The sequence below is a fragment of the Typha angustifolia genome, chromosome 1 (assembly GCF_048772165.1).
Source record: "Typha angustifolia cultivar Huaian chromosome 1, ASM4877216v1, whole genome shotgun sequence".
In the NCBI taxonomy this organism is placed as follows: Eukaryota; Viridiplantae; Streptophyta; class Magnoliopsida; order Poales; family Typhaceae; genus Typha; species Typha angustifolia.
Window position 1 is genome coordinate 5,786,328 of NC_133239.1, and position 72,089 is coordinate 5,858,416.

The following is a 72,089-nucleotide window of genomic DNA, read 5'->3' on the forward strand; positions in this document are numbered from 1 at the left end:
AGTGGGTCTAGTCTAGTTGAGTTAGTTAGTCATGAGTCCATTACTATTTCTACACTTAGTCTAGTCGAATCATGTATTTCACTACTTTGTGGGTTGAGTTAAGTCTAATCTAGTTCTTTTCAGTTTTACTTGGAGGGCGAGTCACCTAAACGGAATAGCCACTATAAAAAAGGTGTAGTGAGTACCCAAAGGTATCTAGGAGAACTACCCAATTTGCTTTTTCTCTCTCTTTCTCTCTCTCTAAACCCCTACCCTCAGCTAGTGGTGCCCATACCGAGGGCACTAGTAGAGTTTCACTCACATTAGCCTAACACCTATACTCCCTTCTCCCTCACATCACCTCATCACAGCCCATCTTTTTCTTCCTCAACTCGACTCCACCCCACCTCCAATCTCCCTCACTGCAACCCTAATACACCTAGTTAGAGTCTTTTTTTATTGCATTAGTTATTTATTTTTATTAAATTAAATTTTCTATAGGTCGTGTTCAAATGCGGAAGGGGGTGCGTTCGAACTCGTTTGCGAACGCCTGCATCAGGTTCGTAAAAATAGAGAACGCAAAATATACGTTTGAACGTGGTCGAGCGCATTCGAACTCTTGCATCAGGTTCGCATTGATAGAAAACGTCTTTTGAGCATTCGAATGCGATTGGACGCGTTTGAACACGATCGATGGGAGTCTATTAAAATTAGGGTTAATAATTATTATTTTGGCTTATCGGCTAGTCTCTATAAAGGTGTGGATGGCAGCCAAAATTATTATGCTTAATGAATATTGGTTTCTTGCTTCCTCTATCCTCTCTCTAGTCTCTCTACTCTAATCTCCCTCTTCCCTCTTCACCAACTAGCCACCTCTATCGATGGCAAGGTCTCTCCTAACTTCTAATCTCCCTTGTCTATCGAGTCCTCCATCTTCCTTAGGATCTCAACCACTTTTTCCCCTTCATCTTTATCCCTTAAGCAACATCAACCGTCCCCTCTCATCTTTATTATCATCTATAACCCTATCATTCACTCTATTTGTCACAGCCACATTTATCCCCACTATATCATAATTTCTTTCTAGTTGTAGTTCGAATATGCAAAGGGCGTAAATACAAAAAACATAAATCAGGAAGTTATAGATCGATCCAACTTAGTTTCATAATTTTTGACTATAAAAGAATATTTAATGAATATTTTTTTTTAGTTGCGCGGACTGCTTTCTACAATAAATCTAGATCTTGAAGGGATCATTTTGTAAGCACCTTATCAAACCCCCATCTCTACCTCCAATCCTAGTAGCAACCGCCGTCTTCCTTCATTCCTAACCTTGACATAATCCCCACCACTAACCAGCTCGACAACCTATCTCCCTTCCCCGTTGACCACTACATTGGTATCAGAGTCGTCTATCCTTGACCATGACCACCGCACGAGTGACGGCGAAACCCCGCCCCCCCCCCCCCCCCCCCCGATGTAGAGATCAAAGCCTATTCGAGTGCGCTGCAGATGGGAGGGATGATGCTTCTCGACCTCCAAGAGCTATCACAAGAGTAGATGAGGGGCTTGAGGGCTAATCTGTGATTCCTAGTGCTCGGCGGCCAACTGTAGAAGTGCCTCAGTCATTGAAACTACAACAACTACCTACATTGGCATGGGGCTTCCTTCAACCGCCAGTCCTATTCTTTCGCACCCATCTAGCACGAGAAGCCCACTCTACTCAACCAGTCACAAGTGGGAGGAAGGAGAGTGCGGTAGGGGAGCCAGTAGGCCTTCGGGCCTGCACCCACCATCATCAACTACCCCTAGCCTGCAACAGGCTAGCCAGGGCTTGTAGCCACCTCAGCAGGCTTCCCTCAGTCTGTAGTTGTTGTCACAGGCTAGATATGGCTTACAGCCACCTCAATAGGCTTCCCCTAATCTACAGCCTTCGTCATAGGTTGGCTATGACCTACAGCCACCTCAGTGAACTCCACCCGACCTATAACCACCATCACCGCAAGTTGGCTATGGTCTACAACTGCCTCAGTGGGCTCCACCTGGCCTACAGCCGTCGCTTAGCCTAGAGAGCTTCTAGCAAAGCTAGCGCCATCATGGGCAGTAGTCAGCTACGACAAACCCCTACTGCCATAGCCCACCTGCCCGAGGTTCTCTTTCACGACCTCCCTAGCCAGGGGAGGTGTTGGACTGAACCGCGCTCCCTTGAGTGATGACACACTGTTCTACCACTTTAGGCCAATTTTCCTTGGGTGACTACCGTGAGCTAAGGGGGTTCCACAACCTCCACCAGATCATAGGACTCATCCTCAAGCTAACTATGGATCGAATGGAAAAAGATTGGGTTATAGATGTGGATGGAATCTAGAAGGAGAAGACATCGCACTAGCGGCTCCTTGGTTGAACCAAGAGGACTTTGGGCAGTGTCGCGATAAGGACAATTAGAGGCAATGTGACTCAGAAGTGCTTATCCTTCACTCGCCCATGATCAGACCCAAAATGGTGTATGACCCCAACCATGATAACGACATCCTTGAGTGCGCTACATAGTTCAACTTTCCAAAGTTTCAAAGAGGTAATCCATTGTTTTGGATTTTCTATGCTGAACAATTTTTTGATTCCAGGGCATAGCGAAGGATGTCAAGGTGTTGTTGGCGAGCTTCAATTTGGAGGGGGCTACCCTATATTGGTACTAGTTAGTGAGCACCGACCGACTATTCGAGTCATGGACCGAGCTCATAGAGAGGTTCTCAAGATAGTTTTAGACCTTTCTCTTTGAGGACTACCATGCTATACTCTCCAAATTGGTTCATCGAACATCTGTAGCCGCATACAAAGAGGAGTTTGAGTGTGTGAGTAGCAACTGCCGACCTCTGTGGCAGCAGCAATTGTTGATCAACACATTCATCTTCAAACTGTGCAAGGAGGTCAAGGTCGACATCCTCTCCTTACAACCATGAACCTTAAGCGAGGCTTTCGAGGATGCCACGTAGATGGAGCAGAAGCACATGACTTTGAAGAGTGTCATGAGGACCACATGGACCTATCCGAACAGTGAGCATGCACCAAGGAAAGTTTGTGCTGTCAGTGAATCCGAGTTGGGCCCTAGGGCCACTCCTATACCCTATGGCATGAAGACTATCTCGAGACTAGCTGCAAGCCTTGGAGAAGGGGGGACATGCCCTTTGCTTCACACTCTCACACCGATACAAATAGAGGAGCAACGAGCTAAAGGATTATGCTTCCCGTGCGATGAGCAGTTCACTCCGGGCCATCGTTGTACTAAGGGCAGTAGGAGCGTGATACTCTTTGAAGGTCAAGATGATAGTGGTGACCGTGTGGCTAAGGATGATATTACTATAGAGGACACTGAGGAGACACTAAGCAGTTCTCTCTACATGCTTGTTTCGGCATGAGTGGCCCGAATATCTTGAGATTGGACGAGCTAGTCAAGAAGTAGTGCGTGAACATCCTTATTGACACCGAGAGCAGGCATTACTTCTTGGATGAGCGTCTCATCAAAAGAATAGGGTTGGAGATCGGATTGAAGTCCAAAACTAAGGTAGAGATTTGTGATGGCATAAAGCTACGAGCGAACAGTTTGTGTCGCCAAATCGAAATCCATATATAGGGACACAAGCTCCTCGTGGACTTGTACTCACTCACACTTCGAAGAGCTGACATTGTTCTAGGTACATAGTGGTTGCAAAGCTTGGGAACCATGACATTTGACTTCGGTAAGCATATGAATGGCGTTCCGATAGAATGGTAAAGTAGTTGGTTCGAGGGAGAGAAAATGAAGCCAAGCCCAACTTTGCATTAGATGAAGGGGTTGCCTCAGCCCACATGGATAGGGGAAGACATGGCGGAGATACTTCAGCCATTAGTAGCACAGCCTGAAGCTACGAGTCTGGCTAGCAACAAACCAACTTAGAACATTTTTCGACTTATTACCTTGAGAACAAGGTGAAGAAAGCGTGGTGAACTATTATAACCTAATTTGGAGGGTCTAGTGGGTTAGTCTAGTTGATTTGGTAATGAGTCCATTACTATTCCTACGCTTGGTCTAGTTGAGTCATGTATTTCACTACTTGGTGGATTGGGTTGAGTCTAGTCTAGTTGTTTTCATTTTTACTTGGAAGGCAAGTCACCTAAATGGGATAGCCATTATAAAAGAGTTGTGTGAGCACCCCAAAGGCATCAAGGAAAAAAATACCCTAATTTGTTATTCTCTCTCTCTCTCTCTCTCTCTCTCTCTCTCTCTCTCTCTCTCTCTCTCTCTCTCTCTCTCTCTCTCTAAACCCTTACCTTTAGCTGGCAATGCCCATATCGAGGCCACCAACTGAGTTCCACTCATATTAGCCCAACACCTACACTCCCTTCTCTTCTACTTCACCTTAGCGCAACCCATCTTCTTCTTCCTCAACTTGACACCACACCACCTCCAATCTCCCTCATCGCAGCCCCTATCTCCACCTTCGATCCCTCTCCGAGCCAATCCAACCATAGTCGCAATGGCCATCTTCCTCCATCCCAACCTCAACGCCATCCCCACCACTAACCAACTCAGCAACCCATCTCCCTTCCCTGCCAACCACTATATTTCCTTAAAGAAATCATGTTATGCAAAACTAGATTTTTAGGTTAATGACTAGATTAGCACTAATAATTTATTGGTAAGCTAACTGATTTTATAATCCACAGTTAATTATAATAGCAAATGTGAGTATTTCATTAATTTTGGACTATATTCTTTTAGGTTTAGTATAAGGTAGTCAAATTAATATGCTTATAAAACTAGGTGTGACAATGGTGTGAGCAAGGCAAACAACTATGCAAATAGGAGTTTCTCAAGTCTTTGAATGCGCTGTTGATTTTATATGCAATATTCATTTGACCTTTTCAATTTTTTGGTAACTTTGGTCTTTAATTATTTCCTAGCAATCTATTGATTTGTGTGTGATTATAAGAGAATCTCACTTGAAGTAATAAGAACGTTAAATGACAAACCATAGTAGGCTATCATTTGATCCGTGTCCTCTTATTTGTTAAATTTAATGTGTTATTTAAATCTAGTATTAGAAAGTGAATAAGATTTGACAGATTCACGATTGTCACATTGCTAAAGCCATCGGCCTAGTGAATAAAAAAAGCTTGTCTGGTACTTCTATTCATCATTTCACATCAGCATATAAAATTATTTGTGTATGTAAGTTCATTTATACTTATGTTTTAAAAAGAAGAATTTCTTATCTATTGAGCATTGTATAATTTTATTTAGTGATCCAACCCATATTTGTAACCAATTAATATTTGATCTATATCTGTTTAAGATCTGATTCGTATTCGACTAATATTCGTATTTGTTTAAGATTCGATTTTTACCTGACAAATATCTATATTTGTTTAAGACCCGATTCATATTCGACTAATATATATATCTGATTATTTATGATATGATTTTAATTTTTGCTATTCATTATATATCCGTATCCAAATTTGTATCCAGATAAAAAATATGGATCCGGTTGCAGGTTGAGCATTATCCGATTCCTGCTTGATTTGTTTTCACCCATATGTATGAGTCTTTTAAAATTTTGTGTTATCATTTAAGAATAGAGAAAGATAAATAAATTTCTCTTATGACTTATATAATTCTCTAGGAAAGTTTTAGAATTACATGGCAGTAGGAAGCTAATGCATACATATGGGTAGTTATTCTCGTGTTCTCGATCCGACATCAACTTGCTCTTCCTGACCGGTTTACCAATAAATAGAGTTTGTTAAGGATTGCTGCTAAACTCTCATACTCCTCAAAATCCGTATTTTTTCTCCTTCGTCCTTTATCCTTCGGTCATTGATTGTTTAGAACTATCCTGTCTTTGATATCCAAGCAAAGTTGAATAGAAAAGAGGGGAACTGAAAAGTGCCATTTTAGTCATAAATAGGGAGAGTTGAATACAGAGCTAATATGGCTAGCTACAAGGCTAGCTGCAGGTACAACCAAAGAAACATTATGTACATAATAAATTATATAAATAAAGTTTGAGTTATTAAAGAAATATTTTGAGAGGAATGATTTCTTCTTGTTTTTTACCTTTGCTCCTTGGTGGATTTTGAGTGAAAAAGAGTGTGATCAACTTTGATGTGGTGAATTCTGTTAAAAAGCAAGTGTTTATCTAGTCGTATTTTTGTTGCCTTTTCATGTCTCTAATTTCTATAATATTAGTTGGTACTAGAGCTTTGTTTTTTATGGTCAACCTTCTAAGTTGATAGTCCTAACACTAAGAAGGCTCTAGCCTTTGAGCATGACTCGTGGGATATCAAAGTGGACGACTTAAGGAGACAAGTGCTACTTCTTTAAGAGCAACTTGCTCTTACTAGATGAGAGGTTTTGAAATATAATCCTATTATACTTAAGTGAGAGCATCTAGTGAAAAGGCTTCTCTATATTGCCATCCTAAAAGAGAATCCAAAATCCAACAAGATCTAAATATCAAGTTTGACATTCCTAAATTTGGGATTAGGATACAACTAAATAACATCATAGTATAGTTTCATGTTTTAGAGTGAGTCTTTGAGTATAAAATGAAGATCGTGCTATTAAACTAAAGAAACATGCCTTCATTTAATGGGAACAACTCAAACTTGGGTGAGATCATAAATTCAACCAATATTATTATATGAGAGAAAATTAAGAAAGAACTTAAAAGAAAATTTTATTAGACACTTACATCCAATACTCATTTTATAAATTTTATCAGTTTACATAAGGGAGTCACTCTATCTTAGTGAGCAACAATAAGATCGTTGATATTATAAATCTCCAACCAAATTGGACATACAATAATGTAAGCTTGTAGTTAAAGCAAAGCGGCAAATAAAGTTCAAGAAAGAATGAAAGTTGATTGGTACAAGCGCTTCTCAATTTATAAGTTATGAGACCACTTATAGCTGAGAGAATCTCTTAATCTCCTAAAAAAATCCTCTTCTAAGTAAGATATTGAGATATCATTAATATATTCAAGCTTATCCGATATCAACCCTCGACGATGTTTCAAATGCTAAAGACTCACATATCACTTCCGAAGGTCTAAAATCTCTTAGAGAAAATCCTTGAAGATGAAGAATATGAAGAAAATCCATCGTATGATAAAAAAAGTCAGAGAAGAAGACATCATTTAAGATGACAAAGGCGAGGCTCTCATCATACGACAAGCCTTAGACATTTTTCTTGTTAAAGATAATAATTAGTTCCATAACAATATCTTCTATACTCGGTATACATTTTTTGGCAAAATATGCAATATATTATTGTTGGTGAAAGTTGTGAGAATATGGTCCCTTCTACCATAGTGAATAAATTATCACTCAAGGTTGAGAATCACCTAAAATTATACAAATTTATTTGGCTAAACAAGAATGAGGTAAAATTCACAATAAATGCTTGATTTAATTTTCTATCAGTAAAAAGTATTATGATAAAGTATGGTGTTATGTCATTCTTATGATTGCATGTCACATATTTCTTAGATGTCTTTGACAATATGATAGAAAATGTGATATATGATGGGTTTAAAAATACATATTCTTTAATGAAAAATGGGTCAAAGTCACCTTAAGTCATTTTAGACCAGTACGCACATCCAAACCTTGTAAAATTTTATTTTTGAGAGAACTTCAAGGTTCAAAGAATAGATGTATATTAGTTTTGTTATAAGGTAATTACGTCCAATCTAAAATTCTCTTAATTATATTATCTATTATCTAAAATTTTACGATGTAATAGTAAGGAGATTCTTTCTAGTCTTCCATCAATAAGAGTATTTAATAATACAAGTCTCTTACTCGATGCTACCCTTCCCAATAAGGCAGCATATTTTATGAGATAAAAGAGAATGAAGAGTTCTAATGAAAAAATCAATGAGCTTATTTGAAAGGAATTGGCATGGAAAATATTGAAGCTATCTCTACATGGCCCTCTCTTATCTTAAACAAATATGAATTCTTAACAAGTAGTTATATCTTCTTGGGTTATATTATCTTTGCACAAGACATCAAAATGAACCCAACAAAGTTTAAAGCTATCTCTACATAGCCCATGTCTACTGTAATTCATGACATCTAGAGTTTTCATAATGATTATTTTCTTTACCGATGTTTTATTAAGAGATTTAGCACTATCACTATCCCTATTATAAATTGCGTAAAATAAATCTCTTTCAAATAGATGGGTGAAGCATAAATTAGTTTTGAACTTCTCAAGCAAAAGATGATGGAGGATTCATTTTTTATATTTCCTAATTTGACAAAAAAAATTTGAAGTGGAGTATGATGCTTCAAAAATTAGCATATGTACAATTCTTAGCGAAAAAGATAAACCTATAATTTTTTAAGTGAAAAATTGATTATAAAAGCTATTCTATTCATGAGAAAGAACTTTATGTTATTATTTAAGCTTTGAAATATTGGTAAAATTATCTAATATCTAAGGAGCTTGTTCTCTTTTCAAATTCATGAAATATTAAGATATAAATAGTAGCCAATACAAGTTTCATAGTAGGCATGCAAAGTGGGTTGAGTTTCTTCAAACATATATTTTTCACATCAAACACAAAACAGAGTTACAAAATAAAGTGATAAGTAGATATCATGGCAAACTCAAATTCCCAGCGGATGGTTCATTGAAAGTTTTTGCAAGGATATGAGAACATGTGTATAAGATCAAACAAAATAAAGCCATGGAGCTTAAAGATATGAGAATGATATCGTAGTGACCAAGGGCAAGGAGTTTTCCAAATCTTTGTATATATGATCATCTTTATTTATTTTATAGTTTTGACTCTTTAACTAGCCATGCAATTAGGGTGATTAGTGGGAAACATAACATAAATTCTCTATATTTACTACTTAGTGGCAAAATTTTATTTCATACAAAGCTTCTCATATTTGATTTATGAAAAAATTGATTTTATCAACAATGTGCTTTAATATGCATGAATGTACTATAAAAATTTATTTATTTTATTAAAAAAACTAAATTTACTTTTTTTAAATACTCAAAATGAGTTTGATATTTAAAACTTTTGTAAAGCCATATGTTCAATTATATGCTTGAAAGCTTTCATTTGAGTTATTTGACAGAAATCATACGCTGTAACCATTGATTAGTAGATACATACTAGCATGTAATCATATGAATAAAAATACGAAATTTTAAAATGGGACAATGATTAATACTCGAAAGTCAGGGGCGAGCCCTATCAATAAAAGTAATACACTAATACTCTAGTATTCCAGAATTAAAATGAAATAGAATTATCTTCTTGAGATAATATTTATATACTTGAGATATATATACAATATTAGTTTGATTATGCTACATACACTAAATTTATGTATTCATTTTGAGTTGATTCTATAAATAGGGGTCTAAAGTTATCTATGATAAGGTAGGTTACAAATAATACAACTCTAAAAATGAGAAAACTATTAATTTGTCGTTCAAAATAATATTGTCAAGAGTCTTATTATGTCCTCACATATATTAAGAGATATCTAAAATTAGAGGGTAAAGGGGTATAATATAATAAGTTCAAAATTGAACTTAATAAGTAAAATTGATTTAAAAAATAAATAAATATGCAATTAAAATAATCTTAGAGTATGTAAATAATCACAATTCATATAACATTATAGAAAAAGTTTTAGCTTGTTGTCATAAGTGAGGCATCAAATTTTTATTTAATATAAAGATGTTTAAATATATAGCTTGTCATGTTCAGATTTTATTATAATGAGAAAGTTGTGAAATAGATAGAGAGATATAGCAATATGTGAAAGAGAATATCTAGCTATCATTAGAATACTCTTTTGAAACTTTTATCCCTCGTTCATTTCAAGAATAATTTTTTATTATTTTAAAAAGCAACTTATTATTTTAGAATAATAACTAAATATTATATTAATCACATTCTAGAATATAAACGTTATTTATCAAAATTACATATTATACTATACACTAACGTAATTACTAATTTACCATTGATATATATCATATTAACCTATTTAATATCAAATCAAAAAGTATTTATAATAATTTCATAAAAAATAGAACATATTTTTTTCTTTTACTTTATATCACATTAAATATTATTTTTATATTTTTATTCCAGAATACAAGTAAATATAAAAATAATTATTTCTAAACTAAATACCTTATTTTAGAATAATAAAGAGGAATATATATTCTAGAATTGACCTAAGCAAATGGCTAAGTCCAATCTCGAACCGAATTAGTCTTGAGTCGAGCCTGATTCAAGATCCGGCTCGGTTATGGCTCAAAAATTAATTTCCGTGAGCATCTGGCGGGATTAGGGCTCGTAGGCTAAAGAGCAGCCCTAGGCAGGATCCGCATATTAGACGGATCATGATCCGAGTCGGTTTCACACCGACCACAGATGACAGAAACGAGTTAAATACAAACCCGAGTAAAGAGAAAGGAGTTAGCTTTAGAGTTAAGCAAACTGGGCAAAAAGCAACGATTACGCTGCGGTCCCCCCTCCCCAAAAGAGCATCGCCTTCCTCTTTCTAGGGTTAGGTTTTCATCTCTCTCTTCGCTTTCGCCTCCGCCGTCTTGGTCCGAGATCTTGTTGATCGGAGATGGAGTGTTTGACAGAGCTACCCCAAGCGTACATCGAGCGCCGCCCCAGGAAACGCCAGAGGTTGGGGTGGGACGTTGCCCCTGAATTTCCCGAGGTGCATCTCCCTCTTCTTTTCTTGATCCATGCTTTTTTTTGCCTTTGTTCCCTTTTTTTCTTGATGTAATTTGGCAGATCCAGGGTATTTCTGTAGGTTTTTCGCTGTATGAGGTATGGTAGGTGTATTTGTTTCAATATATTTTGGATGATTATATCTTGTCTTGATCTGGAAGACTTTGATTGGAATCATTTCGATTAAGAAGAGATCTGATGTCGTTGCCTCAGATCTGTTAATGTTGATAATTTCGTGTTCGTTTCCAGGGGATTTCTTTAGATCTTTTCGTTGTATGAGGTATGGTAGGTATATATGTTTCGATATCCTTTCTTTGACCCTATTTTGTCTTGATCTGGGGGGTTTTGATGGGAATAATGTCCTATTTAAGGAAGATATGATGTTCTTTGATTCGGAGCTTTTAACATTGATAATTTTGTGTTCTTGTATTAGGTTTTATTTATTTTATTTTTCTTCTTCTTTTGACAATACTTCTGTATTTTCGTATTAGCTTTATGAATAGTTCTATACAAATTATTTATTTTAAAATTTAATAAAGTAAATATTTGTTGGACTAAATCTAGATCTGCTAATATTCCTTATTTACATTATGTTTATTTCATTCACAGTTAGTAGGTTTGACAGTTCTTACTACAGATGCACTCGTTCATTGTAATAAATTTATTGATTAAAATCTGAAGTGGGTCATCTATTAGGAGATGCCAGCCACTCTGGTGTTCATCATATTTGCTAGTTATTCTGTTTACAATCAAGAAAACATACTATTTATAACAAATTGTTTGAAATTATGATCATAGTTTGTGGATTTGGCATTCTGCAAGTAGAATCACAGCATAAATTCTTTAAATATATTGTTCATGATATAAAACATGTGGCTTGTTTAAAATAAAATGTAATAGTGGTGTTTATTATCTTTGCTAATTTCTCGTTTAACATCATAGAGGCATATTATTCATTTGGAAGTGATTTACCAATATGTTATTGGCTTTAACACTGATTTTATATGATTTAGTTAGTGGTAATTAGAAAACGTATTGCTTATTTAGTTCAAACTTCAGGTTAGTTAATTTATTTGCATAGCTTTGAAGCCAGATATGTGGTCATTACTCTGTGTATTAAATGATCATTTATCTATTTAAAGTATCTGCACTCTTGAATATTGAGTTTTAGATGTCAAGATGCAACCTGAAGCTAATGGTGAATTGGATTGATGGTTTTTATTGTTCTCATTTTGACAGGATTACAGTTTCCTGGCTATAAGTTTCAACCATTGCCCCATTAGTTTTCTGCTTTTTAACTATTAAATAAGATATTGGAAGTTGTTTGGTGGACTAACTCGATCATATGAGGGGTTATAATATTTTTTCTTTAGTGGGAATGTTAATGGGTGGTTCTGTGTAGGCTCAGATAGGATTATCATGTGGGCAAGAAGTTGGAGATGTGGTCAGCTTGATATCTTTGGTGCCTTCTTCAGACCATACTGGTTCTTCCCAGTATCCAAAGGGTCTAATTCGATATGCTTCCCCCCCTTGGAGAGAGGATGATAAAGATGGACATTACATGTTTGCAGTTGGAGATAATTTAACATCTCGCTGTAATTATACTTGATCCATCTGCAAAGTTATTTTTTTTAAAGCTCGTTTTGACTTTTGAATTCTTCACTCCTAAATCCATGCATCTTTTCTAAATCACTAATGATTCCTAGGTCAATCAACCTACTGGTACATGTACCATTTTATATTTTAGTTGTGGGACTTCATTTACTTGTTTAAATATTTTTTATTTCTCAAATTTTTCCATTACAATCTTGCCAAGGTGTAGATCTGCTTTGCAAGTTGTGACTATGAAATTTTGAATTAGCATTACATTTGAATCAGTTACTCTTTGTGATCATCAATGTTCATTTCCTTCATTACATTTATTTTCTGAAATATTGGTTTGAACCCATCTTTTTCTGCTACAGAAGTTCATTACTTTTAGCTGCCTTAAATGTTACTCCATTATTTCTGCCAGGGGAAATGTCTCTCCCTCTCTCTCCAAGCATGTGTTCACTTTTGTTCCTCATGTTCTTTTTTATTTTTCAACTTTAAAGGTCTTCTGTTTTACTCAGTTTTATTATCGTGCATGAGGTTGCTAGGGTTTATCGTTTGGATGTTTTGTGTGGGACCATATTTCTCTATTTCAAATTGGGATTCTAATTAATTTATATTTTGTTTGTCTGCAGATAAGATCACTAGCAAAATGGGTGAAGGTAAGCTTGTAACCTTTTTATGTGCTTTCAAGGTTTTCCAATAATGATTATCAGTATGAGTGTTATCCTCTGTCTTATAACTTATTCTTCCTTCTTGCTTGATTAATTGGATTTTGAAGAATTGTTTCTTTTGTCTCTTTGTCATTATAGGGTGTATTGTTTTGCCATCTCATCGTCTTTTGTTGTTTTATCATTTATGTTAGGTACCTTTGGCCAGGTTTTGGAATGTTGGGATAGGGAGGGGGAGGAAATGGTGGCAATCAAGATTATTCGTGGGATCAAGAAGTATAGTGAGGCTGCAATGATAGAAATTAATGTACTCCAACAGCTTGCGAAATATGATACAACTGGATCTCGGTAAGTATTGTTTTAGCTATAATATTGAAGATGCTATGCTCCTTTTAGGTTCATCATATTACTTGGACAAGATATATGTGTATAAGCTGGTCTATTTTTGCAGTTGTGTACAAATACGGAACTGGTTTCACTATCGTAACCATATCTGTATAGTAAGTATATGTTAATTTGTTGTGATTTCCCACTTTCCCAAATTCTAGCCTTGGGAATTGAGACATATCAATGAATTTAAATGGTTAACAGGTTTTTGAGAAGCTTGGACCAAGCTTATACGATTTTCTACGGAAAAACAATTATCGCTCATTTCCAATTGATCTAGTTCGTGAGCTTGCCAGACAACTATTGGAATGTGTAGCATGTGTGTAGACACTTCTCATCAATATTTTTTCCTATCTGATGTGATTGCTATTAGTAGTATATTTCCTGTTGTTTCTATATGTCCCTTTATCTGGATTTATCATTCATCTCAGTTTCATGGTTCTTGTAGGTTGGGTATTCGTCACATTATTTGCTTTGGTTATTATGTTCATATTTCCTTGCCTTATATTTCTCATTTGGCAATATATAATGTGCAGTGTTACCTTATTATGCATTCCTATTCACCATGTAATTTTCTTGCAGTTATGCATGATTTGCGCCTCATTCACACTGATTTAAAGCCTGAGAACATTCTTCTTGTTTCTGCACAGTTCATTAAAGTACCCGACTACAAAGTATAGTTATTAACCTCTTCGATTTAATTATGCTTTATCTCCTGAGTAGTTTTTTTAATTTATTTTTCCTGTTATGCAACTAATGCATAGTTGTTTAATTTTCCCTCTAGGAAGCTACAGTGATGTAATTAAGATTTTTTTCTACTGCCTATCTAGGTTTCACCCCGAACTCCAAAAGAGGGTTCTTACTTCAAGCATTTGCCCAAGTCTAGTGCGATCAAGGTAATTGATTTTGGCAGCACTACTTATGACCATGAGGATCATAGTTATGTAGTTTCCACAAGGCATTATCGGGCTCCTGAGGTTATCTTGGGTAAGTCTGGCTTGAAGAAAAATTTTTTTTTTTCTTAGTTTTACACTGGGCTCAAAGTTTCTTGGTCATTGCCTCCAGGACTTGGATGGAGTTATCCCTGCGATATTTGGAGTGTTGGTTGCATTCTTGTTGAACTATGCTCGGTATGTTGATTGGGTTTTTGTTTATATATTCAAGTTATATTGAATACTAACTTTGGAAGCCACGCTGCAGGGTGAGGCATTGTTCCAGACCCATGAAAACTTAGAGCACTTGGCCATGATGGAGAGGGTATTAGGACCCCTGCCCTACAATATGTTGAGGAGAGCTGAGTAAGTGCTGTTCCTTTTTTCTCACAAATTTCAAAGAACAAGAAAATGAGATGGGTGGAGGTTGATGGTGGTGGTCAATTTTAGTTCATCAGCATGATGGGCCTACTTTTTGAGTCTTCCAACATTCTTAATGCTCTTTTGTATTACTTGATTTCTTATAGTCGGCATGCTGAGAAGTACATCAAAAGAGGCCGGCTGAATTGGCCTGAGGGTGCAGGATCAAGAGAGAGCATGAAAGCTGTTACAAAACTTCCCCGGCTTCAGGTATGAGGTCTATAGCCAATTAGTGGGTTCACAAAATTAATATTCATAAATTCTCTTATTGATGAGGGGTTTGAGTATTAAATCATTATTTACCATGCTAAATCTGCATAGCATACCTGCTATAATTCAGCTTAGTGGCACTTCAATGGAAATGCATTAGTGATCAAAATGAAAGCTAGTTTTACTTGGCTAATGCCATAATTAGAGGTGAAGTCCAAGAGGTCTGGGTAAATGGAAACATCTTGACATTTTATGTTTTCCTCTTTTTATCCTTTTCTTCTGGCTACCTCCGTAGCTTGACCTAGTTCTTCAGCTTGTGCAATACATTGCTCTTGTTTCGGTGGTGTCTTGCGTCTTTGTTTGTTGTTTGAATTAACTTGATCCCTGCAGCATCTGTGTAATTGGTGTTTGGTCGCTCTTATTTCGTTGTACAGAACCTGGTGATGGATCACGTGGACCATTCAGCAGGGGATCTTATTGACCTCTTGCGTGGTCTTCTTAGGTACGACCCAGCTCACAGGTTGACCGCCCATGAAGCTCTGAAGCATCCCTTCTTTACAGAGATCCATCAACGGAGGTTATAAGTAAATCATCCAACTACTGGAAGATGGTTTTGCGTCGAGCTCCATTTTTCTAACACTCTTAAACAGCGGGAAGTGTTTCCGGATCTCTGTTATAGAAAATGATCGGCGAAGTGCCTGATCGTTGAGTGGGTTTGGTCAGCTGATAGTGTAAATTCCTGTACGTATCTGATTTTAATCAAAAGTTCCTGTGCAAATTTTTGCACTGTATGTAATCTTAGGTACAAGTTAGAAGTGTTGTTTTGCGTCAAATTTCTGGAATCAAATAGGAAATATGGTAAATGTTTAGGGTGCCATTTTTCTATCCACCATAATCTAATAATTATAGGCTAGGCAAAAAGGGCTAGCTCTCTTACTGAGAATGTGGAAGGTTGATGGGGTAATTGACAAAGATATCCTGTAGAGCATAGAGAGAGAAATAAGAGGGTTAATTAAAGTCTGCATAAAGTAGATAGCGAAGAACATATATGGTTCTATATGCCATCTTCCAATGGATAATTCTACGTATCCTGTTAGTCCCTGGCTTAACAATTTCATGCACAAGTTACTTCATACTAAAGTAGGGTTAACTAAAAGCCTTTGAAGGCATAAATGTAGAACACATGATTATTAGTTGGCTGCAGACTATCGTAAATTAACACTCTTCAATCTAAAGCTAAAGCATTGGTTGGCTTTATAATACCCAAATACATCATAACTCGTTTTTTTGGCAAGAAAGTATTTGAACCAAAAAGAGGTCCCATTAATTCCACAACGTAAGCGTATGTATATTCCCTTTCTTTATTCCACACGTATCCCTAATATATTCTTTTATAAAAATAAAAAAATTAAAAAAAAAACATCACAGGCTTTCTATGAACATATACACTGAATTGTTCCCAGACTCAAATGAGGCTATTATATCCACCTGGCATAGGAGAGATATTATAGATGTCAAATTCTGAGCGAGAGAAAGTATTGGCATCCAACACAGCGATTTTACTTGCAAAGCAACGGATGTTTTATGCTAGAATAATATCATTTTTCTTTAAGAGAAGTGAAAAATTATTTTTAAAAGCGGAAACTTAATGGTGTCTTAATTAATCAGTATTGTTGGAATTTAAACCTGAGTATACTCATCCAAAATAAACTCTCAGCATCATTTCATTGGCTAGAATAACATCATTGATAAGAGTTTAAAAAAACAAAAACAAAAATACAATGAAATTTTGCCAGAATTCATTGACGTTGTCCACTGACCCGTTCATATGCAGCACTAGCTTCTGTTAAGAGTCATCAAAATGGTTATTGCCACACAATCATAAAAAACTGATGGTTGTTAGAGAGTGAGACAGTCCCTTGCACAAAATGTATTGCATCCTGTGCTGTCAAAACCTATGGATTTCTAACATTTTCCAGCATGAAATATATAATATCAAAATTATATTGTACTACACGGAAAAATGCTACCAGCAACCAAGGATAGCATGCCTCCACTATTAACTGAAAGCTGAATGGGGGAGAATAACACGGATGTCGATACAAGATTTACAGAACGTTTAACTGGAATCTTGGCCATTTTCAACATTTTTTCCTCTTAAGAGAGCCAAAGTGGGCCCTATAGCACTACCTCTTAGTGCTCTATAGGACCACGAGGTAGTTGTAATGCTCTTCTTAATTGGGCTCTGACTACAACCATTTTCCTGGAGTTCAGACTTTTTCTCATTTAAAGCTTGATAAATCTGCTCCCAACCAATATTTGACTTGTTTCCTAGAATTTCATACATGAAGCTTGTCAATTCTACATATGCAGAAATTTAAAGGTAGTATAACAAATTCTTGCAAATAATTGTATATACACATAAATAAGCCAATCTGAACTTTCTTTCTCATTCAATGCATACCTGTAGAGACAGAAGCTGGATCTATAGTATTGTTTTCAGAGAAAGCCCCTTTTGGGTTATCTTTTGAGCTACGTTTACCCAAGGCCACTTCCCCATTATTCAGTGGTGCTGCTTCCTTGTTTCTTTCACTACAATGAGAACTCGTAGTCAGAGACTCCAAGTTCGCATCCTTCAGCAGTTGAACATCGACAAGAGATGAGTATTCTATCTGATTGACAAATAATGACTGTTATTGTCAAGTTCCTTTAAAGATAATGTGGAAAATCATGTAAATGACAATAAAATAACAGACCACATGATATTTCTGATATACCTCTAAAGAGCCATCCTCATTGTAAACTGACATTTCAATTTGCTGTGTGGTCTCTGTACTTTCCTTTCCTTCCAAAAAAATTGGGTACTCTGGAACAGGTACCAGAATAATTCTCATCGACACATTGTCATATGATGAAACTTTTCCAACCTAAACAACAAAGATGTCAAAATAGAGAATCACTAAATCCATTAATGTATCACCATTAATCAATTATATATGTCTATAAAATTTCACATTGACTGGAGATCAAAAGAATCATACTCGTTTTGGAGAAAGCTCAGGACACCATGTTGATGACAACTCCACCAAACGGTACACAATCACATCACCTTCCTACAATCGATAGAATCTTATTATATCGTATTTCTTAGTAGCAAGAAAACAAAACTACATGACATCTAACACCACTAGCCATAAGGCCCACCAGCCATATGTAGAACATTTCAGAAGCGCGCATGCTATTCTTTAGCTGATATAATGGTGCAAAAGAACGCAAATGCAGACAAAGTAAAAAGAAGACATAATGCAGATTCAAAAATAACAATCACTCTTTGCACTAGAGCATCAGAAGCATAATAAAGAAAAAAAGACTCGTCATTTTTACAGCAAAGCAATAAGTAAAATAATAAAGAGCAAACCTTGGGTTGGCGCGCTAAAGGAGAAAGGCTCTCAAATTCTAAATGATCATGTACTGGTTTTCCTTCTTCACTAACAATCTTTTCAATGGCCCACTCATCAAAAGCTTTATCATCATTGCTCCCCCTCATGGCCTTCTCCCTGCCCCACTTCTGTCCTTTCTTCTTGCTGGTTATTCCATTCCACTTGAATGTTTCCTGGAGAGCATAAATAATAATATGTATCATTCATGGGGGCACTTATATATAGGTAGTCGTAAATTATCTAAAACCAAAAGTTCAGTGAGCATATGACAAGAGCTTAGCATAAAGGCATCTCAACACAAGGTTTCACTAATTGCACAATCTTTATTAAGGCATATTGAAGCTTTGTTCTCAGTCTAGAAGGAATATGGACTTAATGCAATCAATGACATGAATAAGCATTAGCTGAATCATCCTGAACACACAGCAAAAAGGGTTTAGCTAATGACTTGTTTCCTACAATAGCCCATTTTATATTATCCAAATTTCACTAGTACAAGGAACCAACATGTATCAAATGTTCATATTAGGCTCATTCACTTATAAACCTTGAAGTATTGATCTAGTAACAAAATAAAAGTGCTCCTAATAAAAGATGATGAATTCCAAAACAAATAAAATAAAATCAATCAATTTAAAGACAGGCTTATCTCTTGTTCATCTTAACCTCATCTGTTTTAAAACTTATTGATCATTGAGCATCCTTGTCTCAAAAAGGATGAAAATAGGAATCTTCCCAAGAAAGGGAACCTGAATAGAAAATAGAAAGATTCTAAAGAGTATATAAATCTAATGGTTGCCAGGTAAATTGTCTTAAGAACATTGTAGTAATTTTAGTATATTTCCTCCTATTTGGCTTCAGTTCAATCCTGGCAGTTAAGTGCTAAATATGCCATCCTGGACCTATATGATTATCATACCTTACTAGTAATTTTCATGACCTTGCATATGTTCTTACTTCTAAGTTCACATGTTGTCGTTCCTGCTTTTGACAACTTGACTTAAAAGATTGTTCTCTAAGATTTGTGCAATTTAAGACATGCTTCTAGACTTCCACTCTTGGACTTATGTTTACTTATGCACATTGCAACCATTGCAATTCGGGTATACTGCAACACAAGGAAACAGACAACTAAACTAAACTTCGAGATCAAGTCATGTATTCAGAAAGTACTTCTAGCTTCAAGAAAATACTGGTTGAGAGTAGAAAAGAAATTCTGGGATGGATGGAGCTTAAGATACTAAAGATCTTATTTTTGGCAATCAAGGCATATTCAAATGGAGCTTTGTTGTCAGTGATGTGAGCCCATCAATTTGTAATTTCAGCAAAAGATTATTGTTTTCTGGCACATCCACAATGTCAGAGTGGTGTCAGTTCATCTAGTAGTGCAGCATGCGTTTATTTCAAAAATAATTTGATAAAAGAAGTTAAATATGAAGTTCAGAATAAGATTCTTAGACTAAGATTTTGTTGCACAATCATATTACTACTCAAATTTTATCACTCATAATTGCTTCTTCTACTATTATTTAATTGCAATTCTAAACTATAGTTTACCAATATATGTTGGAATTTGGAGTGATTCATTTGAGATAAATTATTTACGAAAATCCGTGCGACCTTACCTTTCACCAATGCACATTTTTTCCTAAACTTGGATTTTTCTAATTTTGCAGTCAATTTATGGACAGACCTACATTACCTTCACTTCAATATGTCATGAAATTTCAGAAATTTTCCTGAACTTTTGCATGACTTTCCAATTTTGAACTTTAAAAAAGAGGAAATATCTATTTTGCAGATCTCAAAATATGGGACTTCATGGAAGATGAATATTGTAAGGTCAAATATGATGATTTTCCCTTACATTAGTCACCAATTGCCAATTTTTTCTATACTTTTTAGCTTTTTGACATAACTTTTTTTTTTGAGGAAGTTGACTTTTTATTATTTTTTAGCCAGCCTTTCACTAAATTCCTGATCTAGAAATTCTAACCCTCTCCCACGCAGTCATGTGACACCACAGTATTCTTGATGATTTTCTCTTGGCATTCAGTTATCATAGAGATCACCAGTGCAGCACCGAATCTGTATCAGCATGTCACAACTCACAAATGACAGAGATACTTGACTCTCAAGTTTCTCTCCCTACATTCATATTTTGTATGTTTTAAAAATATAATATGCATTTAAGATATTACACATTAATTGCAAATATTGTAATGAGAATGTTTAAGACGTGATGACTGATAAGGAATGTCCCTTTCTAACTTAGATTTTGAGGTTGAGAATTAATAGTAAAAACATTTAGGTTCATCATAGAACTGACTCTGCGAGTTTCAACCTAATGTAAGCTGCATGATTATGACACCAATCTTAATTGTACATTATACAGTTATAAAGAGAACCAAACTTTCAGTTTACCCAAATAAAATAAAAATGCATCCAGTTTATTGCAGGAATATCACGGTGTCTAGTTCAATTATGTGCATTGCATATGAAGCATCAATGCATCTTAATTAATTTGCTTAACAGAAACTATACTAAAGGGAAGTACTTAAACACTGACCAAGATCACCCCAACATCAATAAGCAGCACATCAAGTCACTCCATAGAAGTTCAAAGAACAAACCTAGTGAACGATTAAGAGATTGAAGTTTCATTAATTAGTATACAGGACTCATTCATGATCATGGACTTAAGTGCATTTGATGCTACTAGCCTGTTCAAAGAACAAAAAGAGAGAACCATTTTACCATTTTACATGGTACGGATTCTCCGGCACCTTCCCCTTCCTAGCAGTATTTTTTACACAACAAGAGAAATTTTTGTCACGAGACTAAGCCACTCTAGAATGTGGCACTTGACGAAGGCAACATAAGGCAAAATGTGCACACACCTATATAATGGTGAAAGGACTGCTTGAAAATTTCAAAACCTGTGGCTACAGGTTTAAGAATGGAAAGCCTTACCATCGAAATGATGCCTAGGAGGAATGAGTACTTCCATACTCTAGTTGTATTAGTATTGAGTATTCACTATTGAGTTATTGGATACTTAAAGACTATCTCATACTAACTTTAGGCAAATGGTTTTCATATAAATATGATAATGGAGATAGGACTTGGCTACTTCTAAATTACCATTTTACATACTTTAAAAGTCCAATTCTTTTAACTTCATTCATCTCTATTCATTGCAGCAATTTGTGTGAAATTAAACAACATTATATCTTTCCTTACTAATTCCACCATGTTAGTTATGGTCTTTCCTTCTATATGAATTAAATCACTCATTCATATAGGTTCACTAAGCATCTAAATCTATTTTCATGGATATGGATTGCCACATTGGGTGTTTAGACCAACATTTGGTCATGCCAGTAAATTATTGAAACCAGTACATGAATATCTCGATATTCCCAGTCTCCAATGCCAATCAGTGGCAACCACACAAAAAAAGTTGATTGGTACATATCATGTTGATGCTCAGCCAACCAACACTTCCCTAGATGATCTAAGACTTTGAAAGAGGGCCATGTTATCATTTCATGAGATTTGTTGATGAATAAGTTGGAGATGTGCCTGGTTAGACAACATTACGTGTAGTAATAATTTCTATATAAAAGAAAAATACAAGTAAATGCACAAGTGCTCTTTTATATATACATATATGCATATATATGGAGAGATGTATATAGAGAGTAAATATATAAATGCTACATAATCTTTACATATTGTATGCTTATTTTTTCCATTGTTTTGGAAAGCGGTTGGGCCTATGCAGATGAGCTGCCTAGTCAGTATTTAGCGGCCCACATAAGCAGGCCGGACTGCCTAGTCTGCATTTGGAGGTCTATAGGCAGGCCAAGCATTCTAATGGTTCACAGGCAACTTCTTGTCCTGATAGGCTCCAACTACAATAGTGTTTTATAGGAGTGCCAAGTCCCTAATTATGCCCAAATTTATCCTCTTGCTCATGGTTTTATTGTAAATATAAGTTTTCAAACATGAGGTTTGGTAGTGTTATTCACTTATTCAGTTATTTGTGTGTATATAAGATATAGAGCATAGTTACACATATTGGTTTATATCTAATATAGATTTAATATTATATCTAACATATATTAAATTTTAATATTTCTAATTGCTAGACTGCATAGGCACTTGCATATGCAGCCATATACCACCTACGCGCTATGCAGTGAGGTGACCACCTACATACTGTGGTGCTTTTCACAATATTGATTTTAAAAGCGTTCATGGCGGTCACCTTAGCCGGTGCAGCCAGTGCATTGCCCCGCAAATAGGGCATGCAACCTATTTTATGTGATCAACTGCATATGCGATTTTGATGGGCTGAGTTTGGCGGGCATGGCGAGCTAGTGGATCGTGCACAATAGCAGTTAGTTAAAAGAAAAAAAAAGAATTTATCTTCTTCTCTCTCGAGCTCTCTCCTCTCTCGACGGTGGCTAGCAAGTAGCTCTCTCCTTTGTACCTCTCTCTCTTCTCTCACTCTCACTCTCTCTTGCCACCCTCATCAGCAGCCACTGTGTCCCATTCTCAATCTCTCATCTTGCTTTCTCACTCACTCTCACTTGTGGTCAGTGGACTATTAAAAATTTTACATATAACGTATTAGTATCTATTATATATCATATATAATTATTTTTTATTTTTATATATTAAAAATGCTAGACTGCATAGGCGCCATTGTATGTGCCTGCATACTGCAGATGCCTTCTAAAACATTGCATGTAACCATATGCATGCTTATAGACTGAAGTCAAAGGCTAAATGGCTTGACAAAAGAACAATGGAGCCCATCATCAGAGGACTTCACAAACAATGTGATAGCAGCAAAAACTCTTTTCTTAACATTATGGAAGGTATCTTCTAAATTATGAAATAACATGGTTTGTTGGATATAGAACCTTTTTAAATCTCTCAAACCCTACTACCAATACTCTCTTTTATCTTAAGTATCTAATCCTAAAAATAAACACCCATATCAGCAAACTGAAGCCCCAATTTTGCATTTACTATGGGTATCGTATCTTTCACATTCCGACACCAATGATGGCCAGATATCATGTAGAACAACCACTAAAGTGTAAGTCCATAATGAAGAACAATAATTTTAAAAGCTCCAGAGTACATATGAATCAATGGACAACAGAAAAGCCTATATGGAATATAATCAGCATGAGAATGTATCTTACCATTGTTTTATCTTCATGCCCCATTGACCCAGTTGATTGCAAATTGCTCTGTTCTTCATCTGTCAGTAAGTACCTTTTATCAGTAGCTTGAATATGTATTGTAACCATGACAAAACATAAATGAGGTAAAATTGTAGGTATCATTAATGAAATACAAATGTGAGAAATGTCCTAGTGGTCTACTGCTTAAATATTTATCATGTATCAGCAACATCTTATCAATGAACATGTCGATAAGCCCTAATGAATAGCAGAGCCTAGAGCCTGTATGGAAATAACAATCTCAGTTAAATGCAGGATATGTAGATATAGCAGCATAAGACAAACTATCACCTTCATCACCTGAATTCTAGGAAATATGCAAGAAGGCTTCCTATTAAGTGCTAGGCTTAAAAGTTAAAACATTCATTTGTTCCACTAGTTCGCCATAAACATGTAGAAATACCATCCAATAATCGCAGCTCATACTATTAAAAAGAACTTTCCCAAACTTCAATCCAGAGCATATGCGCTAAACATTCGGACCAGTAAGGATGTAAAGTAGGCAGAATAAGGAGCATCAGACTATACCTACAGGCTCAAAGCGAATGTGACCAGGACGAATAATGACAGGAACAATTTCGTCCATTTCAGTGTTCTGGACCACTTTCTGATGATCTGGAGATGTGCAAGGCACCTCATTTTCTACATCTTGGCTCTGTAGACTCTGCAGATTTTAGGATTTATTTTGATGAATAATCCAAGTATTTACTACAATAAGACACATAAGGATAAGAATAGGACATTACAAACTAAGTACGCTTTCAAAATCAAAAATAAATAAAAAATCTTTTTTTGTACATACCTCTTCCAATTGACGACTAGACAATTCCCTCTTCCATTGTCTTTTAGCCTTCTTACGACGAGCACTTCTACTGGGAAGCTAATCCAAAAAGATAACACATGACTATATAACATATGGATCTAAAATGAACTAAAAAGGGGCGAAAAAAAGAAAAGAACTAAAAATGGTTGTCTACAGCAAGATTCTAAAACTCGAAATTGGGATCGGCCGTTAGAAAAACAATACATATTGGCAGTCCGTATTGGATCGGACTATTTTCAATTACGTAAAATTTTAAATATTATTTAAAATGCAGGATATTTTCTAAAGATTTATTAAAAATAATAGAAAATAAGAAAATCAAAATTAGTCAAATATGAAGCCTAAAAACTAAAGAAAAAAACTCACTCAAAATTATAATGAATTTCGACTTAATTAGACAAATTTTTATACTCGTAAATTACTACTGCAGAACAATAGTGAAAAGAGAAATCTCTGCAAAACAATAGTGAAAAGAGAAATCTCTGCAAAACAATAGTGAAAAGAAAAATCTCTGCAGAACAACAGTGAAAAGAGAAATCTCCCTATAAATTATTCATTAAATAACATGTGAATTATATGGAGTTCTTAAAGATGGAAAAATATTTGAAAACCTAAAAGATGTTTGGTGAAGTTAGAAACACGGGTCTTTTTGAGGCTCAGACTGAGACATGCTTGTAAAGGATCAACAACTGTTAATTGTTAGGAACTTAGGACAGCCATTGGATCTTGAATAGCAGATGAAATCATGAAATCATAAACTATAACGACCACCACCAAATCTGATTGTATGGGTGTACTGAATTCCTACCTTTTCTGCATCATCAGTAATATGAGGTTTGCACGTCTTCCTTTGGCCTTTCTCCTCAACTTGATTACTCCTACAAAAGAATCCAAGATAAGGAAACTACTGCATTCTTGTAACAAAAACAAATCTATATACAAGATATAAAACACAAAAAGTTACTACTAGGACTTCCTACCCTCCATCACAAATGATATTGGTTAGTGTTATGATTTGTAATTGGCAATTTGTGAACAAAATGCATGTCTTTTATAGTATCTAATCATAGGAGAAGAGTGTTTCTAACAAGGCAAAAGCTATCATAAGAGTAGGTAAAAGTTGGAAGCCAAGAGAAAGAGTTTCGTACTATTTTACTGAAGGTGTTCAAAGAACATTCTAGAACAGTTAAAACGGATCCATTTGAACATCCTCAAATCTGTTCAAACACTTACAGAAAAAAAAAATTCAATTTGATGTCGTTCGAACTTCTGTAAAATAGATTTTTCATAAAGTAACCATTCTTGAAGTGTTCGAAGACAATTTTGGACACCCCGAAGACTTCAAGAATCAAGAGCCATCCAAATGCCCAACAAAGTGGTTTGAACGTGCGTGAGTGTTTGGAAAGTTTGGAGCCAAATTTCAAAAGATCTGACAGTGATTTTGGGGATTCCAAGTATGATTGAAAGAGGGTTTCACCATCTATATAAAGAGGGACAAAGGCTGTTACATTGTTGGTGCTTTTTGGATCTCTTTCACATCAAAAACCTAGGAGCCTAAGATTGACAAAAGGGGAGGTCATCTTTTGTTTGAGATTGACTTCATCACTTAGGGCGTGTTTCGGTAAGTAAGGGAAAATTTCTAGAAAAATTTCAACATGTAGGAATTGAAAAGTGAAACTAAAGGATCCTATAGGTTATTTTCCTTATAACTATTTAGCATGTTTAGATGGTTTAGGAAATTTTGGAGGAAAAAATATAGGAAATAAGAGAGATGGGAGGAGTGGTGGTGGGAGGAGGATGAGGGGTAAGAGGTAGTGGCTAGAGGAGAATGAGAAGGATTGGGTGGTGATGGTGGGAGGAGAAGATTGAGGAGGGGCTGGTGATGGGTGGTGGAGGAATGGAAAAGGTGGTGGTGGGCAGAGAAGAATGAGGAGCACTTGGCAAAGGAGGAGGAGGTGGTGGTGGTGGGTGGAGAAGGAGATAGTAGCATGGATCCCAAAATCGGCCTATCCTGAATCGGATCGGTCAATCGGGATCAACCATAACCGATCTTGATCCAAACCGAAGACCAATCTAATGACTAGTTTTGGTGTGAGATTGGCCAATGTATCAGCCGAAACTAAGTTTTCAAAATTTTCACTTCGAATCTAAAATATATTTAACCTATAATTGATATTCTCAACAGCCTTCCTTTTAATTTTTTAGTTTTTATCCTCTATCTTTCACACACTCTCCTCTCACCCCTCACATTTTAGCGAGCACATCCGATAAGCTCCTCTAGCTACTCCACACTCAGGTGAACTCAAATGAGTGTTTTTTTTATTTTTCTTATCTTTTTCTCACCCACTTGTTAACTTCTTTTTTCCTACTGCTACAAAACAATCTCTTCACTATGGTTCAACAATAGTAATTTATGAGTATAAATTTTTACCAAATTTAAGTCGGAATTCATTATAATTTTTGGGTAAATTTTTTTTTAATTTTTATACTTCATTGACTAATTTTTATTTTCTTATTATTTTTTCTAAATTTTTAGAAATTTTCTTGTATTTTTAAATAATATTTAGAATTTTATGTAATTAAAAATAGTTTGATCCGATACAGACGACTGATACGTATCGCATTTTCTAACGGCTGATCCTAATACCAAGTTTTAGATTCTTGGATAGTGGAAGTAATGGTGGTGATGATGGTGGTGGGCAGAGGGCAGAGGGCAGAGGAAGGGAAAAAGATGGTGGTAGTGAGCGGATGAGGATATGGTAATGGTGATGGTAGTGGTGGTGGTGAGCAGATGATGGAGAGGAGAATGTTGATAGGAGAGTGAGAGGAGACATGGGGAAATGAGAGAGAAAGAGAAGAGAGCGAGGGAAAGAGTGGATTCTTTTTCCCTTAGGAAACGGTTATTTCCTCTAGAAATATTTCCTATTCCTTTAAATTTTCTTAAGGAAAGCCTAATTCCCATAGAAACCTATGGGAATTTAGTCTATACAAACAATCCCTTAAGCTGCAGCATGAAGATTTTGGGTCTACAATGTTTCATCTTTTATCATCACCTTAGGGTCTATAGAAGGTTAAAGCTCAAAGTCAAAAGAATGGGTTTTGTATAATTGTTGCAAGTGTTCAAAGAGTGTTATGGAACCGCTCGAACTCTCATATCCGTTCGAACGGATTTTCATATTAGCAAAACAGATTTTTCATAGAGCAACCATTCCTAAAGCGTTTAAGTCCATTCGAATTGCATTTGGACACCCGACGGAGCCATTCGAATGCCTAATGAATCTTAAAAAATTTCAGAGCCAATACTTTGTAAAGATTTGAAAATGATTTTGGGGCTTTGTAGTCCAATAGAAAGACGATTTCTTCACCTATATAAAAGGGATGAAGGCTATTTTGTTTGTGGTACTCTTAAGATTACCACATCAAAAACCTTAGGAACTATAGAGAGAAGAATAGACATCATAACTGTCAAGGCCATCTTCATTGTTGGAGCTGTAACATAAAGATCTCGAAGGTTCTACACTTGTTCAACTGTATCATTACCTCAAGGGAATACTGAGATGTGGGGTTTCTTTACTGTAGGTTTATTGCAGTTGGTGATCTGTTGCACAGGGAGTAGTTTATCATGAGGCCTAGCAAGCGAGGAGAAATTCAACTATTGATGTGGGTGACAAGTCGATAGGACAGGTCATAAGTACATCTTGTATCTACATTTATAGCACAGTAATTTTGATCCTTGAACAAGATCATAGATGAGTTTCCATGTAAAATATAATATGTGTGTTTGTGTGTTTGATTTATTATTGTCTTCCGCTAAATAACCTCGACTACACACAAAATTTTCAAATACAATGACTAACAAAATTAAGGACCAACCAAAACAGTATACATGGACAACTTTTATGTATCTTACAGAAGTTGAAACAGTACACATCAGATGAAAAAAGCAGACTAATTTTATGGTATAAAATATTCAACAACTATAAAAAGATCATACTATAACGTACTTTTCTCCTTCTAGCACAGAATTGCTGGGTTCCTTAGAAACAACATTAATTTGAGAGCGATCTAATGTATCTAATCCTGTGTCCTCCTTAGATGACTTCTCTTTGCTATGCATATTTGGGTTTTCAGAACTGGTCAGCTTCAATTTCTTCCTCCTGCTTCAAGAATAGAGATGAGGTGAGTAAAAGTTTGAGAGGGCCATTATGGCATAACCATGAAATGAATCAACAAAATTAAGCAGAAGGAATCAGATAAGAGTTTTAATCCATATCCATATTCTAGAAACTTGCAGGAATCTGAAAGTTTAGATATTGGAAAAAAAAAAACAGCATATATTTATGAATGTGTGTAATATAATTTCACCAAAAGACATGCAACTTAGTTGGGCATACAAAGTTACACAAAAGAAAAAGCTGGCATATGAAACTCTTTGTACCCATCTCTTAATGGAGGGTACCAATAGAGAATCCAATTAAAATATCACCATCTACTCAACTTGTTCATTGCTTCCATCAAATGGGCTGAAACAGGCTCGATAAGAATTCTACTATGTTTAGATTATGTGCTGGATTTGGTGCCACCAGAGCACCTTATCCAATCTTACCAATAACCCCATAGTAAAAATCAAAGTAATAAAGTGTAAATTAGGGTGCCAACAAGAACACCTTATATATATGCAATGTGTTACGATCCGATCACGTGGATTAAATCAAGTCGAATTTATTTATATTTTAATTATTTTATGATGTCAACTTTTTAGGCAAATCTAGTTTAGTCATGTGAGCTATTAAGGCAAGTCGAAATAAGTCATGACAGCTCTTAAAGCAAATCTAGTTAAGGCAAGTCTAAATAAGTCATGATAGTCCTTAAGATAAGTCTAATAAAATCAAGTAAGCATTTAAAGCAAATCCAATTAAATTATATAAGCCTTTAAGACAAGTCCTAATTCGAGTCATGTCAGCTTTTAGAGCTTATCCTAATGGGTCTCGTTGTAACCGACCTCTATATATAGAATGGTTGGGCTATTTTGTTAAGCATCCAAGCATTGAAAATTAATTGAATTTAATTATTTTTTTATTACCGTATTTATCGTTTTATTGTAGCCGTTAGATAGTCTTTACCTTTCTAGGAATAGATCATAGCCATAAAACATCTAAAGCTTTCAAACCCTAGCCACCACCTTCCTCCAACAGCCACCCTACCCTACGACCGTCCACCACCACCTTTGGCCATCCGCCACCCTCAGACAACTGCCACAACATTGGATATTTACCGTTCTACCCTATCCTGACCTATCTCCACAGTTTTATTTTTAACTTTTCATCCCGACCTCTATTTAAGTGAAACTAGAGCCATAAGAACCCTAACTCACGAGGCTACCACCACCTAAATTTTCATAATTTTCTTACGTCCGGATCATTCCAGATCTAATTTGTAACACAATGTGTAAAGATAAAATTGCTATGCATAATTAGGTTCAAAGCATAAGCGTGTCGACACACCTAAGCCAAATATTAAATGAATAATTTTTATGTTTGCTCTTTCAACCCATTTAACCCAAAATTAATTTATTTAAGCGGATCGGGTTGTGTCAACCAATTTATGACCCAATAATCTGATTATGACCCGAATAGCCCGTGTGACCCATTTAACCCTTTAAAATCTAATCCACTTAATTTGTTTATAACATGGTTTACATAGGTGACCATGTAAATTGGTTTAATAAACAGACCATATTCATGTTGCCTTAACCAAAACCCACCTGACAGGACCCAAACCGACTACCACCCCTATATACAGTCCTATACTGTGTTCTTGTCATTTAAAGACAGTTAAACAACAGAGAACATATTTTATCATCAACTATTAGCTAATATGTGGTATTTCTGTGTAAAGTTCGCTGGATAGTGTTAGTTCTGCATCGTATGATACCATGAAAAGCACATGTTAAGCACTTATTAAGGAATGTACATGATACGACACATGAACATCTGGAAAGAAAAACCCCTAATTTTCTCATGTATCTTAGAGGTCCTGCCACCACGCCGCAGAACAGGAACATTAACATATGGTTGTATGCAGTGACTAAATGTTTAAACATTTATTATCTTAGGAAGACAATTTGAAGGATTTTAGGCTTGAAAGTTGAAATAACCTATGTTGAATGTTTATAGAGTAAGGTACCTGGCCCACTATTGGAATAAGGATGGTCACAATATCAATATCTCAAGACAAAGATTGCTTTTACACACAACATTTTGATACCGTGGGTGCTCACCTCACTGCATAGAGCCAAGACAGTATGCGGGCACATATGCGAACGCTGACGGTCTAGCATTTTTAATACAAAAAATTTTAAATAATTATACATAAATATATAATAATATATACAAATATAGTATATATAATTTTTTAATAGTGAACTACACCACAATGAACATTATCACGTCACACCCATAACAAGTACTCACTTTCTTACTCTAATTGCTACCTCAAATACTAAAATTATATAACTGAAAGGAAGATAGGAATGGTTTAATGACTTAAATCAGATTAGGAACATACTATTATGCGCTTAGGATAAGACTAACATGACAGAGTGATTAAACATATTTGTTACGAACTAGATTTAGAACAATCTGGACGTAAGAAAATTATATAACTTTATATGAAGGTAGCCTCGAAAGTTAGGATTCTAATAGATCTAGTTTCACAAAAACTTGAAGTCTGGATGAAAAGATAATAATAAAATAGTAGAGTAAAGTCAAATAGGGTAAAATAGTAATTAATCAATGTTACGACGGTCGTCGAAGAGTGGCGAACGACCAAGGGTGATGGTGGACGGCCGTAAGATAGAGTGGTTGCTGATAGAGGAAGATAGCTAAGGTTTAAAATATCGTAATGCTTCTACGACTATAATCTATTCCAAAAAAAATAAAAACAATCTAATGACTACGGTAAGAGATAAGAACAAAAATATTAACTTAGTTAAACTCAAATTCATTCAATGATAATTATTAATACATGTCTACTCCTATTTATAAGAGTAAAACTCCCTAGCGGATCGGATCTATCTGATTTAATTGAAATTCAAAACAATAAGATAAAGCTAACTAACAAAGTTGACTCGACTTAACTCATGTAGTCGGATCATAACAATATTATATTTCTTCACAAAGCCCTTGCAATGATCAAACAAGATATTATAAATCCTAATATCAGTTGACTCAATTTAACCCATGTGGTCGGATCGGAACAATATTATATTTCCTTACAAAGCCCTTGCAATGATCAAACAAGATATTATAAATCCTAATATCTAATGATCATCCTTGTGTAATTGAACTCTCTCTTTAATATAAAGGACCTACTTTTCGCAACAAAAAGAGAAAAAAGAAAAACACTTCCCACAAAGTCAAGTCGTCATGCACAAGCAGGACTCCGAGGCAGCCCACCCGCATATTGGGGGCTACCTTTACTATAAGTAGGATGGCCGGTGTGCCGCCTCGCCAAGACAACTGCCTTTTCCACTTCTCAAAAGATTGTGAATCACACGTATATACATTTTTGGCAGTCTCCTAATTTTTTATCATTTGCTTAAGTTATATGATGCCAAAAAAAATTTCTCAGCATCAATATACCAAGTGCTCGAAGAGATGGGCACATACTTCAAATCTACTACATGGATATGAATTCCAAGATAGTTTGGAGATCACTAAAACTAAATCATTGAATTGACCTCCACCAAATTGAGTACATTGAAAATAAACATCTAAGGAAATTGAAATTGGTCAAAAAGAGAGAAATTAAAATATTACATAAAAGGAGTTTCTAGCGAGAATAATCTAAGCATCCTTGCCAGCAATGTACGATGCCCAAGACAGGTGAAGCAAAGGGGGTCAAGATAGGGAAAATGCCCACTGGATATCTCTACGGTATAGCAATTAGAACCTTTTGCACCATAATAGTTATGAATCTTATGATACTTTAGTCCCTTAGTGGAGTATGGTTTAATTTGGGCAGATTCTTAATTAAAAACCTACCCTCTTAAGAAAAGTGTATGATGAACCATTAATTTGTGGGGCTGCATATAGAGACTTGATTTTCATGTCATAATTATGGCAATTACTATCCCAGTTATTTTATTGAATGTCCAACTGTTCACTAAACAGTAGGTGATGCACACATCACTGATACAACATGATGGCATGTGTACCAGTACAGAAAGTGCCGACAGTTGATAATCCCCTCTATAGAAATTTGGTTATAATCGATTTTGTATCTTTATTTATTTAGAGTGTCTTTTGTTTATTTTCTATTCATGATGTCTTTTGCTTACCCCTTATATTTTCTTTAGGTTTATGAAGATTATTTGACTTTGATTCTTTGAGAAAATTAGTGTGAAATCATTTTAAGGGTGGAGGTGTAAAACCCTTTTCCTTTCTTCCATTTGTTTTCTCCTTCATCTCTTTCTCTCCACCACATTTTGCATTTGTAGGCCTGCCCCAAGGATCACAACTTCATAGCTCATCAACTCTCTGAATGACATCCTAGTATCATGGGTTTCTAAACAATAAAACTTTGAGTAGTAAAACCTAGCATCCTAACAAAATAACAATAGGAAAGGAGAGAATGAGAATTGAAAATAAATGCATGCATGTAATTTCTCATTCTTTCATCTATCTTAGCTCATGGGTGTTAAAACTTCTTCTATGTCATCGTTTCATTCAATTTTATAGAACTATATAATAAATGTCCTATTACATCATTCCTGATATCCTATTTTATTGTGGACGAGAGCAACTAATTCAAGTTCAAAAATTAGTTTGAGCTCTCAATAGTTGAGTAATTATCTTGATCAGCTATTTCTCCAAGATGAAAGATAACCAGTTTATATTATTTAAATTTTACTTTCAACTTCAGTGACAACTTCATTACCATGCAAATATTTAAATGAAAATGGACTGTCAGATGCAAAGCAAGTCAGTTCTGAATCTATTAGCAGTTTAGCATCACAACTAACTAAAACTTTTCAAAAAGAATTCAGAAATAATAATGACCACAAGTAAGATGTAAAGGCTCATAAAAGAATACTTTGAGCTCTCAGGTTTTTCTGCATGTTTTCTCTTTCCTTTTGAGTTAGTGTCCTCACTTATAAAGGCCAGAACTCTGTGCTTGTGCACACCATCTTCATTTATGCTTCTATTCCTGTCAACATCCTCATGGAAGTCCTTAATGGCCAGAGCATCATTACTGGAGAGTATAGGTTGCTTGTCTATAGTCATAAGATCTTGAATACAATGTGCATCACCATTTATTTCTATAACCTCCTTTTTACATGCTTTCTTCTTCACCCTGGTAAGAAAAATTGGATTTACTGAGTTCAGCATTGCTATGTCATGAAACTATGGATGTTATTGTGAATGTGAGATTACCCACTTGGACAAAAAACTATTAATAAGATTATTTTTCACACATGAAATCAAAGCATGCAGATGAATGTTCGCAAATTCGCATACAATCTAACAATTCATGAAGAACAGAAGTCTTAATCATCACAATCCAAGCTTTGCCCATCAAATGTAGTGTATCTCACAAGTAGTGGAATTATTTAACATAGGTTCACATCTAATAGAGGAAAAGAATAACAGAAACTTATTGTGGCAAAAAGGTATTTCAGGAAGAAGTGGGAGAGAAGATGATAAAATTTAGCATATGATAAACACTTAATGCAAAACCACCAACAAATTACACTGATTGGTTGATGTAATGCAGCCCCATATATAGCCACCTAAACAACCTAAATAGTGAATACCTAATACAATGTTATCTCTAGTAGCTAACGCATTCAGACTTGTTATATTGACGATAGAACTTTGACAAGCACTATTTGACTCTAAATAATTCCCATTGGCTTAAAAGATTACTTAAAATGTTCCTTTCCATTATCATGAAAGCTAAAATGCCACTCCAGGATTATATCACTGATATTCAAGCTTTTCAGATATTATGGAGGGAATAATACAAGTCAAAGTTGAGGAAGCTTTTGGAGAAATGACAAATGTGTAAGGCCAGCAGCTCGAGGTCATTATTTTAATGGTTTTTGGCTTTTTGCAAGTAAGCTTGATCCATTTGGGATGTAAATCTTATTTTATCTTGAGACAATTTCAATTTAATTTGGTATTCATGCGATATTAATAGGCTAATCTATCATTTGGTTCATTCAAAATTCAGATCCTTAATCATCCAGTTTAACAACTGACAAGAAGACTACTTGGACAAGTTTGGAGCCTCATTTTTAAGCATTATTATCTATACGCACGATTACAGAACTTCAAAATAATGCCCAAACCCACTATTAGGGTTTTTTATCTATGTTTTTCTGGATAAATGCAAACATTTTCTTATGACTTCTTCCTTTTTCCATCCCTAGCAAGAATGGTTGTGAGACCATAATGAGTGAGTCCTCTACTGGTCTATCCAAAACCTAATTTTCTTTCCTTCTTTAAACTTTTCTCTTTCCTTGTGTCTCTATTTCTCCCTTATGTTGCATGAAAATCCTGTGTCGGTTTCAGGTACAAGTACCCTTTTGTTGAAGGTCGTTCGAGCTATTCCTGGGAGTATGGCATGGGTTACTTCAACGCCGTAGCGTCTGGTACTCGAACATTGGCTCGAGGCATTTTCTCTACCCCTTCTTACCCTGAAAAAACAAAGTCACCTTGCGTCCTTGAACCGATAACCATCTTTCGGCTAACCTAGCCTCCTCCGTCCCTCGGGACCAACAAGGGGTAGTACAGGAATATTCACCTGTTGTCCATCGACCTGGCCAGACTAGTACCACAAATCCTAACAAACTTGAAGTGGTATCTGCATCTTTCAGTCTTTTGATATTCTCTTGGTGGCCCATACCAGATTCGCCACAGAAACTTCAGATCTGCATCAAACCAGCCCATAATAGATCATCAAGTCCCAAGTCTGTACTGAAGTCCATCATTGTCATCATAGGCCAAAAAAATAGAAAAAAGAGGACCCAAAGAAAGAAAAGTTTCCAGGTATCCTTTATTCACTTTAATCTGCCACCATTCCCCACCCAGGCACCCACAGTCCACCTTTCACAAAAAATAGCAGAAGTCTTGAATCAAGGGCCCCATGCAAATAGCCATTTTTCTTATGCAATCCATTGCAGATCCATGATCCAATGCGGATCATTCACTTCATAACTTAACAATCTGTTTGTAACTCAACAATCCTCTAAGTGATAATCAGTAACAATCCGCGACGCCTCCCCATCATGGCTCTCAAAACCCTCTTTTGTCCTTGATCTTCATCTCTCACACTGTCTCCAACTGTTGATCTAAGCATCTCGCATAACTCTCACATATGCAGACGACAACATTTCACACCTAGGCAGCACTGGCATGTATGTAGGCATGCAATATGTCTGCAAGATCAAAACAAAAGTATCCCACAGTACTATGACCCTTCCAATTTTCCATTACAAAGCTCTATGAGATGGATGACACTTGCAGTCCTAGATAGCTTCTCTTTTTTTTTCTTTTTCCTTTTTTGTTTTGATTTGACATTGCAAGTGGACTGTACTAAAACTTATTCTTGTTGACAGTACTATGACCCTTCCAATTTTCTATTACATAGCTCTATGAGATGGATGACACTTGCAGTCCTAGATAGCTTCTCTGTTTTTTTTTCTTTTTCATTTTTTGTGTTGATTTGACATTGCAAGTAGACTGTAGTAAGACTTATTCTTGTTGATTGCATTATGGGAAATTGCGAACTTGCAATTGATACAAGAATTGTAGTAAGGATGGAAGAATCTAAAGCAAGATGGAAGATATTTGATATAGGAATGAATCCATTGATAGGATCTGACTACGTTATGAATTGCATTACTAATGAATGGTGGTTGATATGTGTTCTTGAGAATTAAATTGAAACAGAAGTACAGATTCAGACTACAAGATCATCATCCAATCCAGCGGATGCAAGAATCTAAGGCAAATTATGGTATCTAGGAGGTTTATTGACAAGAAATGGTGCAAGCAGAAGATACCTATGATGTGGACATCACTGATAGAACTCAATGGCGTGTGTACCAGCATAGGAGGCATCGATAGTTGATGATTCCACCTATAGGGATTTGGTTCTGATTTTTATTTATTTGAGGTATTTTTTTTTTATTTTCTATGTAAGATGTCTTTTGCTTAATTCCATTGTAGATTTATATATAAACCCATTATATTTTTTTTTGAGGTTAATGAAAGATTATGTAATTTTACTCTTCGGAGAAAAATAGTGTGAAACCATTTTTAAGATGGATGTGAAACCCTATTCCTTTCTTTCTTACTTTCCTCCCCCATCTCTCTCTCTCTCCACCATGTGTTGCATCAACCCAATAATTCAAGATCATTGTTTGGAAAAGTAGTGAATGCATTAGCATATATGTAATATGTTTATTTACGCCTTACAGAAAATTTCCCAATATATACTTTTTCCATGAGCTAACCATATACCAAGTAGCAACAAGAGAGTTAAATTGGATTAGAAGCTTACATAAGAGACAAATGATAGGTGGAGAACAAGATAAAGAGGAATTCAATACTAATTTAGGCTTATCTTAGATGTCACAGGAAGTTTCAGATACCAGTTGTCGTTATGTTGGATGTGCAACTCACTGTAACTAGTTTTTAGCTTATAGAAAAGAAGACTAAGATAGCAGGGACTAATATGCAAGTAGCACCTACAACGAAAATAAGAGCAAGGTGGCTACTAGTTAAATAAGATAAAATCATAGGACAGAGCTATCAACCTATGAGAACAAATATTATCCGAACAGGGTAAGTCAAATGAAAGGGAATGCAAATGGCAGGATAAACTCCAAAGCATTTACTCATTTAGAACTCTAACAAAGGCAAACTCTAGGTAAAAGACAAGTCACAATTGCCGTTCCAATACCACTTGGAGCAAAACAAAAGGCAAGTGAAACTATGAAGCAAGACCGAACAAGAAAACATATTCAGAACAACTTGACTCCATAATAAAATTAAGAAGGTCAAAGAATTACCTTATGAAAAGAAAATGTTGTGAAAACTGACAGTGCACAAGCGGTCAACCCACCGCATAGCATAAATGCATTAAGATAATGGATACACGCGAAGAAATGTGGTTTACCAATAAAGCTATTGAAATATAATTTAAAATTATAAAATATATATCCAACATATAACTACAAAAATAAAAATTAGGTGGATATCAGCATCTATAATTTGCTATCCAAATTCTTAATTCTTAAGTAACTAATCAGATGCATTTCATGCTTAACTTGCTTATATCTACCTAAACCATGTGATAATAAGGATGGATTGGCATGCCAACTAGCACGTGGAACATATGGGTGTAGACGGCACCCCCTCTTTTGCCTCCTAGCAAAGACATGCTTTTATGAATCACTTCTTAGAGGCGTTTCACAGTAGTGGAAGAATGATTGAGGCAATTCACAGTAACAGAGAGGTCGCGGAGAGGTATCGTGGCTGTGGTAAGGGGCAAAAGGTACTCGGGTTACAGGAACGGCAAAAAGGATCATATGACGAAGATAGCCCATTCAACCCTAATTCACTAATTAGATAACTTAAAGTGAGTTGATATACATTTACCTTAAGTCAGATCCATTAGTAATCATTTTTCTTTCACAAACCCTACTCCTTTTTTTGTATTGGCCACGACAAGGAGGCTAGGACACATGAGGAAATAGGTAGGGCAGTGGGGAGAGCAACTAGGGCAGGACAAAGGCTTGCCGCCGCCGATTAAAGACATAATAGATCCTCCCTTTTCCCCCTTTTTCTTCTTTATTGTTGGCATGGCGCGTTGCAAAGGCATGTGCCATGTTGACAGTCGACTAGCACCCCCGTGTCAATGACAAGGAAATCTTTAATAATTGGATACCACCCATTTGTAAACTTTATTTGGCTGATTGTGCTAGACCCAAAAAGGATGTGGTTTATGTGGGGCAATATAGGGAGCATTTCTGCGCATATGCAGGAGCATGCACCTCTTTCTAAAACACTGAAAAAAAAACGTATGATTTTGAAAAGATGGCTTGAATGAGAATGGTGAGATTAAGAAAAAAAAGCATCTTGATATCAAACAAAGGAAAACTTCAAGTGAAAGACGAGTGAAATATCATAAAGGTACTCAGTAGTCGAAGTGAATGCCAATCAGCAAGTGTTTGATTTAAAAACAAGCATATAATAAAGCAACCATAAGGATGAAGCACCAGTTAAACCATGATATTGTCCATGATATGTGATCAACCAAATCAAATAAGGAACATGAATATCTAAATAATTCAATAAAGGTTAAATAAAATTAAAAGAAGATATCCAAAGCCTAGATGGCAAATGTGAAAATTAAAGGTTTCTGGTAAAGCAAAACTAACAAAGACCAAGGGAGATCCAAAGAAGAAATAGGCATGGAACTTATATTGCACAAAAATGTTCATGAAGTGTTTGTGAAAAGGAAAAAAAAGTTTCAATCATACGATAGACAAGTAGTAGAAGATGCATGCACTAATAATTGGAGTTTTTTTTTTTTGATAAAAGTTCATAGATAAATAATTGGAAATTGTTCCACAAAATATTGGACAAAGCTTAGACAAATAAATAAAACACAAGATAGATAGAAAGATAATAATAGTGGGCAGTAGATGGTGATAGTACATCATGAGAACAACACCAGTAGTACTGAAAGGACCACAAGAGTTACCAAAAGGTCCAAAACAGATGATGATCAATGTAGAAAGAAGGGAAAACAGAATTAAGAATGAAGACTTTGAAAAAGTTACAGAATTTAGAATCTAAAAAAAAGTATGGTTCAATTAGTGGCCTTTTAAAATTGAGCTGCTGAGGAATGATCTGGAATTAAAAGAAAAAGAAGAACATGTCTTACACCCTAATTATCCTAAAAGAAACCAAGAGACATCCCTACAACAGATTGACACTTTCTAGAACTATATAAATTGAGGATAAGTGGTGCATAATATGTCTTGAAGCAGAAGACATCACATTTGTAAGACATTTTCACCAGACGAAGTTGCTAAATCGAGAAAGAAAATTAGTAAATCACGGGTTAGCTTGTTAGTCAGTATCATAAAGTGATACATATTCTGCTAAGATGCTACTTCCAACAATATGATATCTCAAACAAGCTGTCTGCATTTTCAGCAGCTAAATTCCACATGAAAATTATACACTGCAACAGAACTTCAGTCCTAATAACTATTTTGCCCTAAGAGTGAGCAAGAATTGTTAAACTTAAACACTAGTAGATACAACATCCAGTAATAATAACTAGAACAAGCAATGATGAGACTCACTAACTTAGTACAAGAACTTTTAAATTAAACAAAGAAGACCCAAGCTTCAAAAATATTGAAACTTTATTTGAAGCTTTGTACTTTAAACTGCTAAATTTGTTTTTGGAGTTCAAATTACAACAGGATCTCACTGTTATGTATTAGAGAAACTCCAAGTGTGTGCAAAGTAGTAAGAAGCATCAGAATCAGAAACTTCCTGAACTATGTTGCTACACTTCAATTGTAAATTTGCGTCATATTTCAGAAAAGGACACTTTGCAAGTATTTTGTGATGATAGTTGAGCCAAATTACCTTACAATATCCTTGTCTCTGAAAATGCAAGTTGACTCGAATGATGGTAAAACAAATTCATCCATCTGCCAAAAGAATAAAAGAAACATTTGTATTAGTGTGCTGCTATTGTTCTGATCTCTTTCATCAGATACTTGATCTGGTTTACCAATATAAGAGCAGTTCATCTGAAATAACTTTTTTCCCCAAAGAAAGCAAATAGCCTTATACTAAGCAAATCAGAATTGTAGAAACGAAGGAGCATTTGTTAGAATATAAAATATAAAAACCACCGTTCTCTATCGCGTAAGCTTAAGCTAGAGTAGTTAGTAAATTAATATGATAGCAGAGTCAAAAGTGATGAATTCAAATCCTGTCATGTCCATCTTTGATTAAAAATATAAAACTCCACCCATTTAAATTAAATTCACTTCTTGGGCCCATCAAAATGCATCAGCCCAGAAGTGAGAGAGTCTCCTCTGGAGAGAGAGTGTTAGAATAAAAAATATAAAAACCAGTATTTTCTAACAACTTAAGCTTTTAGAATAGTTAATTGTTTAATAGCATCATGGTCTTACATACTTAAAGATTTGTCGAAAGTTACAATGGGCTGACAAATAAAGGAAACTAGATGGTAGATAGATAGAAAGAAAGATGAAACAGACCCTTGCACTTAATAAAGGTGAATGGCTTCCATACAGCTAAAACGCAAGTAGTTAGGGGTTTGGGGTTGACCATCATATCATGGTCCTCTTTTAGTATTCACATTAGGCATACTGACCGTAAAGGATGAGAATAGAGGTAAATCAGCTTAACGATCTAAGAACCTCCATGTTTGATCTTCTAATGTATGGTGCCTTTCCTCATTTAATTTCTTGTATTTTCAGCATTATTTTGTTAAAACTCATCAAAGAAAACCCCTAAAAAATTGTACTAAAGAGAAGGTGGCATTTATCTTCATCACTATTGGGTCCTAAATATTATCCAGTGAATGCCAAAAGAGAGGAGGCGAACATCATGAACCAATGCAACAGAATAAAAATTTGTGACCGGTGAGAAAACTGCATCAATGTATCAAAAATAAAACGATTATATCAAAGGAGAATCCTTTTTTCCACCTGAGAAAACAAAAAAATACGGAAGAGAAGTAGGCATTTTGCAATCAGTGTATCAAAAGAAAACGTCCAAGTATGATGCATTTAGCAACTCACTAAGAGGATGAGACCGTCAGGGGGAGCACTGCGTAAGCAAAAGCGGCGAGCGACGTGATCGGCTAGGTCGGCGACGGTCGCGAGCTCCGGTGGGAGGAGGAACCAGCAGCGCCTCAGACCTTCCGACCTCTGGGCCTTCGTGAGGAGATGGCGATCCTCGAACAAGAGTCTAATCCTCACCGGCTCCTCCATTACCGTGGGATTTGAGGGTCCGGATGGGATTTTCCTCTGGGAAGGGAGAGAGGAAGGGCGGAGCAGCAAACAGAAGAGTTATTGGAGTACGGTTAAACCCTTGGTTGGGTTTAGCTGAGTTTTAGGTGGCGTTTTTTTTTTTTAATTATTTAAGGTGGCGTTTCGTGGCAGGTATTCATACATAAGTTATTCTTTTTTTAGGTAATTAAAATTTTATTTTTTTAAAAAACAAAGGCAAACCCATCAGAAATCACAATCTGCTACTAGCATCAAAACATAAGATGGAGATGACTTAGACATACCTGAGTCATTTCATAAAAAAGAAGTTATCCTAGCCTGCTTGCTAACCAATTGGCAGCAAAATTTCCCTCTCCAAAGGTATGCCTAACGATTACTTTCCTAAAAGTATGAGTGAGGAACAGTATATCATTGATATAGTTTTTTATAATCTTGTTATCATCTCATTTGGCCGGGAGCTGAATAAGTTGTTTGGAATTAGTTTCAATAATCAAAGTTTGGATGCTTAGACTTCTGGCTTGTACAAATGCCTCTCTTAAGGCCCAAGTTTCAACGGTCAGAGCACCCTCACAATTAACAGGAGCATCACCTGCCGAAAGAATATCAACATTAGCATCTCTAAAAAGCTAGCCTCCTCTATTCTTACCGGTGGTCAAGTCAAAAGGATCCGTCGTGATTGAGCTTAACGGCTTAACTTAAGGATGCGGAGGAGGGAACCACCTAATAAGAGGTGGAGGAAGTTTTCTTTTTCAGAGAGTTAGAGTTCACAGTGTGGTTAAAGTAATCTATTGTCATAGTAATAATACTTTGTCAATAATTATAGGAGGAAAATTATTGGGATTTAAAATTGGCAAAATTTCTATACTTCCATAGTTGTCATAAAAAAGTTTGCAATAAGTTCAAGAAGAAAATTTTGCTTTTCTTTTGATAAATATCTCCTATGCTTAACCAGCCACCATCTAACTAGTTAGCATTAAAAAAAGAGATGATACTGAGAATATTCTTGTTAAGGTCCCAAATCTGCTCAGTATTAATACAGTCTAAAAAGATATGATTCTCATTTTCAAGATCCTCATTACCATTTATAAACTATTATACTGAGTGTAATAAAGTTGTGCATAATTTTTTAAGTAAAATTTCTATAGCAAAAATAACTAAAATACTCTTATGCTCCTTTCCAATTATTTCCTTTCTTTTTTTCTTTCAACCAACATCTAACATTATTGTCTTCTATTTACTATCAGTGCTATCATATTCTTTGAAAAACATGATTTTCTAATCATAACACTAGTTTTTGTTTGGAATACTTATGATATATTAAAATTGACTAGAAAAAATAATCCTCAATATATAATAAGCAAAACTATCTATCTTACTTCGCTAATTTAGCTTTAAACTCTCTTTACGGGGGCTTTTTAATCTTTTCATCTTAAATGATCTTATTAACCATATTTATTTATAGTTTAGTAACTAAATACAAATCTTTATATAAACTTATTCGATATAATTATTATAGTTTATTCGGGCTTTATGACCAAACAATATAGTATGAGTAAAGTTATAAGATACTTAATTCGCATTTATGAGATGCATATACAGTTATCCTTAAAAAAATATTATACACAAATTAAATGATGTCTTAGAATTTTATCAAAGTGGGTTTTCTTAAAAATTATAATCTATCCGGCAAACTTAATATCAAAAACGTCATCCGAATCAAATGTCATATCATAAGTTGCATAGATAATCACTAAATTATTTTATATTTTATATAGAATCAAAGTGTTAAAATGTTTAACAATTTATCGTTATAATAAAATGTTGAACATTTTAATATTTTATTTTAAATATAAATTTTTTCGGGCTTCCTCTTAGGAACTCTTCTTCCTCTCTCAATAACGGACTCCTCTCTATTGTGCTTAATAAGATCAAGTTTTTATTGTCTTCTTTTCAATCACTCACCATCTCTATCCATGCAAATCTAATTTCAATGTAGTAACGACCGTGTCCTTTCCACTGCTCGTTGTCATTATTCACAAGCTCCTTAACATTTCTTGATTACATAGTCTTCAAGAGGCTTGATCCTTATGGAAGATGAAATATTTCTTATATTTCTACAACAAAATATGAAATGCAATACTACTCGAGGAATTTCTTTTTTTTTTAGTGTCTAGAATACCTTGAGGAAGTCTACGAGGTTGCACAAAGGTTTGGTCCTTCTGTTGAGTAATAGGTTCACCATGTCAAGTTTGTTGTTAACCACTTCTTGGAGGCCAAACACAAGTTATGTCTTGAGGTGTTGGAGCATGAAACTAGTAGGAAATGATGTTGCCTACTTCATAAAAGATTGTGGCCCAAGCAAGAGTATTTATATTCCTTTATTTTGGACACAAAATTATAAACACCAAGAATCCTATTAAGCTTCTATGCCTCATAAACATTTTTAACTCATTGAATAAATTTCCAAGGTTTTCCTTCGTAACCAGACGGAGATTCCGATCCACTTTATGTGGGGCATACTTTCTGTTTGACTTCAGTTTGGGACTGCACGCCATACTCTCTTTAGATGAATGATCTTCTCCTTGACATGTTCATGTCTATTGAAATTAATAAAATTAAATTTTTATTATTTAATTTTAATATGAATTTAGAAAAGTGAGCTGAATAAATTAATCTTCAGACATATGATTATATCATATTGTTAGGTGATCTTTTATTGAGCTTATGAGTATTTTTTTTTGATGTATAGGGTGGCCTAGTATAGATCTTATTGGATCTAATAAAAGCACATATGAGGTGGGCCTATTAATTTATTTTATAAATAAGCTAAATTATTTCTCTCCACTTCATAACCTTATTTGATTTGCTCAATTAAGAATTGTCATCTGCAAAGGAGAAGAAGAGGAAGATCTAGCTAGTAGTTGTCTTCAGAGATCAACTAAAGATCAAAGATGAATAATAACAATACGACTCAACCTTCTTTGTATTTTTAAGCTTTGCATATATGTCGATCCAAATAATATAATATATGTGACAGGATGTGTATGGATATATGACCATTTATATTATTATATTTTATTTTAATTAAATCCCCTACAAAAAAATTTCAAGATCATAAAGAATAAATTTATTTTTTATTAATTGGGTATTGATCTAACAAAATATATTATTTCACACAAATGCAAAATCATGTTCATACATGATTATCCTTAACAATCTAAAGTCTCGTACATATTTTTATTTTATTTTATTCTTTATTTAGTCATGTTCTACACAATCAATTTATTTTGGCTTTGCTTCTTATTATCATAATAATTTATTGCTTGTACAACTTGATATTTGATACAAACAATATGTCCACTTTTGGTTTACAAGGGCAAAATAATAAATGATATTGTATCATGATGTCAATATTTATCCCTAATAAATTTGAAAAATGATGATGGTAGTTTTAGTACAATATGATAGGTTATTGATATTTTTATTTTTGTTGAGAAAAGCTACATCATGTCCAAATATCTAGTATTACATAACTATTACGAGGAATCATATCATCTCACATCTATTATAAAATAATAAAGTAAAAAAAACAACACAAGCAACAAGTTTAATTAGCTTCAATTGTGATAGATTATTGATATTAAAAGTTCAAAACCATATACACCGTCTTTTGTCAAAAAAAAAAAAAAAAAATCTTGCCTAACCTAGGGTCACGGTCTAATGGCCTCGTCGCAGTCCTATGGCACACCCTGGTCTGGGGTCTAGAGGGCCTTCCTCGGAGGGGGTCGGAGGCACGACGTCCAGCACAATGCGTCCTCTTCTGGGCTAGACTTTTACCACCTCCACCAATGTTCGCAATGACCCGCAAGAGGTGGACCTCGTGACATTCATCTTGTTAATCCAATAACCGACTGCTACCTGATTTCTTAAGAGTTGCGAACACTCTAATGAACCCAAAGATGGTGAAGAAGATAGTGAAGCAACTCAATCACAAGCATAACCCATGAAGGGACCTAAAAAAAATCTCATTTCTTGTCAAATTAAAGATTGAGCTTGAAAGATTATACAAGTTTTTGTGCTTATGTTAACCTAGTACTCCACAAATATTAACTCACTTTGAAGGATAAAAAGGAGAATTTAGCAAGGATATTTAAGTTTCCTAGATGCCTTTGTTCTTCTATGACTGAATATGTTAATTAATCATTAGATGTGCATGTTGACCGCTAAATCAAGAACATAATTCATAGGGCATGAAGCCTTAGTTTCTTTTTCTACAGAACTATCATTTGGTACTTCCTTAGAAAGGGGCTTGCAACTAACAAAAGCATCAAATAAGTATTCTTTTCTTGCCAAGTATCCAAGCAAGTTAGGCAGTATGAAACTGTAAGATTAGAGTTAGTTATCATTTTTTGTTCTCTAGTTATAGAGTTTTCTTTATTTGATTAGATATGAGCGTTACAACTTGTGCAATTTGAAAGACAGATTTGTGATCCCCTTTTATGATCATTTATTATAGATATGAATAGTTTAGACATACACTTGTTTGACAAGAATGAGATGCTTTCCTTAAAATATTAGGGCGTGCCTCCTCAAAGACTTCAATAATGGCTTGGCTGGTAAGAGCAAGCTACCACTGCGACTTTGTTCTAAGGCTTTACCTCCCAATCTTAAAGCCAATTGGTGGAACGCTTGGAGGTCTTAAGCTGTCATAAAGACCGATTAGGCTCGTTCGAATAAGATGCCTCGCGTTTATGGCAATGGTGACAGTTGACCTATAGTTCTTACAGGAAGAGAAGATCATATAGGAGGTAATCCCAATCATCGAGCTCCTTGAATTTTACGTTAACGAAAGATATCAAAGCTCAAGCAAAAAACATTGATCGGGAGGACAAGTTATACACTATCTCATGCTTGTCCAATGACTATTCACTGTTGTGAATATGTGTAGAAAATATAAGGTGTTTTCTGTACATATTCGTTAAATCATAAGACTCGATTTACAAATAATGAAAATATAAGGTGTAAACCGTAATTTCATTAAAAGTATGGTGCTATATATAAATTTTTCTTAAAATAATATTTTGGTACTATTTATGTAACACATATTAAATTTTTCTAAAAAACTTTTTCTTATCATATCACATCAAAATAGTAATGTCATTCCTACTTCAAATTCTCTCATATTTCTAATTTCCCTAAAAAAATTTTTAAAACTACTAATTTCACAATAATTTATAAAGTAATTATAGACTTGTATGCTTCAAGTCTCTAAATGATTGTAAACTCGCAATAGCTTACTTTTACTTTTTTTATAAAAAAGTAAAATATTAACTTCTAAAATATAACTATATAAAAAATAAAAAAATAATCGTGATTATAGCGGGCTTGTAGTTGAAAAAAAAATAGTGACATTATAGTATTATTACGGGAATATAAGCTTGCTAGCTTATAAGCCTACAACCTTTAACCAGTGACTTTATATTATAGTATGGTTGCGAGCTTGTAAGCTAACAATTGAATTATAGATCCTCAATCTTGAAAGAAAAGCAAACAATAAGCAATATGCAAGTTCGCAAGTCCAACAGTGTGTAGCTTAGTTGACACCCAAACATCATATTTTCTTAACTTAGTTCAAACTATTTAAATCGTAACTAAAAAATGGGGTTAGCTAGTCACATTGAGGACTTACTCAAACCAAATAGAGTTGAGTACTATATCTCCAAAGACAATTAATCTATAGAGTAAATTATCATTCAATAGATTGCAGTAACATTTTAGGAAAACATATTATAAGAGTTAAACATTGTTCACATGAAAAGAGTATATCATGGGTATAAGGATTCTAGTATCATAAAGATTTCAAGTGATTGTTTTAGTTAACTCTGAAAACATATATAAATTATAGAATGATTTAGTACTCTAACTCCTCAAGTGTTTAAAATGCAATCATGTAGATAGAGACAATATAACGTATTAGTCTATAGTATTATATGCCATATTGCCCTGCGTCAGTGGAATAATAGTGAAACTATGGTTCTCTTAAGAATCCCACGACACATGGGCTAAGAATTTTATGCTAAATAACTAAGCATCAAGAGTAGTCATAGTCAGCATTATGCATGAGCTTTGATAACATAAATGTATTATACTTCTGTACATGGATCTTGAGAGCTCCACAACTGTAGTTATTTTGTCGCAAGGGCAAAGAAGAGATACTCAATGTAAGTAAAAATAGAAAACTAGAAAAAAAAAAATTTCACTATCATAGTGCTCATACTAAGTTAGCAACAAAAATTCAATTTGGATTTGCTGCCTTTGAGTGAGTAAATATTTCCTATTACACATTTATTGAATTAAAAGGGAAATATGTTGACGCACGCTTATGTAGCTAGAGTCAATGGTTGCAGAGAATACAAAATGTTGTATCAAACTCCACCATCGAGAAAAATGAATTCTGTAACGACCGGTTTCCTCATCTGTTTCTTGTATGTACTGTTCAGCTTCTTTCTCTCAGATTTTTATCCAAGAGTACTAACACTATCTGGTAACTCTTTTAACTTATAACAATAGTAGTGAAAACTAAGTGTACCTGATGGCTCTCTCTCCTTGAACATGTAATGATTTCATACGTTATGGGAAAATGAGACCATCTCACAATAGATAAATGAATGATAAAATAAAATTAGTAACCTCTACTTGCAATCAAGTCTAACATCCTAAGAACAAAATGCTATTTCTTTAGGTGTTTTAGTAAAGAAAATATTATCAATGCTCAACTGTTATCAATCCTTTGAGATTGAATTAGAGATGTGTCATAAAGTTTTCTGAATATATAATATATCTTAAAATGCCAGTAACACTTTGAGAGGTAAAAACCACTCAGATTAGCAATTTAAATGGTGAAATTCTAAAATGGCAACTAAGAATAGTAAAGGACCATAAAAATCTAGTGAATATATGTCGAAGACTTTCAATACATCTACAAATCAAAAGGCTTCACTTTCAAGCATAACTTCCACTTTCAACAACACAGATCTTGGAACATTATCATATTCTAACATTGATGGATGGAAGCTATTTCTCTAAATAACATTGAGAAGATAAATCTACTAGCAAATAAGAAGCAGAAGATGTTAATTAGTCGTCAAAATAGCTATAGAATAGACTAACATGTTAAAAACTCGTTCATTATTAGGTAGTGTTCATCTATTTTTCTGGAGGTTTATCTGTAGAAGTTGCTTCTTCTTGTCAATTTTCATCCATGATAAGGTCTCGAACTCTAATCGCTAATTACAAACGTATATGACTCTTCATTCGATGCTCTTGAAGAAAGTTCTTCTGGATTAAGTTGAGCTATTTACATCAGAAGATGGCATGCCCTGGTGCATCTATAAGGGAGTTCAACTTCATCCGATCACCACTTGATTGTAAAACCGCTTGTACCTACCCGATGAAATATGATCTATTCAACTCCTTTCTCAAATCTAATGATCTGATTGTCATTCCACTAAAGGGAAAACACTTCACGTGGTCCAACAATTGATCCTCACCCACTCTCTTAAAACTATACCATTTCATAATGTCAATTGATTGTGACTCCTCTTCCCTTCCTCAGAGGTCCTTAACTTCACTATATTAGTCAACTCTCCTATCAGGCTGGACACTAAAATCATATCTGTGCCTCTAAGGCTATTCATATTTAAGTCAGTTTGGATGATTCAACCAAACTTTGACTCCCTCACTTCATGGTGAAACTCTAAAGCTTAGTAATAAACTAAATTGCAAACCTTCTCCTTATATTCACATTCCTTCAAGCTTAGATTAAAGAATAGTGAGGCCCAAATTTTCACGGTATTAAGAACAAGAAGGTGAACCTCCTATGAGAATCTCCTTCTTAGACTTAGCTAAAGAAACTGCTCCTCTTCTAGACGCCGACTTTCTAATAGCATCTCTCTTCGCATAGATTCTAATAAAGAATAATTCTACTTAGACATTTTATTTTCTGCATACACTCTCTAAATTTTTTTTTTACCTCATACACCTCCTAATTCAAAAAGTTTTTTCATTTAAAGATCCACACATATGAATTTGTTTCTTAGTTCAAAAGGGCATATATAAATTTGGTAAATATTCAAACCACCTTAGCATAACCTTTATCTAATTAGAACCTAAACCGTTTGTCATCTCCTAATCTGAACCAATCTACTATTTAGTAGATGTTCAACTAATCTCTAATGTAACATGCTGGTGATCAAACATAGATCAATCTATAAGCCTTGACATCTTGGTTGTCAAAGACTTAGGCCTAATCTTGGGAGTTATCTGTCTCAACTCTCAAATCAAAATTGGGGATCGGTCTTAAGTCAAGATTGGAGATCCTCAAAATTAGGGAACCCAAGTGTTAGCCTATTACTAGGTTGTCTTAAACAACTTCTTCTATGGACCATTCACTTATGAACCATCTTATTCTAAAATAAGCCCCCTTATTATGATGTAGTAACTAAATAACAACTTTGTTTTTTTCATATATTAATTTATTTTCTCTCTTATCTTATTCCATGTAACTTTTAAAAAATAATTTAATAATAACTCATAATTACTATATTACTCTTATATTAGACATCACTTAATTATACATTATCTCAACTACAATTGAGATTCTTTCCCTCATTTTTTTAAAAAATAGTTGTTATATAAATACACTCTAAATTAGTACTGTAATGCAGTACGAAGAACATAAGTTTGAAGTCTGCATTCCCACACATTGCATAATTACATATTCGCACTACGTGGTTATATATCTACACTGTATATCTGATGTCCATATTTTCATACTCGACATAGTTATATATCCACATTGCCACGCACTACATACATATATACACTACCATGCATTTGTAAGTCCACATTTGTCCTAATATGAATATATTAAGTATTTTAAGTCCGCATTTATCCTAGTGTAAATATATAAAACATTTTAAGTATACATTTATAATAAAAACATTATAATTTCAAACAAATATATATTATTACTACTACTTTACATTCAATCAAGAATATTTTTGTTATTTGGCATTAAAAAAAATTAATATTTTAATATTAACTTTATATCACATCAAATATAATTATTAAGTTAATTTTGTCATTAGGTTTAAAAAATCAGTAGCCCCAGTACAAATTCACCATTCTCTAATATTTTAATATTAATTTTATATCACATCTAATCTAATTATTAAATTAATTTTGTCATTTGGTACAAAAAATCACCAGCTCCAATACAAATTCACTATTCTCTAATATTTTAATATCAATTTTATATCACATTAAATTTAATTATTACTCTTTACACTAATATCTAATTAAATAATAAAATAATTTATACTAGTATTAACTCTTCTTATATTAAAAATTAGCATACTTAGCCTAACCTTAGCTTTATTCCACAAGTAAACTAAAACAACTTCTTAATGCATGGACCTGACTTAGAATGTATCACTAGTGGATAATAATGAATGCCAAAATCATGCCTAAAACATCGTAACAGAAGCCAGAAGCTTGTTTGCCGGCATGGTCCTTACTGGATAGACCATTTATTCCACAATTCGGAAGCTTGTTTGCCGACATGGTCATTACTGGATCGACCATTTATTCCACAATTCTGAAAGGACAAAAGCTTTCTCACAAAATAAAGAAAAGGAAAGCCGAAGTGTGAGGTTAGAACCCTTCAGAACAAATGGATAAGGGAAACGAATACCCGACATTTAGATTGATGAATGCCAATACGTATTGATGATACAAAGATGATACACTGGTATACAAAATATCCAATAATATGGACAAAAGGAACAGATAGCATCTTAACACTACAGCTGAATACATGTAGGAACCTAGCCTCTTAAATTTCATGGAAAAGAAAAGCAATTATCAGAGCTCTAAATACCCCTACAGTGTAATTTTGTTTACTGGCAACTTTGGCAACACATGATCCCGCCATCTCGGAATTCCAGCTTGAAATGCCTGTTGGAGGACGGTGACCCATTCCTCAAGAATGGACTCCTTGAGTTGCTGTAATATGGTGTACTCTTCCTCCATAATAAACTCCAGCTCCTCAAAATGCTTGATCTTATATCGGATCTTTCTCAACTGTTTTAGAAGACAGAACAAAGAAATGTGTTACCTTTTCCATTGCAACAAAAACAGCAGGTTTCCAAATACCAAGATAATGGGTCAACTTTCTCAAGCTCTAATTTTAAAATATCAAATGCTTGTTCACTGATAGGTATGCCAAAGAACATGGAATACAGAGAAAGAAATAGAAACATTTGAAGGGTGAAAAAAAACATGGACTCGATGAACAGGACAGATCTATGATCTCAAGAATCACTTCTCTAGTTCTTTCCATGGCAAGAATAGAGTTGATATTTTTGATACATGAACTAATTTTAGGCAAATAATTCAAGAAACCACTTCTCTAGTTCTTTCCATGCCCAGAATAGAGTTGATATTTTTTATACATGAACTAATTTTAGGCAACTAATTCAAGAAATAAATGTTAATCTGCTGTCACGGAATCAATTCTGCTCCAACATTAATAAGTTGGAAAAAAAAGAAAAAGAAAGAAAACCTGTGCTTCAATAATGGATGCCATCAGGAGTTCCATTTCCCTCTCTTCATGGTCTGCTAGTAGCTTGGCACGAGCCGCTGCTGCCCCCAAGGCTGTTCCAATGGCAGCCCTGATTCGATATGCTGTGGCACCAAAATTCTTCTCTCTCTTCTTCTCTGGTACATCAATGAGATGAACATACGATTAGATTAAGGATCTATAAACACAACAAAGAGGCGACCAAGAAATGGCAATACTGAGAACCAAACTGGTGATCAAGGGTGAGTACTGAACACTACTCATCCTCTTTGATTGCTAATTATATCTACACTTGTCGCAAAGTACAATAAATTACAAACCAAATCTGGATCGGTCTATTTGTAAGAAAATTTTAATATTTTTATTAGTAATAGTCTCATGAGTTAGGGATCTTTTGGTTTTGATTTCATGTGAATCTGAGGTCCAGATGAAAAGATATAATTGAAATAATAAAGGATGGTCAGAACTGGACATATTGGTAAATATCTGATGGATATCAGTTAGGCATTATTCTGTCCAAATAAATATTTTCTTTTACAGTAAAAGCAGCAAAAGTTTCCTGAAATGACTATTGTAACACAGCAGATGTGCCCAACAATACTTTTATCGAAACCCTACCCCTCACAGGTCATATTAAATAAAGCAGGTTTCAAGCAAAACATGCTTGTATACTTAATTTAGTTTAACACTTAAACCCACACTCTAAAACACTTCTAACATAAGTTTAAAAAGGTTTGAGTCATATATGAGCCGAATTAGACACAAATCCAGCATAATCTTTGCTTCCCTATCTGAGATAGAAACAATAGCTGTCAATGACAACATTGTCCCCTTGTTGGCATGGAATATGCCACCTAACATGCAAAAAGCTGGGTAGCATGTCATCCTTATTGCCAAGCATTAAGGTAGCATTTAGAAGAGAATGCCCACAACAAGCAAACATCTACATGTTAACAAACAAACATCTATATGTTAACAAAAGTAGTTCAGAGTGTATGACCAAATCAAAAGTCAAATGTGGCATGAGAGATACAATTATAGAGAATTGATGCATCTAAAATAATATCGATCAGATTTCATATGACAAAGATATGATAAAAAGATATATATATATATATATTCAGTATATTTATCATATTTTTATCATCTAAAATTTGATAAATATTATTTTAGAAGTGTTGTAAAATTTTTTTGAATCCTCTACAACTTTGTCTTTGATGAGGATTTTCAAATTTCCTCTGTGATTTAGTTAAATATAATGGAAAAAAATAATAGTTGTATTTTAGCCTAGATCACAAGGAGGTTAAATACTTAAGTTAAAAGTGCAGGAGAATTTCGTACAATTGGACTAAACCATAGGGGAGTAAAGTGCAATTAACCCTAGTATATAAATTATTTTAAGTTTCTAACCTTGTTAACAAGGTCACCACTTTGAGTGATGGCAAGGTTTCTTACTATGAACCTTCCTGTCATGGTTTATAAATCATCCAAACAGACTCTCAATAAAATAAGGGTATCTTGTCCTCCCCCTCATTGGTGGAGCCCCACTGTGACACATTTTTAAGCTTTGTTAATAAGAAAAACTATCATCTGCTTTCATCTGAATGATTATCTATGAATTAGATTCAATCATATGTCCAATTCATTTAATGTAAACTGAAATGTCCATGATGCTGGTTCCACAAAAATGACTCCCTCACTAGCCTTAAATTTGTGTGTGATCTAACCCCCGCCACTTTGACCTCTCATGACATTATCAAAAATCAATGTGAGCTTCACTATTCACTATTAAAAAAGGTTGCAATGGAAAATGGTGCTAGGGTGAAGACTACATGTTTTCCAATCTGTCATAAAAAAAAAAAAACATTATCTAAATAGAAACCAAAAGCACCAAAACCTTTTCAAGCAGAAAAACGTCTAGGAAAACCTATTAGCAATGACGGCAATAAAAAGATGGGTATATGGTTAATTTAACATATCCTTTGACGTCAGTCTTGGTCTTCCAATCCTACTTCCTCCTAAGACAACTACTTATGTAGAATCATAACTGATAATGGTATACCATATTGTCTCTATTGGATATGTCCAAACTATCTAATGATATCAAGCAACCTATGTCGGCGGCACTTAAAATATGAGGAACACAATCATTTCATATTGTAATCTTCCAATAACCTCATTCATCCACCTCATTTGTTGCTTCCTAGATGCCCAATATTTTGATTCATACAGCATGATTTATCACAAAGTCATCCTACAATGGATAACCCAAGAAAATTTTGTTAAAATGAAAATCACTGTCAACTTTCTTTGTCCTGAAAATGTAGTACTGGTTCACAAGTCCTTGAAGGCTCTAAAGAAGTCAACCAACTATCAAAAGTGAATTTTCTATGAACTGATTCACAAACTTTTGAACAAAATTAAAGAACAAGGAACTTGAGTAATGTAATTAGATCATAAAATTATCCAATAATTGTCTAAAAAGTACATTTTGTGGAGCAGGTACTGGCTGTCTGATACTGAGGAATAAAACAAAGTTTTGGAGGAATAGACATACCAAAGCTTGGAGTTCAAATTCTAACCTTGCAAAGGTGACATATGTCCTATTGGCTTCCTAGTACATTTCTCTTCTTTTCATCATCTATCCAAGTTTAAAGGTCTCAGATTTCACTGAATAAATTAAGTATATCTACTGAGTTTAAACGAATCGAAGAGGTTCCACTGCTGAAATTAAGTATATGAAAGTTGGAACTAGCTTCTTTTTCTAGACTCATGAAAACAGACTGCCCATAAATCTACAGTAGCAAAACTGTGAAGCATTATGATCTCATGATACTTAGAAGCCTGTTGAGTAATATGCGTTTGCCACTTGCCAGTACATAAGCATTCATCCATGCCCACATAAAAGAAATAGATGGATGTCCACAGAAGCACAATTCAGTGTAGAAGAACCATCATGTAAACCAGCACAAGAGAAGTACACAGAAAAAAGATATACGAATACTATATAGGAGCTTTAACATTATCACCATATGAAACTATCTTCTACTTTCATCCTATACATAAAGAATTGTCTATGATTCTATAGCAGAAACTTAGAATAATTGAATCCTTCAATCACTGCATAAGATCAATTGATTTAATGTAAAAAGTGCTAAAGGTGATAAGTCCACACTAGAAACTCTTTCACTAGCTTCAATGCTTTTATTTTATTACGGGCAACACAGGTGGCACTAATTCCACATAACACAGGCGCGCGCACACACAGAAACTCAGAAAAAAGAAAGGAAAGAAACAGAAAAAGGAATTCATTCATAAAAATTAAATGAAATAAACTCAGTAAGAATTAAACAAAATATGGGGTTGTCTTGACTCGTGTACAACTCAAGGATGAGAAGAATCCAAAAGAATCAGCAGAACTTACAACCAGCTATTAACTAGATGAAAATTCTCTAAAAATTGCTTCAGCCTTCCTGGTCGAAGCAAAATAAGAAAAGAATACTTGGGCCAAGAAGAGCTAGCTAGTAGAGTAATTCACGTTCTTAGCTTGAGATTAGGGTCATACAACTCGAATGCATCAAATGCAGATAAAGGAAGACAAATGCATGAGAGATCTAATAGTAAAGCATCTCATTTAAAGGAAGAAAAGAGGAGAGGGTTTAAAAAAAATACATATAAAGGCTCTTTTATGCCAACAGTGTGCAGTAGAGAAAATACTGATTTTGTTTCTTCTACCAATTTATATATCGAAGGGGACAAAAGCATTTAGGCATTCTGATACTATATCTAATGTAAACCCAAGTGCCTCAGAGTTCATAAAATGAAAATGTATGAATTAAATCAGACATGGGAATAGTTTGAACGAATTCAGACATATAGAGGATGAGGAAAGAGAATTAAAAAAAGGATAAATATTATTCAAATTAGAAACCAGCAAGACATATTTCTGATCAATATATTAAACCAAACAGTAAAAGATGGGACAGGAGGAAGAAGCAATAACTAATGAAGCATCAAAACCTTATTTTACTTGACCAACTCCAGGACTTCCCTAGAAAGAACTATTTGAAAGCTCACAAAAGCCAAAATGAAACTTTTTCCAACCAATATTATCTATAATATGACTTTAACACAGAAATCTTACCATAGAAAATATTTTAAAATCCATAATAAAGTGTTAGTAGGAGATATAATACAATCTGCAAAGACAAGAATCTTGATTTACCTCAGTGGAACCTAGAAATTTAGAATTCACCTACATTAAGATTATAATATATTTTGACAAGATATTGGTCTCCATTCATCCATTTCATGGCCCTAGTCCCTGAAGCTCCCATAAGGACCAAAATGGCAAAAGGGTGGCATACTAAATGGGAATATAGTGAAAAAATTCTTTAGCAAGTGTTGTCTCTTCCTCTCCTTTCGACCAATTAATTGGATGTCAGAAGTGTTGGTCAGGGGCATGCCAGATCATTCATCCCCGAAAATAGAGTATTTAAATGTATCACTCCTAGGTCAATAGTAACAGAGTATTACAACTGTTACAGCAAAATGCTACCAGAAAAAGATTAAGAATGAGCCTATCAGCCTAATATCTCTATATACCTTTTTCTTAGATATTCATAGAAATACTGGCCAACAAATAATTTGAAGAAAGGTTAAAAACTTAAAATCCCAACAATATTCAGTATCTATACTGTGGGCTGAGGGGTATTCCAAAATCTCAACCCTCAATCCCAAAATCAGAGTATTTAAATGGGTTCTTCCTTGGCCAATATACCCATACAGTATTATGGCCTTTTAAAGCTAAACCAGAATATGTGATCTTCAATGTAGTCCCTATAATGCAATTACTCTTAAAAAGGACAAAAGATCAAAGCAACTTATAAAAGTTCATGAACCCTAGAAAAGCAATTCATTATCTAAATAGGGAGATTCCAATACCTGCTTTTTCATGAACCATGTCCTGATCTCCAACATTGTAGTCACTGAAGGAACAAGAACATAATAAGCACATAGCATTGAAACCTACACAAATAACCAATGCCAGTGAAGAATACTAACCTCTGTTGTTCAGCGTTAGAAGAAAATGACTTATTCATAATTTCATACTCGTTGATCTCAAAGGCTTTCCTTGCATATTTGTTTTCATTGCACAATGCTGTAACAGCTGCATCTGCTGCTGTAACAGCAACATGTGGGCCAGCCACCATAGACAATAAAGCTACCTAAGATACACAACATCAGGCTTCTGTTCTCTAACACATAGGGTCTTTGAATGTATTACCATGTAATAATCCTGTTTGCAACTATTGCAACTCAACAAGCCAAAGAAAAATAAAACTAACCTCTTCCATCAATGAGCCTGTAGCATCTATGGAAGAAGGCAAGCATCTTCTCTTTAAAGGACGTTCTTGAGTAACCTCCTCTTTAACATTCTCCTTGTCATCAGTTTGTGTGCAATCAGTAGTTGCCTCCTTTGACAACTTGATTAAGGAATGTTGGTTTTTCCTAACATCATCTGTTTTGGTTACCGAGATTCTACTATCATATTTGCCATTTATGGTGCCCAACATATGTTCACCAAAAGGTAGTTGTATAAGCCGTGCAATACAATCAGATTTACTCTTAGTACGCACATGCTGAGCGATAAGATCCCAGTCATCTCCATGCTTTAAGACAGCTTCCAAAAGAAGAAGGGTCTCTGCATCTGTCCAAGCACCAGCAGCGTTGCTGTTAGAACTGTCCTTGTTATCTCTTAGGTCCTCTACTGTTCCTTCTTCCTCATCATTCTTATTTTTGGAGCACTTTGAACATACAACAAGTCCATCCTGCATACCCATTATAGAAAATAAGTATAACATGTAAATATAACAATAATCAACATTCAACAATTTGCTCTCATAAGCATGTGAATGCCCTATGTTGTAAGGGACAATGATGGTTATAATGTAAAAACAATGCAAGCCATAAGGTTTTGCATTCTAATTGTTTTGTTTATCAACTTTTACTACTTAAATCCTTCTATGAGCGAGCATGATGTCAAGAGTATAGATAACAAGAATCATGATGTGAATTACTAATACCTTTAGACCATCAATAAATCATGTTAAGTGAAACAAAATCAGTAATAAACACATCAATAAATGAAAGAAAATGAGATGCACCCACATCTACACCTACAAAAGCACACACAACCATGAACATAGAGTACAATCCCCTCTCTCCTATCTTTGCAGTAGAAGAGAGAAGGGGTAAAAATTTACATGTTCTTGTTAGTTGCTACAAGTAATTTTTTCTAATTAATCTTCCCAATAGAAGATCCATAAAAATCATATAATTTTCAATTTCAGCTAGAAAACAACTTAAGAGAATACAAGCATGGTTCAACTTAGTAGTTTGGAAGAGGCTCCAGGGTTATTCATGCAAATCCAGACTTTATGCATTTTACATGTGGTACAGCAGTCATCTTTTCATCTACTTCATGCTTCATATATAGGATATTCTTTGTTAAATCACACACAATGGCCCAATCTATAAGTATATAAAAATAGATAAATAGGCGTCTGCACATACAATGCCAATAGACACATCAGTATCTGTGTGTATGTGTGCACACATGAACATACACATTTCTTGGTTTAAGTTCATCTCATTTATGACATCAGGCAATTTACAACATCAATAATGACATGAAACTTCAATGAGAAAATGATATAAAGTGAAAACTATCAACTATTTCATCTTTTGTGGAGTGAAGTGGAAATTGGCAACTGCTTGGCATTAGATAGGGTTTGTAACTATTAACTGTAGCTGCCTAACTAACTCACACAATTTCCTTTAAGCTTTATCTTCTACCTTCTTGTTATGAGTGTGAACTGGTGATTGTAACAACTAATTTCAATAGCAAACTACCATTCCCAATTTTCTCCATCAAGCTGAGATATGATTCAAATCCATTCTTTACTTATTACCTATTATTTTCTAAAGTTGAACAAAATTTGCAGAAAAATTTTAAAAAACTTTTAGATGACAAAGACAAAATTGTTTACCATCGACTGTATATATTCATTTTTTTGTGTAACTTGTCAAACTGTAGTCAAGCTAGCATGGGTTATATGGTTCACAAATAAGTCCTGCTATTGCACAACTTTGTCAAATATGATTGAACTCTGGCTTTTATGTTTTTATGGAAGGACACAACATATATCTGGCTAGTGATTGATCAGCATATCCTCCACATCTTCGATAAGCCATTATCCCAGACATGCACTTCTTAAAAGGTGAAATATAAGAAGCCAAAACCTTACTATTATCTATTTTTTCATCTTCCTTTAAAGAAAATGAAAGACTAACTGAAAGATGGAACTTTTTTACCTCCAAAGTTTCAACGTGCGACGCACCACATTGCTCCCCACAGAATCCACACAACTGAGTCTTCCGGCTAAGCCACTCTCCAAACACGTCTGAGTATGACGTCAATGGCGGCAGCCTAAACCCATTCTCTCCTCCCACAGCACCCTTCGCCACCACCGATTTCCTCTCCGCAGATATAGCCGGCATCACCACCTGCACTCCTGCCGGCGCGCCTTCCTCTACAACAACCTTAGGCCCAGCCACCTCCGCCGTCGCCGTCGTTGTTTCGGCCCCATCCGCCACTCCAAAATTAATCAAACCCCACTTCTCCAAGAATTGGAAGAGCTTCCGGAGCAAGCAAACGTCTCCAATCAAACCCTTTCGGATCTCGGTGAAGGTTAGCCGCCTGGAAGGGTCCTCCCGGTACTTGTTGATGACAAAATCGCGGTACTCCTTGTAGACCCTCGGGCTCCGGGTAATGGAACAGCCCTCGAAAAACTCCGGGACGGATTTCTTCTCCGTCTCGTGGATCTCGTCCCATTGGAACCAGCCTGGTATAAGAGGAAAGAAGACGAGAGGTCAGAAAACCCTAACCCTAATCGCAACCCTAAACCTAGGAGAGAGATACTGAGGAGAAGGGAAGAGGAGAGTAACTGGAAGAGATGGGAATGGTGTAGAGGTCGCGGGCGAGGTCGTCTTCGTCGCTGTGAGGATTCATCTCTCTAGTGCTTCTTCTCACGGGCGGGAAGAGGTAAGAGGAGGAGCACGGGAGGAGGGCTTGGAGATCGAACGGATGAAAAGGGGGATCTGGGTTGAAGAAGTAATCTTGGCCGTTCGATTAGTACGATCTTGGCTCGAAGTCTAGTTGATTATGGAACTTAAACGGTGTCTGAGATGGGAAGATGAGAGAGGCCTGGTGGTACTCCTTTAAGATTAACCACCGAATAAAAACGTGAGACGCACGTGCCATAATATAGAGCACCCAAAATTTAGTCTCCACGTGTGTCTAAAATGGCAAGCAATTTTATCAAATAGATCGTTACTTTGTTTTTGTTATTTGTACACTATATTATATGTATTTTTATCATTTTACTCCTATATTTTATTTTTTAATGTCTCAAAATATCCTGAGTTAATTTTGACTCAACAACACATAAAATATTTTATTATATTTAAAAAATAAAATACCCCTAATTTGATATTGAAATATGGTTTTGTTAATACATCTATGTTTCGATATTACATTTGTGTATTAAATTACTTGTTTTAAGTTGCACAATTTAGATATCATGTATATAGTCAAGGCACAATACTACCTTAGGATCAAAGGAAAAAAAAATTAAAGATGAAAAAAGAGTAAACTAGTTCAACAACTACACCAAACAATGTTCGAACATACTTTTTAACATTATTTTCTCTATTAGACATACAATGTTTAAATGTCAATGTGATGATCTTTATTTTCCTAAAACATGTTATTTGGTTGTTTTCAAGCATTTGAACATCATATAGCAACGCAATGAAGAATTAAATATGACATTCTAACATATCCAAAATACTCATTTAGTTTAAAAAGTAGTTGATCAAGTTTTATGTTGAAATTGATTCAAAATCAAGAAAACTATTTGAACAAAGTTAACGACATTCACTGTAGATTGCTGGCGTTTGAATGATGTTCAGCCATTTGAACGATTTGGAGACATTTAAACAACATTCGGATGTTCAAATAACTAAGAATTTGGAAGTGGTCAGTGTTTGAAAAGCATTTAAATGAGTTATCATTGATGCATCAACGTTGACATTCAAATGCCGTCCACCCGTTGAAACAGTTTGTGGTACATGTTCGTAACAGTGCACGGGCGTTCGTACGTCGTCCACCACTTCGAACGGCTTACGGAACATGTTATCAACAGTGCACGGGCATTCAAACGATGTCCATCCGTTTGAATGGCCCATATGTTTTCTTCAGCCTCAAGTTTATAACGCCCCCGCCCGACATAGGCACGTGCATGCTCACGGGCTTACATGGCACATGCGATATATGCAACAGGTCGGGCAAGGTCCGTCATGCACAGATACACTTCTATGCACATATAATCATGATATCATTAAATAAAACATGCTAACATATCCATGCTCATATAATTCATTACCAAATAAATCATACTATTAACTAAATAAACTTGTTAACATATAAATATTCAAGTCCACAATAATATACACTAGACCACTACATAATCTAGCAAGACCCATATAGGCCACAACAAACCATCAAGATACAACTAAAATAACTAATACAAAAGTACACTATAATTCGACCTGTATCATACAAATCATCATTTAATACAAATGAGTACAAATATCAAATACTAGTACAACTCAATTTCTATATAAACTATCATCTATACCGTCTCGCATCTATAGCTCACATCATCATCGCTCTAAAATATATTCTCAAGATATTTTAAGTCGCTATCACGTACTACATATTTGAGGGGGTTAGAAAAGAAATAAAGAGAGCCATGAGCAAAAGGCACAGTGAATAGACCTTACCCCAAATCAGTGATGCCAAACAAAGAGTAAATCATGTATTGGATAATATGAAGTAGAAAAAGTATGATGTCATGTATGAGCATGTATATATGTATCTTTAATGACATATATATATAAATGAAATTAATTTTCATAAATGAGTATATTATATCCTCAACTAAAAAGGTATCTTATGATGAACTTATAATATAACAACATATGATGTATAACAATTATGATCCAATGATACTAATCACATCAATAATGATGTATGATACATGCCAACTACTAGATAATCGTATATGTCAAAGACAGATATAATCCACATATCTCTCACTATCACAATTTGATACGATTCGGACTTCATCGATGTTGTCTCGAGTATGGATACTCTTTAGAGGTATCTTTTAAACTTATTTTAGTGTTTATTTCAGAGAAAAATAAGTTTTTTGTATGTTGCATTCGAACGCGGGTGGGGTGCATTTGAATGCGCTTACAAACGCTTGCATCAGTTTCGCAAAAACAGAGAACGTAAAATGTGTGTTCAAAAGCGATCGGGCGCGTTCGAACGCCTGCATTAGGTTTGCATCGATAGAGAACGCTTTTTGTACGTTCGAACGTGGTCAACGAAAATCTACTATTTTTAGGGTTAATAATTGCCATTTTTGAATTATTTGGTTAGCCTCTAAAGGTGTGGATGGCAACCAAGGAGTTATTATTGAATGAATTGAGTTTTGCCCTAGTCTTCTTCTTCTTCTTCTTCTTCTTCTTCTTCTTCTTCTTCTTCTCTCTTGTTCTCTCATTCCCCGGCGCCGCTGCTTCTAGCTTCCCTTGACCGCCCACTCACCCTAGTCCTTTAGAACGGCCCACTCCTCCCCCTTTTTCCAATCTCTCTATTACCTTGCCCTAACCCCTTCCATTATCCATAATCCTTCCACCACCACTTACTCATTGGTGCCACCCCATTACAGTCATTGTAACAACCTATTCTAAAAAAAAAAACAAAAAAAAAACAAAAAAAAAATCTATGTTATGGGCATGATGTGGCCGGCCATAGTGTGGCCGGTCTCGTGCCCATGCAATGGTGTGCGGCTTGGGGGTGCCATGCACCCCCTAGCATTACCGCAGCCAACTGGCTGCGGCCAGCTGGACACGACAGGCCCCAGCGCCGCCACAGCCACCGCCAACCCCCACCACCTCTCTCTTTACTTTTTCTTCTCCTTCCACTCTCTCTTTTAGTCCTCTCTCTCTCCTCCTTCCCTCAAACTCTCTCTCTCTCTCTCTCTCTCTCTCTTTCTCGCCGAGGTTGGCCTATCGCCGTCGTCCGCCATCCTTGGGTACCACTGTCGCCACCTTCGCCACGCCGATGAGTTCTCTCTTCTTCTCTCTTCTTCTCTCTTCTTTTCTCTCTCTCTCTCTCTCTCTCTCTCTCTTCCTCCTTAGCTCGAGTTCACCGAAACCGAGCCGCCGGCGAGAGGTCAGCCGCTGGCTCCCCACCGGCCCGGGTCCGCGCCCTTACTTCCTTCTCCTTCTCTTCTTCTTCTTTCTTCTTTCTTTCTTTCTTTCTCTTCTTCTTCCTTTCTTCTTCTTCTCCATTCTTGGTCCCTCCTCCTCCTCTTGCTGTGTAGCAGATAGTGCTGGAAGAGAACTATTATTATTTTTATATATAATTATTTCCTAATGATAGGTAACATAGTCTATTTAGGTAATTAATTATTTTGATAATTTATACTCACTAATATAATTTTACTAAGTATTTTAGTATAATAATTTATTAATTACAATTATAAATATTGCCTATAAATTTATTTAGAGTTTTAGTTATTATTTATTAGTTAATATATGTAGTCTTATTAATAATAATCTTATGTTTATATTTAATTTATATTTTATATACTTATTTTTAGTATATTAGTATTGTCTAATAGTTTGTATAAAATGGAATACTAGACTTGCAGATTATTTTTGTATAATAGGATAATGATTATTTTATGTATAATTTAGGATTAGTTAAATAAGAGTAAGTATTACAAAATAGCTATTAATAATATTATTTTATAATTATATTTTTATTAAATTATATATATACAATCGTCTTGGTTATTTACAAAAAGAAGATAAATTATTATATACTTATTGTCTATAATTAGCAAATTAGGAATTTATTAAATAAATATAAATAGCATATTAATATTGTCACAATTAAATATATCCTATAAATCTAATCAATATTAAATCTAATAAAATACCATATTTTACTCGAACGAATTATAATCAGATAAATAACTAATTTTATGTTACTTAAATATTTTCAGACTCTGAACCCCCCCTTATTCGGGACCCCGGGGATCTCACCAGCGTCGAGTGGCGATTGATTGATGGAATTGACGGATACGTGTGTTGAGCCTTCTAATAAGATGTGAGTAGTCTTATCCCCTAGACGTTTTTCTCAAATTAGGATATTTTATATATTATGTGCATGCATGTTTTGGCCTCCAGCATGATTATATGATTTTATCTAGATATGATTTCAGTCAAGCATATTTTATCATCCATTTGATTAGGCTGATCTAAAATATGAGTATATTAGTGATATATAGAGATGATTGAAGATGATTCTACTGCTATAATTGTATACCGAGATGATCTCTAGCATGATTGTGCATGTGATAGACTAGCGGAAGTATGCATGTGTTAGATATATGGGTGGAGACTACATTTAGGGGTGAAAACGGGTCGGATTAACTCCGACCCGACCCGCTATCTGACCCGACTCGAATCGGATTCGGATAAAAAATTTCTATCCAATTCGGATACGGATAGAATTTTTGAAAAAAATTCGGATACGGATTCGGATATGGGTCGGATATATTTTTCGGATTCGGATACGGATATCGGATATCCGTTTACCCGCATATTTTTTTAAATGATTTACAATTTTTAGTTTGTTTATTTAAACAGTAAGTATTAATATTATTACTAATAATACGTTATATATTATTTATAGAGATTAATTTCTCTAATTTTATATATTTGACATACAAAAAAATTATTTGTTGTAAAATTCTTAATAATTTTGTGTTAATTATATTTAAATAAAATATTATAATTATTTTAAATTTAATCAATATCCGTTTAAGATCCGATCTTTTATCCGAAAATTATTCGTATCCGTTTAGTTAGGATATGGTTTTAAATTTTGCTATCCGTCCGATATCCGTATCCGAACTAAAAATACAAATCTGGATATGGGTTGAGCACTATCCGATCCGTTTTCACCCCTAACTACATTGCATCATTTTTCTCTTGACTCCTATTCCACATAAAATTCCTGTTATGCATTGACTTGTTATCGTACTGGATATATGCATATGATTTAGCATTTAGAAGGAAAGCATGAAATGTGATTGATAGGATAGTTGATAGAAAGCATGAAGATACCCGAGTAGGCGCTAGGGTTAGGGGTGCTTGGAGTGATGATTATGGTCGCTGATATGTGATATCTCGTGGCCCATGTTCGAGGTCAGTTGAGTCTGTGCGCACAGACAATCGGACACATGCCGTTCGCCAGGGCATATATGACGAGTTATCTTCACGAGGTTTCTATCAACTAGGAAGGGTGCCTAGTCTAGATGGAGTATGGTTATATTTGAGATACTCTTGCGGGTAGCGGAGTATGCTCTGAGCCTTCGGGCATGATGTTGAGACCGGGTATCGGGTGTTGACTGTACATAGTGGTCTAGTATGATGATGACATATGTGGATGACATTGATGACTGAGATGTTGAGAAATGCATATGATTTTATTATCATCTGATTACCTGATTATTGAGTAGTCAATATACATCATATATGGTTGCATTTGATATCATAGAATCATCATGGTCGGTATGCATCATGTGTTATATTTGAGAGAGAGTTATGATGATAGTATAACGTGGTGACATGTTTACTCATTGCCGAGGATTACATACTTTTATCAGTTATAACATGTTATTTACTTTTCATTTATATATTATTGAGGATTCATTCATATACACATTCATGACATAATGTTCTTTCTGATTCATATTATTTAGTATATGATTTACTCTCTATTTGACATCACTGATTTAGTGTAAGGTCTATTCACTGAGTCTTTTGCTCATGACCTTCTTTATTTCTTTTCTAACTCTCTCAGATATGTGGTACGTGATAGCAACTTGAGATATTCCGAGAAGATATGTTAGATTGATGAGATGAGCTATAGATACGAGACGGTATAGATGATAGTTAATATAGAAATTGAGTTGTACCTATAGTTGATATTTGTATTCTTTTGTATTTGACGATGAATTGTATAGTACATGTCAGATTATAGTGCACTTGCGTATCCGTTGTTTAGTTGTATCGTGATGGTTCATTGTGGCCTGTGTGGATCCTACTAGATTAGGTAGTGGTTATTGTGGACTTGGATATTCATATATTAACAGATTTATTTGGTTTTGAATTATGTGAGTATGAATATGTTAGCAGGTATTATTTGATGATGTCATGATTATATGTGCACAGAAGTGTATCTGTGCGTGACGGGCCCCGCCCGACCTATCACGTGCATCGCGCGTGCCATGTGGGCGCGTAAGCGTGCATGTGCCCGTGCCGGGCGGGGACGTTACAGTCGGTCTACCACCATCCATCATCATCTAGGATCTCGTGCCTCCATTCATGGATCCATAGACAGATTCTCTGATATTCGTCTACTTCTCAGATGATATCTCGAGATTCCATCATCCGATTTTCCTAAAATTAGATTTGTTGGAAAGCTCTTTTCTAGAGTTACAACATATCAATATTGCATATTGATCCGATGGCTGCATTTTCAGGGATCAATTTCTAAAGTTTTGTGCCAAATCTTATCCAGATCTAAAAACGAGATAGATCAAACTCTAGCCTAAGGGGAGATTATATTATAATTATCTGTCTCAACTCTGAATATCATCCAGGATGCTGGACTATGATACCTGGCTCCAAACTTAATACACATCATGCAACAAGCTTAGAGTATACCCTGTCATACGCTAAGAGTATCTCTAGAGATAGATCATATCCTGCCATACGCTAAGGATATCTTAGAAAAAAAATCATACTCTGCAGTACGCTAAGGGTATCTCAGTAAATAATCATATCCTACCAGACGCTAAGGATATATCAATGATAGCTGTATTCTGTTATACGTTAAGAGTATAACCATTAGCCATTACCATACTCTGTTATATGCTAAGAGTATGTCCAGTACTAGTCCGAACTAGATATCGTTCCAGTCATCACATCACATCACATACACATGTATTTTCATTCCAACAAATTATGTAACTCAGGAATTTATGTGGTAAAGAAGCTAAGAGAAAAATAATGTAATGTAGACTCCAACCATGTATCTAACACATGTATACTTCTACTAGTCTATCACATGCACCCTCATGATAGAGATCATCTTGACATAAAATCATAATAGTATAGTCATCTCTAATCATCTTTATATATCACCAATGTACTCATATCCTAGGTCAGCCTAACCAAATGCATGATAAAATATGTTCGACTAAAATCATCTTTAGATAAAGTTATATAATCATGCTGAAGGTCAAAACATGCATATACATAATTATATAATATATTCTAATTTGAGAAAGACATCTAAAGAATAAGACTACTCACCTCCGATCATAAATGTAAACAAAAATGTAATTACAACTAATTTATCATTCTTACTATTTCTTAATTATATAATATAAGAGATAAGCAAATAAATAGACAAGCCTATTATTTTATTCTATACAAACTAGTATAACTAAACCAATAGAATTACAAACTAGTTATATATATAAATAATGAATATTAGGATATATTTATAAAGCTCACGACTATAATTAGTGAAGCTAAGTATTAATCTATCATATGCAAGTAAGCTTATATGTAAATAATACGTATATTTAAGTGTTTGTAATATAATTAATTATTAATTATACTAATTATAATTAGATAATAATTATATTACCGAATATATATATATATATATATAAATTAATATAATTAACCTAATTAAACTAAAAGCATTAATTAATGTAAAATCCTTAATTAACAGAAAAGAAATAAGAGAAAAAAAATAAAAAAAACTGCTACAATGTTGGGCTCGAGCTCTACTACAGTGCTGGGCCGAGCCCAACACTATAGCAGTAATGAAAGAGGAACTAAGGAAGAAGAAAAAGATGGGCAGAAGAAGAAAGAAGAAAGAAGAAAGGAAAAGAAAAGAAGATAAGAAGGAAAGAAGAGAAGAAGAAAAGAAAAGAAGAAAAGAGAAGAGAAGAAGAAAAGAAAGGAATGGAGGAGGAGGACTTGGTGTGGGGGAGAGGGCACTGGCTACTGGTGGCCAGCCAACGGCCGGCCTCTCGCCAATGGCTCGGCTCCGGCGAGCCCGAGCACAAGAGTGCAAGAGAGAGAGAGAGAGAGAGAGAGAGAGAGAGAGAGAGAGAAAGAGAGAGAAGAGGAGGGAGGAGGCTCACCGCGTCATTGGAGGCGACGACGGCGGTGGCTACAGGCTGACATCAGCAGGGGGAGGGAGAGAGAGACCGAAAAAGAGAGAGAGAGAGGAAGAGAGATTTAGAGTAAGAGGGGCATAGGGGGTTGGCGGTGATGCTGGGGCCTGCTGTGGCCAGCTACGGCGGCGCTAGGGGGTGCGTGGCACCCCCATGATGCACCCATTTGCATGGGCACGAGGTCGACCATAGTCTATAACATATATTTTTTTTAATTTTTAATTTTTTTTAAGGATAGGTTGTTATAAAGTCAGCCCTATAAATAGATAAGTATGATATTAGGGTTTGGTGTGGAGGCCAATTGCAAGAGATAAAATGTAAGAGACTTTTGCATGAGGAGAATGCTTTATGAGATAGCACTCCTCTATTGTATTTTAGAGAGATTTGAGAGGGGGAATCTCTTTGTATATACATCTTTATTTGCATTGGATTAGTGAATTGAAGTTTTACACCATCTGTGGACATTGACACATCGCCGAATCACATAAAATTTATGTCTCTTTCTTTTCTCTGTGATTACTTATATTTGAAGCTACTTATTCATGGTTTGATTAATCTATGAGATTTTTCTACTATAGCCATTATATTTGTGATTTTTCCTATTTAGATTGTATTTGTCTATTACTAATTCCATTGAGATTATTAGTGTTTGATTGGGGATTCGCTTTTACAGTCTTATTCTGCACAACATTTTGAACATGATGTTCCTTTGCTATAGATCTCAGAAGTTAAGTCTACTAAGGAGATCAAAGACCAAGTTCGATTTTGAACACTTATTGTTAGAATTTAAGTGGAGTTTCATCTTCTACCCTAGTTAATATATATCCAAAGTCCCACTGTAGTGAGATATGGGTGATCCAAGCTGGATGACATCAGCTAGAGTCAATTTATTGACATAAAGAGCAATGCATCATAGAGGTCTTACGTGTCTAGTTGTAACACCCCAAATTAAAAAAAAAATCCCTTTGACTGACGCACGCACCGACCCTGCCACTCTGCCCACGTCCTCTCTTCTCCTTCTTCTTCCCTTTCCCTTGCCGCGCACACCACCTTCCCCATCTCCTCTATCTCCTTCTTCCCCTCACCGCAGCCATCCTACCCCCTCTCATCTTCTCCTCCACCTCACCTCTCTCCCTCTCTCGCGGGTTGCCGACGCCGGAGCTGACGAAGTGCTGGAGCCGACGGAGCTCCAGAATTGACGAAGCCGAGCGCGTGGATCGTGGTAAGCCTCAACCCCCGTTAAATTCGGTAGTTAGTTCCCTCTCGTGCTCAACCTTGGCGGCTGACGGCCCCGCGTCCGACCACCAGTCTGAGGGCTCCGATGGGCGGAGAGAAACCCCCCTCCCTAGGACGGCTTCGGGCCCTTGGTGAAGGGTGGGAGGATGGACTACCCATGGCCGCCGGCCATGGGGCACGGTCGTCGCCGTCGGGTCCACCTCCTCCCCCTTTCCCCCCTTTTTCCCTTTCACTTATCCATCGGTCTCGTGGCCGTGCTGCCGACCTCGTGCTGCATTGCCGACCTCGTGCTGCGCAGCCAGCCTCGTGCTGTGCCGTCGGCACCGTCGGCCTCGTGTCGCGTCGCCAGCGTCGCAGCCCTCGGGCTTTCCACTCTCCCTGCTGTCTCCCTCCCTCGAAAGAGATGGGGGTGGGAGATGGGTGTTGGTGGGCTGCAGGCCGCAGCCCACCGACCTAGTCTCTGGTGGGTTGCAGGCCGTAGCCCACCTGGCCTTGGACCCGGGTGGGCTGCAGGCTGCAGCCCACTAACCCAATGTTGGGTGGGCTGCAGCCTGCAGCCCACTAATCCAACATTGGTGGGCTGTGGTTGGGCCCCCAGCCCACCAAGGCCCTCTTGCTTATTGGGTGGGATTTGAGCCTACCCATTGCCTCTAGCCTAGCCCATTTGGGGCCATTTGGACCCTATAACCATGTTTATCTTTTTTTGACCTGATTTAGTTAGCCCGATCCCTCGTAATGATAATTTAGTATCATGTGAATTTTTAGGATAACATAAGACTCGCCCTAAGAGACCCTGACTCATGTATTTGCCAAACATAAATACGCTAATAAGATAATTAATTCTATTAGTTCGCTAATCTTACGGCTTACTTGCGTGAATTAATAGGATTGACATCGCGTGAGGGGGATTTTGGGATTCCGGAGAAGCTGGCTAGCTGACGAGATTTATATAAAATCTAGAATAATGCAGTTTCAGTCATTATACCTGCCATGACAGTATAGGAAGTGTCGGTATTAATACATGCATTTAGTATACCATGTTATGTCTTTACATATGCAGTTATTGATGATTTGCTCATTGTGATATTATGAGAATGTTAATGTAGCATAAACATTAGTGTGATGATGCTCTATATGTATACCTGTTGTGAATATAGAATGTAACGATCATGATAACTATGACATGCTTTATACACTTATAGATATTGCATCACTTCCACCTATCATTAGTAGTCGGATCCTGACTAGGCAGTACCCTTACTCACTCAGCCCAGGGTTAAGGGCAGAGTGTATTTTATATGACTATACTTAGCGGCCAACACCTGAGGTTAGGAGCCTGTGTGGTATTCAGGTAGTTACACTGCATAATCAGAACTCGATTATGATGATAGAAGAACATGATTGTGAGGCGGGGATATAACTCTAGCGGTACCCGACGACGCAGGGTTAGGGTGTCCGTTGATGAGCCGAGGGCTCCCGATTCTTCCGCTGAGGGTGGTGATGATTTAGAGAGAGTGAGATATGGGCTTACGACCGGGGTTCTTAGTCTGATGGCCAAAGACAACCGGTCACCTGTAGTGTCGCCATACACGTGTAGATGACATTACCGTTAGATGTGTATATATCCCCTCGATGTATGATATGATGGATAATTATTTCTTGAGAGTATTTACCTTATGTGGTGAATAGCTCGGTGAGCGATGATAAATATAATTAATGCTTTGGTAGGCAAAAGATGACTAAACTGCTCTTTTATTGCTATACATGACATGTAAACACTATGATTGAGATATGTACGAATAAGAGATTGCATCAAACTTTATATATGTGTGGACTTATCTTGATACGTTAAGAACTAGCATGTTCTAGGATAGTGACTGATAATCTTTATCGATTGTATTGATTTAGTAACTCATGTTAAGCCATCTCAATAAGGATATTGTTACTGCTAGCAAATATAGGCATACCATGCATATACACATGCGATGTCATTAATTTAGATGGTATGGATCCTACTCGCTGGGCTGTAAGCTCACCACCTCTTGGTGACATTATTTCAGAGCTAGGGGACGCAGGTGCGGGTAGCGAGGAGTAGCTGCTTTTCTTTTTTGTATGTCTTCTAGTTGTATTAAGCCCCTACGAGGGCGTTATGATTGATGATGTATTTTGGACTTTAATAT

At 35.4% G+C, this 72,089-nt stretch overlaps 3 protein-coding genes across 7 annotated transcripts; 1 reads left to right on the plus strand and 2 right to left on the minus strand.

Annotated features, from left to right (window-relative positions):
* The first annotated feature begins 10,504 nt into the window (after positions 1-10,504).
* On the plus strand, positions 10,505-15,762 carry LOC140779592 (serine/threonine-protein kinase AFC1-like). Of its 3 annotated transcripts, none has more exons than XM_073124784.1 (12): positions 10,505-10,737; positions 12,154-12,346; positions 12,977-13,003; positions 13,207-13,360; positions 13,464-13,512; positions 13,604-13,718; positions 13,982-14,073; positions 14,230-14,386; positions 14,465-14,529; positions 14,600-14,697; positions 14,859-14,961; positions 15,396-15,762. In XM_073124784.1, exons 1-12 carry the CDS (start codon positions 10,642-10,644, stop codon positions 15,543-15,545), a joined length of 1,299 nt encoding a protein of 432 aa, XP_072980885.1. In that variant the 5' UTR covers positions 10,505-10,641; the 3' UTR covers positions 15,546-15,762. The 3 variants fall into 3 exon arrangements, with proteins under 3 accessions (XP_072980885.1, XP_072980964.1, XP_072981047.1); XM_073124863.1 differs by having other exon boundaries at positions 12,160-12,346; XM_073124946.1 differs by lacking the exon at positions 12,154-12,346 and having other exon boundaries at positions 10,592-10,737.
* A 1,145-nt stretch (positions 15,763-16,907) lies between these two features.
* Positions 16,908-41,652, minus strand: LOC140766751 (coilin-like). Of its 3 annotated transcripts, none has more exons than XM_073106364.1 (13): positions 41,359-41,652; positions 40,169-40,233; positions 33,585-33,845; positions 28,493-28,648; positions 25,297-25,366; positions 24,468-24,545; positions 24,194-24,329; positions 23,624-23,682; positions 18,380-18,574; positions 18,003-18,074; positions 17,739-17,888; positions 17,426-17,633; positions 16,908-17,292 (listed from the first exon to the last, which is right to left on the minus strand). In XM_073106364.1, exons 1-13 carry the CDS (start codon positions 41,548-41,550, stop codon positions 17,081-17,083), a joined length of 1,854 nt encoding a protein of 617 aa, XP_072962465.1. In that variant the 5' UTR covers positions 41,551-41,652; the 3' UTR covers positions 16,908-17,080. The 3 variants fall into 3 exon arrangements, with proteins under 3 accessions (XP_072962465.1, XP_072962473.1, XP_072962482.1); XM_073106372.1 differs by having other exon boundaries at positions 28,493-28,645; positions 41,359-41,651; XM_073106381.1 differs by lacking the exon at positions 33,585-33,845 and having other exon boundaries at positions 28,493-28,645; positions 41,359-41,651.
* Positions 41,653-51,304: 9,652 nt separating this feature from the next.
* On the minus strand, positions 51,305-60,470 carry LOC140766445 (SWI/SNF complex subunit SWI3A homolog). The gene is made up of 7 exons (XM_073105792.1): positions 60,221-60,470; positions 59,588-60,117; positions 57,559-58,041; positions 57,275-57,438; positions 57,155-57,198; positions 52,193-52,347; positions 51,305-51,711 (listed from the first exon to the last, which is right to left on the minus strand). Exons 1-7 carry the CDS (start codon positions 60,282-60,284, stop codon positions 51,511-51,513), a joined length of 1,641 nt encoding a protein of 546 aa, XP_072961893.1. The 5' UTR covers positions 60,285-60,470; the 3' UTR covers positions 51,305-51,510.
* Positions 60,471-72,089: the final 11,619 nt, after the last annotated feature.

What these genes read in the sequence shown, in the direction of transcription:
- LOC140779592 (XM_073124784.1), top strand. Translation starts at nt 10,642, where the DNA reads ATGGAGTGTTTGACAGAGCTACCCCAAGCGTACATCGAGCGCCGCCCC. An exon ending in AGATAATTTAACATCTCGCT is followed by an intron (nt 12,347 to 12,976) that starts GTAATTATACTT and finishes GTTTGTCTGCAG; the next exon opens with ATAAGATCACTAGCAAAATG. An exon ending in CACTAGCAAAATGGGTGAAG is followed by an intron (nt 13,004 to 13,206) that starts GTAAGCTTGTAA and finishes CATTTATGTTAG; the next exon opens with GTACCTTTGGCCAGGTTTTG.
- LOC140766751 (XM_073106364.1), bottom strand. Translation starts at nt 41,550, where the DNA reads ATGGAGGAGCCGGTGAGGATTAGACTCTTGTTCGAGGATCGCCATCTC. An exon ending in CTGAGCTTTCTCCAAAACGA is followed by an intron (nt 17,889 to 18,002) that starts GTATGATTCTTT and finishes TTTGTTGTTTAG; the next exon opens with GTTGGAAAAGTTTCATCATA. An exon ending in TCCAGCTTCTGTCTCTACAG is followed by an intron (nt 17,293 to 17,425) that starts GTATGCATTGAA and finishes ATGAAATTCTAG; the next exon opens with GAAACAAGTCAAATATTGGT.
- LOC140766445 (XM_073105792.1), bottom strand. Translation starts at nt 60,284, where the DNA reads ATGAATCCTCACAGCGACGAAGACGACCTCGCCCGCGACCTCTACACC. An exon ending in CATGGTTCATGAAAAAGCAG is followed by an intron (nt 52,348 to 57,154) that starts GTATTGGAATCT and finishes TTGATGTACCAG; the next exon opens with AGAAGAAGAGAGAGAAGAAT. An exon ending in CATCCATTATTGAAGCACAG is followed by an intron (nt 51,712 to 52,192) that starts GTTTTCTTTCTT and finishes CTTCTAAAACAG; the next exon opens with TTGAGAAAGATCCGATATAA.